At 43.7% G+C, this 64,888-nt stretch overlaps 6 protein-coding genes across 6 annotated transcripts; 1 reads left to right on the forward strand and 5 right to left on the reverse strand.

Moving 5' to 3' along the window:
* The first annotated feature begins 20,586 nt into the window (after nucleotides 1-20,586).
* On the forward strand, nucleotides 20,587-24,086 carry LOC105052929 (probable isoaspartyl peptidase/L-asparaginase 2). The gene is made up of 3 exons (XM_010933915.4): nucleotides 20,587-21,056; nucleotides 22,630-22,716; nucleotides 23,392-24,086. The coding sequence occupies exons 1-3, from the start codon at nucleotides 20,661-20,663 to the stop codon at nucleotides 23,896-23,898; spliced, it is 990 nt and encodes a 329-aa protein (XP_010932217.1). The 5' UTR covers nucleotides 20,587-20,660; the 3' UTR covers nucleotides 23,899-24,086.
* Nucleotides 24,087-25,978: 1,892 nt separating this feature from the next.
* LOC105052928 (F-box protein At5g07610-like) lies at nucleotides 25,979-28,635 on the reverse strand. Its single transcript, XM_073245142.1, has 3 exons — nucleotides 28,623-28,635; nucleotides 27,577-27,599; nucleotides 25,979-27,483 (listed from the first exon to the last, which is right to left on the reverse strand). The coding sequence occupies exons 1-3, from the start codon at nucleotides 28,633-28,635 to the stop codon at nucleotides 26,227-26,229; spliced, it is 1,293 nt and encodes a 430-aa protein (XP_073101243.1). The 3' UTR covers nucleotides 25,979-26,226.
* On the reverse strand, nucleotides 27,465-33,884 carry LOC105053296 (F-box protein At5g07610). The gene is given in 2 exon segments (XM_019853295.3): nucleotides 27,465-27,599; nucleotides 32,188-33,884. A coding segment is annotated over 1 exon segment (1,338 nt). The 5' UTR covers nucleotides 33,540-33,884; the 3' UTR covers nucleotides 27,465-27,599; nucleotides 32,188-32,201.
* A 3,173-nt stretch (nucleotides 33,885-37,057) lies between these two features.
* On the reverse strand, nucleotides 37,058-40,427 carry LOC105052927 (F-box protein At5g07610). Its single transcript, XM_073244996.1, is given in 4 exon segments — nucleotides 37,058-37,763; nucleotides 37,766-38,516; nucleotides 38,518-38,696; nucleotides 40,288-40,427. Coding segments are annotated over 3 exon segments (1,344 nt in total). The 5' UTR covers nucleotides 38,653-38,696; nucleotides 40,288-40,427; the 3' UTR covers nucleotides 37,058-37,305.
* LOC105037197 (F-box protein At5g07610) lies at nucleotides 38,704-42,008 on the reverse strand. Its single transcript, XM_073244997.1, has 2 exons — nucleotides 40,823-42,008; nucleotides 38,704-38,944 (listed from the first exon to the last, which is right to left on the reverse strand). Exons 1-2 carry the CDS (start codon nucleotides 41,694-41,696, stop codon nucleotides 38,934-38,936), a joined length of 885 nt encoding a protein of 294 aa, XP_073101098.1. The 5' UTR covers nucleotides 41,697-42,008; the 3' UTR covers nucleotides 38,704-38,933.
* A 3,063-nt stretch (nucleotides 42,009-45,071) lies between these two features.
* Nucleotides 45,072-46,782, reverse strand: LOC105052925 (F-box protein At5g07610-like). The gene has a single exon (XM_073244589.1). The coding sequence runs from the start codon at nucleotides 46,481-46,483 to the stop codon at nucleotides 45,224-45,226; it is 1,260 nt and encodes a 419-aa protein (XP_073100690.1). The 5' UTR covers nucleotides 46,484-46,782; the 3' UTR covers nucleotides 45,072-45,223.
* Between the last annotated feature and the right edge of the window lie 18,106 nt (nucleotides 46,783-64,888).

A 64,888-nucleotide genomic window follows, 5' to 3' on the forward strand; every position in this document is an offset into this window, starting at 1 on the left:
TTGTCGCTCCATGGCCCTTCGCCCAGTGGGGGGTCGATATTCTCGGTCCTTTTCCTCCAGCGTCGGGTCAGAGGAAGTTCATAGTCGTCGCCATTGACTACTTCACCAAATGGGTAGAGGCTGAGCCCCTGGCGCAGATTACTGAGCGAAAGATGGAGGACTTTATCCAGAAGTCCATCATCTTCAGGTTCGGGTTGCCGCATACGATCATCACCGACAATGAACGGCAATTCGACAACCAGGACTTCAGAGACTTCTGCGCCAGGTTCCACATCAAGCACCGACTGACTTCAGTCGGGCACCCACAGTCCAACGCGAGGTCGAGGTGACCAACCGGACCTTGCTCCACGGACTCAAGACCCGACTAAACGAAGCCAAAGGCCTCTGGGTCGACGAACTGGGCTCCGTTCTGTGGGCTTACCGAACGACCCCTCGCGTTCCGACCGGGGAGTCGCCTTTCAGCTTGGCCTATGGAACGGAGGCCATGATCCCACTCGAGATTGGACTGCCATCTTCAAGAGTCGAGCGGTATCAAGAGCCGAACAACTCCGAATGTCGGAGGGCCGACCTAGACCTCCTCCTCGAACTACGAGACGAGGCTCAAGTTCGCATGGCTTCGTACCGACAGAAGGTCGCCCGGTATTACAACGCCAAGGTCAGACCAAAGCTTCTCAGGCCTGGTGACTTAGTCCTGAGGAAAGCAGAGGTCTCGAAGCCCCTGGACCAAGGAAAGTTGGCTCCGAATTGGGAAGGGCCCTACAAGGTAGCAGACACTTATGGTCCGAGGGCCTACCGACTGGAGACCCTTGAGGGGAAACCAATTTCCCGAACTTGGAACGCCGACAACTTGAAGTTGTATTACCCGTGAACTTTGTAATTGTCCAGTCGGAATACAAATTCGGTTTGAAATCTCAGAGTTTTAACTCTTCGACTAATGATCGGCGCTCACCAAGGTCAAGCCCCGACATACCAACATGGACTTAGTATCCACCTGGAACCGACGACCTTATCGACGATACATCGGACCCTTACAAGGATCGACGCATCCAGATGAACGGGAGTTGACACTCCTTCGACGACCTTATCGACGATACATCGGATCCTTACAAGGACCGACGCATCCAGATGAACGGGAGTTGACACTCCTTCGACGGCCAACGATGAATCAGACCCTTACAAGGATCGATGCATCCAGATGGACGGGAGTTGACACCCCTTCTACGGTCAAACTTTCAGGCCAAACCATCGGCCAACAAGCCGATCGAGCCCCGACCGAAGAAAGGTGAAATGCCTACGCGACCGACGTCGCGACTTCCGACCGAGCTACGGCCGGTCGAAGGATATTTGGCTTACCACCCTCTATCGCACGACGCGACCTTTGTCGCATTGACGACTTACCGACCGGGCTACGGCCGGCCGGATGATACTCGGCTTACCACCGTATATCGAAAGGCGCAGCATGAATACCCAACACAAGGGCATCGGGATCCGACTTGTCGTCGTTTCCCCGACTGAATGCGTCGGACGACATTCGATTGAACGCGTCAGTGGAGGCCCGACTACCGAACCTTTATCACGGTCGGTCGGCTCCCGACTCAACAGACGCGCCCGACTGACGACCTTGACTATCGGAAGCCGATCCAAAGTCGGGACTTACTCTACGTTCGTGACGGCACGAGCTGCCGAACGTCCTTACCGACCTATATGTGTTAGCGACTTACGAAGATATTCTACAACGCATGAAGGAAAGCAAGCAGAGAAAAAGCTAATTCCAAAAACTTTGATTTCATTGAAGAATCGAAATAAGGTTTACAAAGGAAGGTCGGAGCCCGATTACAAGTCAGAGCAAAAACATAAAACAAAACCGACTAATCGTCGGAGTCAACATCCTCCACTGGACGACGATGGGAGTTGGTCGGCGGATCGGCTCTGACTTCTGCAGTCGGGGCCGACTGATCTTCAGCAACCGGCTCTGCATCCTCTTCGGCTTCCGCCCAGGTGGAGAGAGCTTCCGACGCTGGTTCGGCCGTCTCCTCCGCAGCTGGGGCCTCCGACTCCGACAGGACTATGCTGCTGAGATCCAGTTTCGGGTACAAGCCTCGAACGGCTTCCCGAGCATCCTCGTACCCGACCCGATACGAGAGGTAGCCGCTCTTCAGAAGTTCTTCTCGGTACTCCTCCGAGTCCCGGAAGACTTCAACGGCCCGACCCAGAGCCTCCTTCGCCGACTCAGCCTCGGCCTTCGCGATGTCTGCGTCGGCCTGGGCGACGGACAAGCCTTCTTCGGCCTTGGCGAGATTTTTGAGACTCACTCGGAGTTGCTCGCGTTCGGCCTCCAGCTCCTTGGCGATGCCGTCTCGCTCGTGTCGGAGCCGACGGATGGTCCGGGACTTCTTCTTTGCGTCGTCCTTAGCCGACCGAAGTTCTGACTCTGACGATGCCAAGGCCCCCTTGAGTCGGGAGACCTCCTCCGAAAGTCGGGAGACCTCCCCCTCAAGTCGGCCCTCCCGGTCGACTGACTGCTGCAGCTTATCGACGAGGATGACTTTGTCGGCTTCAAGGGCTCCGACTTTGTCCCTCCACGCCACACGCATCTCGCCGAACTTTCGATATCCGGCCTCCAGCTCTGAGATATTGAAGACCAGCTGCACAAGGTGAAACCGACCGATGAGAAAGCAAATTTATGAGAAACTACATTCAAAGTCGGAGGAAAGAGAAACTCACCCGGATCATCATCGGATAGAATGAAGACAGCATGTCGGACACACGCTGATTCTTCATTGCGTCAATGTCGGTGGGAAGGAGGAGCGCCTGGCACAATTTCCTGGCCAAGTCGTGGTTGGCCAGGCCCGACGCACCTTCGGGAAGTGGAAAGTCGGCCGATCCTCTGCCAGCCGACCGACCTTCGTCACCCGACGCCATGGGAGCCTTGCCTCGGCTAGACGCCCAGGCCCTGACGTCGGAGATTGACGGCAGGCTTGACCCCGACCGGGTCTCGACCGACGGTGCGGCGGTAGCGTGCGTCGGTCGCTCGGGTTCGCGGGCCTCCTCCCGAACTTCCGAAGCCTGCTGAGCGGTCGGTGCGCCATCTGCAGACTCGACAGCCCGTCTGTCGGGTGAAGCGGCGCCCTCGACCGACGGTCCCTCGGACGGGACATCGACGAGCACTGTCGGTGCTGACAGTGCAATCACCGGCTCCACCTCCGACCCAGTCGGTTCGCTCGGCGGAGGCGCACGGGGCCTCTTGGGAGGCTGCGATGGCCCGACGCCTTGCGCCGGCCTCTTCCTTACGGCGTGCTGACGTACGTCGGCTGCCGTCAGTCGTGTCCTCGACGGCATATCTGAAAAGGATGATAAATGGTCAGCACCGGAAAGAAAAGGCAAAAAGAAGAAAGAGGTGTCGGGAAAATAAAAAATCGACCTAAACGGGAGACCGGGCTAAGGCCGGCGTCGTACAGGGCCTGCTCGGTGACGAGCTCGCTCTGCTTCGGCACCGAGATGTCCTTCAGTCGGTGGAAGTCCTCCCGATCATCAGCCTCCATCCGACTGTTCTCATTCGGCTCGGTTCGGGGATTCTCCCAACGGACGGGAAACCCCCAAGAAGCAGAAGACGACGCAAAGAAAAACTGATTCTTCCATCCGTGAATGGACGATGGAAGACCAGTAATGAAAGAGACCCTTTCCGAGGGACGAATTACCACCACCCTCAGGCTTTAGGGTGGGGTCGGAGGACAAAGAAGACTCGGAAAAGGGAGATCCGAGGTTCGGTCGGCAAAAGTCGATACAAAAGTGCAAAACTGACTATCAGCCGAACCGAGTTCGGCACGAGTTGTGCCGGGCACAGCCCGTAATAGTCGAAGATATTTCGGACGAACTCCGGAACCGGGAATCGAAGGCCGGCCCGGAGGTCCTCCAAATAGAAGGCCACCTGGCCCTCAGGTGGGCTGTCAACCCGACCATCGGCACCAGGGGCGAACAGTCGAAACTGCTCCGGGATGCGATACTTCTCCCGGAGCCGATCGACGTTCGGCCCCGAAAGTGAAGAAACCTCCACCTCCGGGGTCGACCGAGTGTCTTCGGTCGGCTCTCCCGACCGACTACCTCGTGGGGACGCCCTAGCCATGGATTCAGAGTAGATGGCAAGGAAGAAGAAGAAGGTGGGGAAGATGACAAGGGCCCTTAGGAGAAGAAGAAGGAACTGCAAACGAAGAGTGGAGCGGGAGAATACCTGGAGCGAGGACTCACGCGGGCAGAGTTTCAACAGTAAAATAAGGAGGGTGAAAAAACCAAGTGGGGGCGACTCTGTATATATAGTGCCCCCCAGCGGTCGAGATGAAGGCACGGCCAATGAAGACTCCCCAGATCCTGCCGCGTGGCGTCATCCGGGCCATCCGTCGGTCCGACGGTTCGACGCACCTGCCTTCAGATCGTGCCACGTCACCCCCATCCGCTCCACCAAACCCGTCCCAATAGCCGTGCGCCACGTGGCGTGAAGGCTGCGACGTTTCGTATCCCCGAAGGGACGGCGGGAGCGGCAGAAACGACGGTTCCCCTTCCCGATGGGACGAGACATCTGACGTCGGCAATTACGTCCGGCGCCTGCGGGACGTCCGACGCGGCGGGGCGTCCGACGATGATATGACGCCTGACGCCGATGGGACTGGACGTCTGACGCCAGCAAATCACTCGGCGTTTATGAGACGCCTGACACCGTATCACCCGGCGGTACGGTCGGATCTTTACATGCGACGAATCCACTCCTAGTCGCCCGGGATTGCTGCCCAAATAAAAGCATCCGCCAGATCACCATCCGACTCAGGAGTGGAGGGGGGCAACTGTTGGAGAATACCCACCGACCGACCGACCGACCGACTTATGGCCGGAGGGACCGACCGACCGACTTATGACCGGAGGGACCGACCGACCGACTTATGGCCGGAGGGACCGACCAACCGACTTACGGGCGGAGGGACCGACCGACGGACGCCATCACCGGCCAATTATCGGCCCACGACCGACTGAGATGTGTCGGTCGGACGTACTCTACCCGACCGACTGGGTCTGGAAGCCCGACGGCCGACTCACGTAAGACTCGCCGACCAACGGAGGGGCCCGATGCCGCTCAGCTAGCCACCGACATAGGGTCGGTCGACTCCTCCGGTCACCGTACAGCCGCCAGAGCTTGTCAGTTCTGCCAACAACATGCGGCACTACCACCTAGGGGCATTATCTCGCCTAGGGCATTGTCAACCCTAGTGATTTGACAGCCCCACGGCGACGTGACACTTTCACGGCGACTCTGACAGTCTACAGTGAGTTGATAATTCCTCAATTGTCCGCGCCATTAATGACGGCGCCATACCTGCTCCACTATATATATCGGGGAAGGCAACAGTGCAAGGGACCCGCTCCCCCCCCACTTCTCAACTTCAAAAACACAGGCTCGCTCCTCTCTCCCTCTCTCCCTCGATTGAGCTCTCTGTCTTCATTTCACTGTTGCCCAGTCACCTCTCTGACTTGACCGTCGGAGGGTCCCCGCCGGAGCCGCCTCCGGTCAGTGTGGACTTCTCATTTTTGCAGGCGCACGTTCCCCGACGATCAGATGACGAGGTGATTGGCGGCAACAGTATCATTTCTTGAATTTGGAAGTTGTCTATGGTTGCAAAATGAGCTCTTAATTAATCTGATCTTTTTGTTTTAGTGGAAAGTAGGGATAATTTGAGGGAAAGAAGAATATGGCTGCTTCTCTATAAAGTGATGTGTTGGGTATAAAATACCCACAGCCGAAACCAGCAGCACAGCTCCACCCGGACTCCTACGGAAGCCGGGCTCCACCACCGACATCAGAACAGCTCCGCCGGACTCCTACGGGAGCCGGACTCCGCCGCCGACATCAGAACAGCTCCGCCCGGACTCCTACGGGAGCCGGACTCCGCCGCCGACATCAGAACAGCTCCTCCCGGACTCCTACGGGAGCCGGGCTCCGCTCTCAGTGTCAACTGCTGGTAAGCTCCGCCCGGACTCCTACGGGAGCCGGGCTCCACCGCCGACATCAGAACAGCTCCGCCCGGACTCCTACGGGAGCCGGGCTCCGCCGCCGACATCAGAACGGCTCCGCCCGGACTCCTACGGGAGTCGGGCTCCGCCGCCGACATCAGAACGGCTCCGCCCGGACTCCTACGGGAGTCGGGCTCCGCTCTCAGTATCAACTGCTGGTAAGCTCCGCCCGGACTCCTACGGGAGCCGGACTTCACCTTTAACTTTGACTGCAGCACAGCTCCGTCTGGACTCCTACGGGAGCCGGGCTCCACCGCCGACATCAGAACAGCTCCGCCCGGACTCCTACGGGAGCCGGGCTCTGCCCCGACATCAGAACGGCTCCGCCCGGACTCCTACGGGAGCCGGGCTCTGCTCTCAGTATCAACTGCTGGTAAGCTCCGCCCGGACTCCTACGGGAGCCGGACTTCACCTTTAACTTTGACTGCAGCACAGCTCCGCCCGGACTCCTACGGGAGCCGGGCTCTGCCGCCGACATCAACTGCAGCACAGCTCCGCTCGGGCTCCTACGGGAGCTGGGCTCCACCGCCGACATCAACTACAGCACAGTTCTGCCCCGGACTCCTACGGGAGCCGGGCTCCGCCGCCGACATCAACTGCAGCACAGCTCCGCCCGGACTCCTACGGGAGTCAGGCTCCGCCGCCGACATCAACTGCAGCACAGCTCCGCCCGGACTCCTACAGGAGCCAGGCTCCGCTCTCGGTATCAACTGCTGGTAAGCTCCATCCGGACCCCTACGGGAGCCGGACTTCACCTCTAACTTCGGTTGCAGAGGACTCCGCCCGGACTCCTACGAGAGCCGGGTTTCGCCCACAACTTCGGCTCCGAGAGGGTTCCGCCCGGACTCCCACGGAAGTCAGGCTCCACCCACGACCCCAGCCGCCAGGAGGACCCTCCCGGACCTCCGCAGAGGTCGGACTCCGACCGCTGCCGAGCTTCAATCAACAGATCCGCGCCCCCTGGCAGGCCACCATAACGGCCGCAGTAACCATCGCAGCTCTGCTCCACTTCCTGCGGTGGATTCCGCACAGCTCCACTACCCCCTGGCAGGCCACCATAACGGCCACGAACCTGCTCCACCTCCTGCGATGGATACCGAGCGATTCTCCCATCCGCTGGCAAGTCACGACAACGGACGCTGCTCCACCCCTCGTAACAGATTCCACGTGGCGAGCCGCGGTAATGGCCACATGTCTACTCCACTATCCTTCGCAATCAATTCCCCTGACCATGGACGGTCCACTACCAGACGGCTACAAACGTCGCCATCAATCCGTTGCCTCCTCCGCCTATAAAAGGGGGACCCAGATACGTTATTCTTTAAGCTCATTTCTTATCTCAAAACTCTGCTAAATTCTTCGTTCGAGCACTCCATTCTTGTTGAGGCAGAGAACTGACTTGAGTGTCGGAGGGTCTTGCCGGAGCAACCCCACCTCCGGTTTAGACTTTCCTTGCAGGTCCTGGCGGCGACCGCGGCTTCCCCGACTCCAGCTTCTCCGGCGCAAGCAGATTTCTGCACCAACAGGATTGACGCTAGAGGAAGGGCTGAACCTTCGCAGCACTCTTGTTCTTAAAGGAGTGTTCAACGGAGCCGCCTCCGACCGTCTCTCCGTCACCCACTCCTAATCTTCCTTCGCGAAATCGACACTCGATGCCTCCGCGCAGGGCGTCCACCCGGCGGTCTACGGCCTCCGCGGCCAGATCTCAGGCTCCGGCCTCCCCTCCAGTTTCTCAGCCTCCTCCTCCTCTCCCTCCGGCGGCGGCGGTCGGCGCGGAGCAGTTTGACTTGCTGGCACAGTAGGTCAAAGGCCTCGTCGAAGCCGTACAAGCAATGTAGCAGCAGCAACCACAGGCGTCGGTGCATCCGGAAGGGGCATCTCCGGAATGCCAGAACCCGACGGTGGGGCGGGCCACCTGGGCTAGCCGCCCCATCCTTCTCGGGAAGGCAAATCCGAGGGTAGAGAGCCCTCAATCGGATCACGACTCCACCCCTGGAAGATCCCTGCCCCCGCTCTGCCAAAGGACCCTCGAGACTCGAAGTCGAGAGGATTTCCTGGACCGAAGGCTCCAGGAGATGAACCGACGGATTGAAGAACTCCGTCACGCGCCCCTCGCTTATGGTGAGGATATTTGCACTGACCATCCCTTCTCCCAAATGATTATGCAGGAACCGATCCCGCCGAACTTCAAGCTTCCCCAGTTCGAAAGCTACGACGGGACGTCAGACCCGGTTGATCATCTGGAGGCCTTCCGGACGATGATGCTGCTTCACGGCGCTCCTGACGCCATCTTATGCCGGGCTTTTCCGTCTACTTTGAAGAGAGCAGCAAAGAACTGGTACTCGGCTCTGAAGCCGGGTACCATCTTTTCCTTCGATCAAATGAGCCACCAATTTGTGGCCCATTTTGTCAGCAGCCGGCGTCTCCGGAAGGGTTCGGAGTCCCTCATCAACATCAAGCAGAGGGAAGGGGAGTCCATACGGGCCTACGTCAACCGCTTTAACATCGTGGCGTTGGAGGTCCGGAACTTGGACCAGTCAGTTGCCATGGCCGCCCTGAAAGGTGACCTTCAGAAGAATGATCTTTTGTACTCCCTGGAGAAGAAGTATCCCAGGGATTTTGTCGATTTGCTGGCTCGGGCTGAAGGATATGCCCGAGCGAAAGAAGCCTTCAAAATGAAGGACGAAGAGACAGCGAGGGAGCGTCAAGCGGGAGATTCGAACAAGCCCGCGGTTGAGAAAAGGCCCGAGGAAGCCCGGCCGCGTTTCCGATCCCCTCCTGGACATAAGCGTGCCCATACTCCACCCCAGGCACGCAGGCAGAGAAGCCCGGTCCGCGAGGTTCGGTGGGGCTCCCCACCAGGGAGATTTCGCAACTACGCCCCCCTTAATACCTCGAAGGCCCAAGTATTAATGGAGGTCAGGGAGCAGCTCCCTAGACCGGAGAGGATGCGCACACATCCCGGGAAGCGCAACCCCAACAAGTTCTGCCTCTACCACCGCGACCACGGCCACGACACCGAAGAATGCATCCAGCTCCAGGACGAGATCGAGGAGCTCATTCGACGAGGTCGACTCGACAGATTCATCCGCCGCAGGCCAGAGGGTAGAGGAGACCGGCCAAGAGCCCTCCCACCGCCTGAACCGCAGAAAAGGGAGGAGCAGCCCGGGGACCGGCCTCCCATCGGGACCATCGACTCCATCACCGGAGGGCCTCAAGGAGGAGCGGGAAAACTGTAAATGTATCACTTACTATTTCGCCTTGAATCTACTTTTCTTTATGCCTAACGTGCCCCTCCCACCTAGCGTGGACGTATTATGACTGGATATGATCCCTCCAAAAACACAGCCATATCAGGAACAGGAGGAGAACCTCATCCTGACATAAGCAAAGTCAAAGGCCCGGTTCTTTTAGACCGGATGGGGGGAGAGGCCTTGCAACGCCCTAATGTGCCCCCACAGCCCTGTTAGGGACAGGAGGAGAACCTCGCCCTAACTTGAGCAAAGTCAAAGGCCCGGTTCTTTTAGACCGGATGGGGGGAGAGGCCTTGCAACGCCCTAGTGTGCCCCTACAGCCCTGTTAGGGACAGGAGGAGAACCTCGCCCTAACTTGAGCAAAGTCAAAGGCCCGGTTCTTTTAGACCGGATGGGGGGAGAGGCCTTACAACGCCCTAATGTGCCCCCACAGCCATGTCAGGAACAGGAGGAGAACCTCGTCCTGACATGAGCAAGGTCGAAGGTCCGGTTCTTTTAGACCGGAGGGGGGAGAGGCCTTACAACGCCCTAATGTGCCCCCACAGCCATGTCAGGAACAGGAGGAGAACCTCGTCCTGACATGAGCAAAGACGAAGGCCCGATTTTTTTAGATCGGATGGGGGAGAGGCCTTACAGCGCCCTAACGCGCCCCCACGAGCCAGGCTGGTAACGAGAGGAGAATCTCACGCCAGCTCGAGCAAAATGGAAGACTTCACCCGGACTCCTACGGGAGCCGGGTTCCACCGCCAAGGAAGATTTCACTCGGACTCCTACGGGAGCCGGGTCCCGCCGCCAAGGAAGACTTCACCCGGACTCCTACGGGAGCCGGGTTCCTACGCCAAAGAAGACTTCACCCGGACTCCTACGGGAGCCGGGTTCCTACGCCAAGGAAGACTTCACCCGGACTCCTACGGGAGCCGGGTTCCACCGCCAAGGAAGGTTTCACCCGGACTCCTACGGGAGCCGGGTTCCCACGCCAGGGAAGACTTCACCCGGGCTCCTACGGGAGCCGGGTTCCGCCACCAAAGAAAACTTCACCCGGACTCCTACGGGAGTCGGGTTTCGCCTACAAGGAAGACCTGGCCCGGACTCCCACGGAAGCCGGGCTCCATCCGCAACTTCTGCAGCGAGGGTTGATGGTGATGAAACTCGGCCGCCCAACAAGACCTGATGAAAGGAAAAGGCCCCCCCCGACGACGTCTACATCAAACAAGTCAAACGACAAGACAGATTCAGCAGACAACAATATTAGTGCGGCGCGCGGACAAGGTAACGCAAAACTCTCTCTTCATTTCATTTTCGATATACGCACTACAGGGCCAGGACGGCCAAGGAAAGAAGGACAAAATGACAAAAAGGAATAACTACATGATAAGACAGAAAGACAAAAGAGCTCTAAGGAGGTCCTGCTCCCTCCGACCTGGGGTTATCTACTCCATCCCTCAACCAGGACTGCCTCAGGTTCTCCATTGCTTCTTCTAGTTCTTCCCCCTTCCGCAACGCGTCCTGGAGCGCCCGACGAAGTCGCTGGCTCTCAGCCTCCGCTTCTCGACGCCACTTCCGCAGAACTTCGGACTCCGCCTCCGCGTCTGCGACGGCCTTCCGCTCAAGTGCCAGTTGGATCTTCACTGTTGCAGCTCGGCTGTCTTCTCCCCAAGGGAGACAGAAATCCCTTCGACAGTGCCTCTCAGGGCTTGGAGCTCTTCGGTATCTTGGGTGGAAGTAAGCTGCGCCCTATTAACCAGCTGCCTCTGGAGACGAATGACCTCGTCAGCCGCCTTCCGGAATCTCCTTTTGTACTCTTCCACTTGCCGGCGTCAGTTGGCCCGCTGCACGTCGTGGCTCATCTCGGCGTCTTGAAGCTGCCTCTGGAGGTCGGAGACCTTCTGCGACCACTTCTGTTCATCCTCAACCCGGGCCAAGAGCCGGGATGAGTTTCCTTCCAGATGGCCGATCTTCCTCTTTGCGGCTGATAGTTCCACCTTAAGGGCGCTGATCCTAGCTTCTTGAGCCCAAATTCGGTCGCTGGTGCTCTTCTTGCATTCCTCGAGCTCCTTTGTGAAGTTCGCCTTCCTCCGGCTGTAATCCATGATTGCCTTCACCTGGAGACTCCGAAAGTGGGCGGCCTCAGCGGCGGCTTCAGAATGGCCTTCTCTCGATTTGCGGAGCTCGCTTCCGACTTCTTCAACTTCTTCGTCAGGTGGAGGACCTCCTTTTTCAACCGCTGGATTGTCGATTTCAGTGGGACCCCCAGGGGCAAGGGAAGTGCTTCAGCAGGGCACTACCGTTGGAAGGTGCAAGCATTAGAGATCAACTCATTGCAAGAGGAAAAGTAGAAGGAAGGAGGAGGGGGAGGAAGAAGCCGTCCACAACAAGAAATTCGACTTTATTGATTAAATAATTCTGAAGACAAACAGAAGAAAAATATGGGACAAAATAAGGGCACAGAATTAGAGGTCTCAGACCTCAGGGGCGGGAGGTGGAGAACTCGGTGCGGGGGGTGCGACTGCGGTGACGGCGGACGAAGGGCCGGCCTCGTCTTCAGACTCCTCAAGAAAGCCGAGGTCGAGTTCGGAGAATTTGCTGGCCACCTTCTCTTGGCAGAGCTCGAACCCCTTGGTGAACGCCTCCTGGCCGAACTGGACATTCAGGACCCTCATCTCTGCAGAGGCCTTGAATTCCTCCACCGCAAGGGCCCTGGCCTCCGAGACCAGAACCGAAGTTTGCTCGACCAAATGGGCGACCTCGGCCTCCGCCTTCCTCGCCGACTCCTCCAAGATCCGTCTCTCCTCTTCCCGGGCTTGTCTCTCCTCTTCCCGGGCTTGCCTCTCTCTTTCCAGGGCCTCCTGGAGGGCGGCTACTTCGGCCGTCCTCGCTTGGAGGCGAGCCACCTCGGCCTGGCAGCGTTCCTCCGCCTGAAGGAGGTCCCTTCTCATGCGGCTCGTCGCCTCGACATAGGCGAAGAGCTGGTGCCCAATCTGCAAGGACGGATAGAGAATTACAACAAAGGCGGGGTGACCATGTAAATAAACATCCGCTTACCTCGAGGAAGGACCCCAAAGAGTCCCAAGCCCGCTGCTCAGGGTCGACGCGGTCGATCCTCTCCACGACGTCGGACAGGATGCAGCCGTCGAGCAGCCGCCTGATCAAGTCCCTATCGTTGAAAGGGTTCTCCGATCTCCCCTCGGAGCAGACGGACTCGTCTGCGGCAGCTCGGTGGCCACTCGCCCTGCGGGCCACCGATTTCCTCCTCCTCCCCGTGGCGGGCGCCTCCGCGGGGCGAACCCCCAGAGCGGGGGCCTCAGTCGGCGGGCTCCTCGAGGAAGCCCGGGGGGCCACTGGCTCGGCATCTGAAGGGATGTCGATGGCCGGGGCCGCCTGGACGGGTGCAGCCAAGCTCGTCTCCTCCGCCCTGGCCCTCTTCGCCGATCCGGAGGCCGCCGTGCCCTTTCTCTTCTGGGCTCTCATGCTCCTGGCGAGCATCCGCGTTGCTTCGGCGTCCATTGCTAAAAAAAAAAAAAAAAAAAAAAAAGAGAAGAAAAAAGAAGTAAAGAAAAGAAGAAAAGGAAGGCAAGAAAAGAGAAGATAAGACAAGTACTCGCTGGATCCTGGGGGCTCAGGCCGATGTTGAAAAGAAGCTGCTCCCTCAGAAGATTAGGAAGAGAAGGAGCGGGATAAGTTAGAAGCTTCTGGGCAGCTTGGAGGTCGTCCTCCCCCAGACTGGGAGCCCGACGGACGGAATCCCTCAGAGAGCCCCAAGGGGGCAAGCCCAGCTCCAAGGTCGGGCAGTGGACGAAGAGGAATTTCTCCTTCCAATTGTGAATCGAAGAAGGGGCGCCCTTCAGCAACCCCTTCTTACCAAACTGAGGGGAGAAGTACCATCAGTCCTTCACCGAAGGATGGCGTTTGAAGGTATAAAAATGTCTAAACAAGGAGAGGGACGGCTGAACCTCGGCTATGTGACAGAGGGAGAGAAACCCTATCAAAAACCTAAAGGAATTCGGGGCCACGGAAGCGAGAGAAATGTCCAAGAAGCGGAAGAAGGCAGCGACGAAGTCAGGAAGCGGAAGCCGGAGTCCGGCACGAAATGCTTCCTGGTACAAACAGAAGCAACCGAGAGGGGGAGTGCAGGCCCGGTCAGAAGGACCAGGTAGCTCCAGGTCGTACTCCGGAGGAACCCCATATCGAACCCTTATCAGAAGAAGTTCATCCGGAGTCGACGAACATGGAACAGCGCTCGGCGCGAAAATCGGGCGAGGCCCAGCCCGAGCGCGGGTTCGTCTGCGGAATCAGGGACCTGGGGGTTTGAAGCAGAAGAACTCTCAGAACTACCGGGAGCAGAAGAGCCAGAGGATATTTTGAGTTTCGAAGGGGGGATCTAAAGGACCCTAAAAAGACAGACCGAAAGGGGAACGAGACGTCGAAGGCTAACTCGGAGGAAGGCACAAAAGTAATAAAGAGAAGAGAAGCCCCTAGGCGGTGAGAGGAAGGTTGGCACTAACCTATATTGCTCTGAGGGACCTGGGGGACGAGAAATAGGAAGCGCCTACGGCTCGAGAAGACGCTCACTAAAGCAGGGCACTCGAAGAGAGGACAGACACCAGCAAAAACTCAGGAATGGAATAGAACGCCTGAAGGGGGAGGACGGGTTTAAATAGACCCTGAGATCCGACGCCATAATGATCGCGAATCCCCCAGGCCAGTCCGCGTCCAACACGTGTCCCACTCCCCCTGGCAGACGGCTAAAAGCGGCTGACGGTTGGCAGGATTATAATTGCGCCGTACCTAGGCCAGTGTACCTGCGGGATTTTCGAAGCGTCCCCTCGTATCGCTCCAGTTCGAAAAGACTCCGACACGCGCTCATTTAATGCCAAAATATCTGGAGGCGGCAGTGCGCAGGATTCGAAGGGACGGTTCCGGCTATGCCCATCTCTCTCTCTGTACTTCCTTCGTTTGAAATTCAAACTCGAAGTAGGGGGACTGGTGTTGGGTATAAAATACCCACAGCCGAAACAAGCAGCATAGCTCCGCCCGGACTCCTACGGGAGCCGGGCTCCGCCGCCGACATCAGAACAGCTCCGCCCGGACTCCTACGGGAGCCGGGCTCCGCCGCCGACTCAGAACAGCTCCGCCCGGACTCCTACGGGAGCCGGGCTCCGCCGCCGACATCAGAACGGCTCCGCCCGGACTCCTACGGGAGCCGGGCTCCGCTTCAGTGTCAACTGCTGGTAATCTCCGCCCGGACTCCTACGGGAGCCGGGCTCCACCGCCGACATCAGAACAGCTCCGCCCGGACTCCTACGGGAGCCGGGCTCCGCCGCCGACATCAGAACGGCTCCGCCCGGACTCCTACGGGAGCCGGGCTCCGCTCTCAGTATCAACTATTGGTAAGCTCCGCCCGGACTCCTACGGGAGCCGGACTTCATCTTTAACTTTGACTGCAGCACAGCTCCGCCCGGACTCCTACGGGAGCCGGGCTCCACCGCCGACATCAGAACAGCTCCGCCCGGACTCCTACGGGAGCCGGGCTCCGCCGCCGACATCAGAACAGCTCCGCCCGGACTCCTACGGGAGTCGGACTCCACCGCCGACATCAGAACGGCTCCGCCCGGACTCCTACGGGAGCCGGGCTCCGCTCTCAGTATCAACTGCTGGTAAGCTCCGCCCGGACTCCTACGGGAGCCGGGCTCCGCCGCCGACATCAACTACAGCACAGTTCTGCCCGGACTCCTACGGGAGCCGGGCTCCCCGCCGACATCAACTGCAGCACAGCTCCGCCCGGACTCCTACGGGAGCCGGGCTCCGCCGCCGACATCAACTGCAGCACAGCTCCGCCCGGACTCCTACGGGAGCCAGGCTCCGCTCTCGGTATCAACTGCTGGTAAGCTCCGTCCGGACCCCTACGGGAGCCGGACTTCACCTCTAACTTCGGTTGCAGAGGACTCCGCCCGGACTCCTACGAGAGCCGGGTTTCGCCCGCAACTTCGGCTCCGAGAGGGTTCCGCCCGGACTCCCACGGAAGTCAGGCTCCACCCACGACCCCAGCCGCCAGGAGGACCTCTCCCGGACCTCCGCAGAGGCCGGGCTCTGACCGCTGCCGAGCTTCAATCAACAGATCCGCGCCCCCTGGCAGGCCACCATAACGGCCGCAGTAACCATCGCAGCTCTGCTCCATTTCCTGTGGCGGATTCCGCACAGCTCCACTACCCCCTGGCAGGCCACCAGAACGGCCACGAACCTGCTCCACCTCCTGCGATAGATACCGGGCGATTCTCCCATCCGCTGGCAAGTCACGACAACGGACGCTGCTCCACCCTCGTAACAGATTCCACGTGGCGAGCCGCGGTAATGGCCACATGTCTACTCCACTATCCTTCGCAATCAATTCTCCTGACCATGGGCGGCCCACTACCAGACGGCTACAAACGTCGCCATCAATCCGTTGCCTCCTCCGCCTATAAAAGGGGGACCCAGATACGTTATTCTTTAAGCTCATTTCTTATCTCAAAACTCTGCTAAATTCTCCGTTCGAGCACTCCATTCTTGTTGAGGCAAGAACTGACTTGAGCGTCGGAGGGTCTTGCCGGAGCAACCCCACCTCCGTTTAGACTTTCCTTGCAGGTCCTGACGGCGACCGCGGCTTCTCCGACTCCAGCTTCTCCGGCGCAAGCAGATTTCTGCACCAACATGATGTATAGTCTTGGAAAATAAAGGCTTTAGATAATTAATGGAGCAATTTATTTGGAAGAATTTAACTATTTAAGAGGTAACAACTGGAGATGGCCTCCACAGCAATTTTTTCTTGTAATTAATCTTTATCTAAAAGGGTAGGGTCCAAGGATGCTTGCTCTTTCCACGAGCATTGCATAAAAATCTTGAAACAATTTTACATTAATGCATTCTTTAATATATATCCAGCTTCTTGTTTATAATGTGCTATCAAATTTCATCATGAAAAAATACTGATTAAATAGTTTGAATGAATTGCTATTGGGGTGTTTTATGTGCTTGTCATAAAAATAAATAAAGAAATAAAAAGGGTCTTCTCTATTGGTTAATTAGTTGCCCTCGTGGTGGATATGCATAACGAAAAAGCTTACCCATCTGGTATGTCATTGTTACTAAAAATCATATTATCAATGTCATCAAGCTTTCATGTGAACATGCTGAGGATTAGATTCAATCCAATTTTCTCAAGCGAGATACAAAGAAATGGTCCAAGAAGAAGCAGGTGAACTCTTAAGTACTAAAAATTAATGCTACCTTGAAAGATAAAAATGTTCAAATAAACAACTATGAAATAATTTCCTATGGTTAATTTCGTGTACTTCAACATGCTTTTTACATGCTTCATAGCTATGTTTTTTTAATATTAAATCTAAAACCTTTTAAATAGTAATTTATCAAGCTATGTTTAAGAGTGGCATGATTCAAAATCTCTGTTCTCCTAATGGTCTAGTAATTTGGCAAAATAGAGCTACAACTGCATGACATGATCATTAGATGACGTATCTCTGTGTCTTATAAAATATTTTACGCTCATGAGATAACATAATATATGTAGTAAAAGCTAAAATATTAAAGTGCATGCATTATATAGGTTCCATAATAGGATGGCATGGTAGATGCTTTAATATTATAAAATGAGTAGTGAGACACATGAGAAAAGTGATAAGTATGAAGCACTTATGGGTTCCACAATTTGATGGCACCTAGTGTAATCACAATGCCTTGATAGTTATTTAAACATGATGCACACTTCAACAATATTTTTTTCCATTCGAAAGGAACAGAAGTGCATCATGATAAATTGGTCACTAAACTCTAAACTCTAGAAAGTCACTGTCGAAGTAGAAACTTTACCAAATATAATAGTATGAAAACATGTATTTTAAGACATTTATAATAAAGAGAAACTTTCTGCAAATAGTAATCTGGAAAAGGAGTTCATATATTGGCAATCATGACTTATTAATTAGCCAGAAATGGGTGGATGGCCTAATTAGGGAAATTAAAATTCTTTATCAGACCTCACGGTAAAATTTGAAATCATGCCATTATAAATCTTAAAGAGAAACTTGTTGTTTTGTGGCAATGGATCCTTTACAATCTAAATTACAAGAAACTCCTATGTTAAATATATATATGATAGGTTTTGATAGATACCCTAGATGAAGTCAAGGTTAGATGAGATCAAATTTGGATTATTGATATCCCATATCTAATAATTTTACTAACTCAACCAATCAACATCCTCATATTTTCCTTGCCATTAACTCTAATGTTTTTTTAGCATGCTTGATGGGGACCCATTTGCAAAATAAGAAAATTTGCAATATATCTTGAATATTAAAACTTCTGGCAAACAAGAATTATACTTGTTTAAGAAGGATATGGTGACTGAATATAGACTAAATCTGCATAAAGATTTCCCTAATTTTACCAATTCTAAGCACATGAAATGTCAATCAACATAAAAACAGTCTGGCATGTGAATTGACAAAAAGTTAGGGATTAAAAAAAAAAAAACAAAGAAGTGAACGGAAAGCAACGTGCACCGAAATTTTTTGCGACCATGGAGAGGCCACGGGCTCACAATTTGACCGGACATCTCCCACGTTTGGATTTTTGTCCCCAGAATTTATATCATCCATCTGATAAGACACCGACGGTCAGGATCCGCTGTACCGACGATCGACAAGTGGTTCACTTGACGCATATAAAAAAGGTAAAAGAATGGTGGATCCTCCCCAGATTCAAGGAGATTTTTTAGCCGCCCGTGTCGGCTGGAGATTCCTGGTTGTGTCCAATGGAAGTGGGGCCCACGAGCGGAATCCTATGTGGATTCTAGTGCGCATTAGTCCTTTCGGCTCGAGGTTCGCTTAAATATCAATACATGATAATATTTTTATAATGGTCAACAGTTCAAGTGATAGTATTATTTGCTTAAATTATTATCTTTTGAGTAAAAAAATATTCTTTTTATTTGGGTTAGGTGTCAGAAATAAAAAAATAGGATAAAAAGTAAAGATGCGTTTGATTATATTTTTTAATTTTTAATTTTTAAAAAATATTTTTTATTTTTTTAATTTTTATTATTAAATAAAAATAAAAAAATAAAAAATATGTTTGGTAACTACGTTGCTATAAAGTAAAAAGTAACGTTTGGAGATGACAAGTGAAGAATTCGACGGAGGAGAAGTGTTTGACAAAGGAGAAAGAAGGGAGTGGGAAGGTGAAGAGCTCAACAAGAAAAAAGGATTCGGATCGTTTACTTTTTGATTTGACGTTTTACACGTGGGAAGCAAAAAAAGTAGAAAAGTAAGTTTTGAAAAGCAAAAAATTTTACTTTACATATAAAATAATTATTTTAATTATTTTAATTTTTACTTTTTATTTTTCATAATATTACCAAATATTACTTTTTAATTTTTATTTTTTAAAAAATTAAAAAAATAAAAAATATTTTTTTAATGACTAATCAAATGCATCTTAAGTGATTACTTATATTTTATTTTGATTCGTAAGTATCCCTATATCTCAATTACTGTAATGTTTATCTCATATATTTTTAATTTATTATAATATTATTTATCAATTTTTTAATTTAGTACAGGGCTTATTGTCGATGCCTGCATGACTAGTTACTTGGAATTAACTAATTAATGTGGATGTGTTGGATTAGTTTAAATGAGATGAAATTTGATCTAGACTCAAAATGGTCCAATGATCAAAATATTCATGTTCTAACTTTAACTTCATCTCGTTTTTCAATCTTCTTCCTTAAGATGATCTCTGCCCGTGACCTCGCGCCATCGCCGTGGCTGCCTCCCAATCCTCTTGACCACCTTTACCCTCCTCTCTTCATTTTCTTACTTCATCTTTTTTTTTTTTTTGGTTAAGTTTAGAGCTCAGGTATTTTGATTATTTAATTTTTTGAGTTCATATTAGATTTTATTTTATTTTAAAATTATTCAGCAAATCTACATCCACCAACTAATTTCAAATAACTTGCTATGTAGGCACCGATGACGACAAGCTTTATCGTAAATTGAAAGATTGATGGAAAATATTATAACAATTTGATAAATATAGAATTCACATTACAATAAATGGAAATGTAGGATAGTATTTATAAATTGAAATAAAATATAAAATATTATTTACTTTTTATCCTATAAAGTAATATATGAATCAACAAAAAAGATAATATAAAATAAGTGTTACCGTCTTCGTGTAACAGTAGACACCAAGAAAACGCTAAACATAAAAGAAATGCTCTAAAATATGATCATTTTGCAAAATTTATCTATATTTTTGATAATTATATAAACATTTTAATTAAATATTGCTATTTAATTTGGATTTCTGAATTTAAGGTTTAAATCCTATTACACACACACACACACACACACACACACTAAAGAAATTACTATTTATAATATATGACATTAAAAAATAATACTAGATAAAAAAAAGAAAATGTATATTGTTCCGCTGTTCACTTTATTGACTTCTCAATCTACAACTAACATGACATGATAGGCATGTTTTGTTTGCATCAATTTCTCCCTATCACGTTTCTCACAAACGAGTTCTATACCGTCATACTGGAACAATAGCATGGTAAATGCCCTATTGTACTATTCTATATTACAAAATAATGCAGTGCAATCGACAGCCTTCAAATCATCATCATAACTATTATGATACCAAAAAAGAAATTAACGTAATCCTATTTGGCTTCTCTCCTTGGACCTCAACTCCATGGAATCTAACAAGAAAATTAGTCTAAATTAATTGAAAATTTTAAATTTCAAAATAAGTATCTATATGAACACTCAAAATATCAAAAAAAAATGAAAAAAAAAACTAGTCATGTTAAGTAAAAACTAAAAAGAGCTAAAATATTTTTTATTTGATCAATCAAGCAACAACCATTCAATATGACACACCATTGTGTTACCTTGCTAAAGGTCCAATGTACCATAGATCAAGTTGCCATCACGTAACCTGCATCAATTCCCTTTGGACAAAGCAAATCGCATCAATTCCCTCATGTGACATTTTCTTTGTCAACAAGTAGATGCCAGCATAGCGACACGTTAATGACCATTGCTTTATTTTTCCATCCCATGCACCGCCCCGAAAACCATCTTGACGGCCGTTACCTCCTTTCCCGGACTTGAGGCCTTTTATGAAATCCAACAAAACAAAAAAATTTCAGGTCCGGACTCCAAGCGTACCAAAACTCCTCTATAAAACGTCCCTTCCGGTGCCCGGAAGTTCCCATCCCATCCCCTCACGAGCAGCACAAATATTGAGAGGAAAAGAGAAAAAAGAGGGAAGATGGGAGGCTGGGCGATCGCCGTGCATGGGGGCGCTGGTGTGGATCCCAACCTTCCGGCGGAGCGGCAGGAGGAGGCGAAGCGCGTCATCGCGCGGTGCCTGCACATAGGCATAACCGCCCTCCGCGGCGGCGCCGCCGCGGTGGACGTGGTGGAGATGGTGGTCCGGGAACTGGAGACGGATCCGGTGTTCAACTCCGGGCGAGGGTCGGCGCTGACGCGCCGGGGGACGGTGGAGATGGAGGCCAGCATCATGGACGGCCACGGCCGCCGGTGCGGCGCCGTCTCCGGCCTCTCCACCGTCAAGAACCCCGTCTCCCTGGCTCGCCTCGTCATGGACAAGTCCCCCCACTCTTACCTCGCCTTCGACGGCGCCGAGGAGTTCGCCCGCGAACAGGTAACTAACGAAGCCGTCTGTTTCATCTTTCTCAGTATATACTCTGTCTTGTTCTTTCTCTCTCTCACCGCCGGTGACCGTGTCTCCGTCCGGCGAGGTGCTATTCAGACAGGATTCTATTTCACGTGGGGCATCACCTTAAGAATATCTACGTAGTAGATGAGTACGGAAAAAAAGTTTCCATAAAAGATTGTGAGCAATAACCAAAAAAAAAAAAAATCTAATATGTTTGGGGCCATAGAGTGGGATCATCGGCAGATAGCTTTTTTATAGAAGAAATGCTAAAATTCACATATTTACGAATGGACTGGTGATTGTTTGAAGCATGCTTGTCCGGTTTACCGCACCAATTTCGTCCATCATATGAACAGTGAATTGAATTCAGGCTTTTGCCCCGGCAGCCAAGATTCTGGTTTTATTGTACTTAAAAAAAGAAAGATTCTGGTTTTAGATGTTAGATGATGCACCTATAAATACTGGACATGGGTAATTATATTGCAAGTGTCTCGAACCCTCCTTTTCTCTTAAAAAAATAATATTTTATGTTAATTGATTGAACAATTTGAGTGTGATTAGCTTTTTTATGGTTCTTACACATGATGCGATACATGGAGAGTTTTTATTTGTCCATCTCATATCGTTCGAGAGTCTTACTCTTATCTAAGGATAATCAAATGGGTGTATAACATTATTTTCAATAACTAATAAAAAATTGCTGTATGGTCTAATGATAGAAATTTCTTAAATTTATGGCTGGATGAGTTAATTGTACGATAGTCTCCATCTTTTGGGAGCCATGTAAGTGATTATAGAGACCAGTCACAATCATGGGGAGACTATTAACTTGGGACCCATATAAGTGAATATTCAGTGCACCTTAGAACATGAGTTGGTTTTCTGTCAATATAAGTGAATATTGAGTGCACCTTAGAATATACCTTGGTTCTGTCATTAGAGCTACCACAAAAAAAAGCTGCTCAAATCCGAATATTGACAACATAGTGGTCAACAATCCCTCATATATTGCACCATTGTTTTATGTAACACGTGGCGGGTTAATAAAACAAGTGATGTACACTGAATCTAATTCCATTCGTTTCCATTACTGTGGATGAAGGGACTGGGTTCTGAAAGCCAACACCCAACTTTGAGACATATTCTAATCCTTTAATCGTTCTAGTCATCTACAATCTTGACCGACAAGATACGGCATTAAATTATTTAAGGTTGAATCTTTGTAAACATTTATTTTTGGTGGGATTTTGTTCACCGACAGCACTTGCGTGGATCTTAAAATGGCCGGAAACATTGACTCAAAGTGGGGCACTTAATACTACTAACCCCAAAACCAGACACCTGATCGTTTGTTATGCACAAATGATGATGCACTGGATCATGTGATGTGCAAATTTCTATACGGTGGTCGAGGGCATATGGGCGGCTGTGCGGTGCGCCGCCAGGACTTGAGTAGAGTCAGAGTGACTCAGAACTTTGGTTGCATCCTCTCTTGTTTGTGGTTTAGTTTTTTTTCTTTCTGTTTTAGACTGAGACTTTAGTCCATGGTTTGTTGCAGGGTGTAGAAGTGATGGACAATAGCTATTTCGTCACGGAGGAGAATGTGGGCATGCTGAATCTGGCCAAGGAGGCCAATAGTATCTTGGTTCGTCACACCTTGCATCACCCTCAACTCTTTTTATCTTTTTTCCATCTATACTGCAAAGGCAAAAGAACAAACTAAAAGCACTTCTAGAAAAGAGAAGAAAAATCTAATGGTGGATCTTTTGGAGTTCTCCTCTAAATAGAAGCCCACCGTATCCATCTCACCTCAAGGGGTGGCAATGGATTCTTTTGGTTTCTCTTACGGATAAAAATGTATACATACATACATAAACATGTATGCATATGTATATGTACACCATAAACATCAAAATCATTGATAGGCAGGCATACCATGTACCACGTCGGTAAGAGAATTTGGTGTCAAAACGCTTAATTAAGAAATTGACATATATGTATGTATTGGGCCTTGCACCTGCCTACCAAACAAGCAAGGCAGTCTGGGTCTTTCCTGGATTCAGATAAGGCCCCATTTGTTCTACATAAAAGATATGGGCTCCCACTAGACCGGGCTTCCAAGCTTTTGGGCTGGAACGTTGAGAGAGCCAGGTTTCATGAGAAAAGCTTAACCATCCAATTTCACTCAAGTAAGATTTAACAAATGGATAACAAACTCAATACAAAAATACGTGATGCTATACAACCCAGATCATAGACTTTTCCTTGGTTTAACTCCTACTCCTTCACCATGTGACATCTCATACTTGGAATCAAACAGTTTGATTACAGGGTTCCAGTTCCAGGCGTTGAGACATGCAGCGCCAGCGCTGGCTCCATGGTCGACAACCCTCTGCAAATGAATGGCCTCCCGATCAGCGTGTACGCTCCGGAGACCGTCGGGTGCGTGGTGGTCGACGGCAATGGCTGCTGCGCCGCTGCCACCTCCACCGGCGGTCTCATGAACAAGCTGACCGGCCGCATCGGTGACTCGCCGCTGATAGGCTGTGGAACATATGCGTGTGAGCTCTGCGCCATTTCATGCACCGGTGAAGGCGAAGCCATCATACGGAGCACGCTGGCGAGGGACGTGGCGGCGGTCATGGAGTACAAAGGTCTCGGCATCCAGGAGGCGGTGGATTTCGCCATCAAGAGTAGGCTGGACAAAGGCCAGGCCGGGCTCATCGCCGTGTCCAGACATGGCGAGGTGGCCTGTGGATTTAATACCACAGGGATGTTTAGGGGTTCGGCTACTGAGGATGGGTTCATGAAGGTTGGCATATGGTAGTAGGTCTGTTCTTCTTGTCTGTCTCTTGATGACAACTATAGGTGTATGTCTGGCTTCATAGCCAGACTGGTTCTCTCTCTTCCTCAGGTTTGTGAGTGGTGGGTTAGTAATCAATAATCTTACATGTTGGGAGGAGAATAACACTGTAACAAGAATATTTTCACCATTGGCAGACCCTTTTCTCTATCCATTGGGTGGCAATGCTCGACCATCTAATCAGTTTAATTTGTTTCAACCCGTTATAAATCATGACCTGTTTCATAAAATAATCGAGTTCGGATCAGGACTTTTGATCTGTTTGATAAACAGGTGAGGTTTGGGTTGACAGATCTTTAAACAATCATGCATCCGACCTGACTGGTATCGGGTCTCCTGATCCGATCGCCACCGCGACCATTATTCTGTTTCTCACCCTTGTAAGAAAGGACCATAAGCGACCATAAGTGGCAGACAAAATGAATATGTACGTAAATATCGAATGATAAGTTATTAGAGGCGATATTTTAGCTATACCAGTGGGTGACGGAGAGATCACTAACCCAAACTCTGGATGTAGCAGATAGATAAACTCTTGATTTATATTGGTCTTGGACTGCAAGTATGTCTGCCTGACCCAAACCCAAACTAGATGTGATCCAACCCAAACTGATATGAAGTTATAGGTTTAATTGGGTCTAAAATAGAAGCCACTTGATATTTGGAATCGGCTCAAACCTTATATCTGTTTGAGAGAAGAAAGGGTCTCCCATGTTCATTTCATTGAGCAACTGAAATGAGATACAAAGTTATAAAAGAAATGCTCGAATCTTTCTTCTATCAACATCAGATAAAAAATGGATTAAACAGCACGTTCTCCAGATGTAACTTAACCTGAAAATTGGGAACCAAGGGTCCAAGACTCCGCAAAGCAAGTTTTCGAGCCCAAGCGACCAAGAGAGGAAGAGCCACGTCTAATCCTGCATAGAAGTTTCTAAGCAAATATGTAACTCTGGATTTATGGAATTTCTGATAAGGTTGTAACTCCGTTTTTGACACCAGGAGAGGCATCATGACCGGCTTCAACTCTGTTAACCAGTGTCACTCAATTAGCAGTCATTTTTTCACCATACAAATCTATATCTATCTTATTTATCCATTTATTACCAGCAAATTTTGCTTGGTAATTGAGGCGCCGCCCAGGAATTTGTTTGTCTCCATACAATTTGGATTAAAGGCTACTGAGTTTTTGTAGGATGTGGTGCGAAGGTTAAAACACATATCTTGAACACAACTCAGCATGTTGGTTTCTGATATCAGCAAAAGAAAAATCCATTTAATTGCCTAACATTGTTTCTAAATCTGTCTTGAACTAAGATATCAACCAATCTTATGCCTTCAGACAGTTGACAAATATCATTCTAATCAGATCACCAAACAACATGAATGAATGATCGTCTGAGCAATAGAACTGCTAGAAGTTCAGAACCCATTGCACCATAGTGATATTGAACTTCCATGATTTGTAAGATTGCCAACAGCGTCCCATGTATTTAGTTTAGGCATCAGACTAGCTAAATCATTACTTGAATAACTTTGTTTCATCTGAATCATGTCTAGAACTATTTTCCTTTTAAATCATATCAACCAACCTGGCATCTTCTAAAAATTTGAGACAATTGTTCCCATCAAATTGCTGATGCAGCATTGGGACTGGACTATCTCCAAGCAATATAACTGCTAGCAGTTGAGAAATCACAATACATCTTCAAAGTTCAGTTCCATGGAGTCTCATAGCAGCCAAGACACTCCCTTAGTTCACATACTAAAGAAATCACAATACAGTCGCATTATCTGTAAAGTCGAGATCTACTGGCTTTTGCTACACTTCATTGTTTCTTGTGATGTTTCCATGATTCATTCTATCAAGGTCACTAACGCACCATAAAATCTCGGTAAACTTGAATTATGAATCATGATATGGACCAGTAAACAAGAAAACCAAATCATGCAAGCGACAGTAATCAGAGCCATTTCATTGTGCAAAAGCTAAGTGCACATGAACTTTTGAGACAGAAAGAACAAACTTTTATCAAGATAGCAGACACCAGAAATTCAATGTTACTAGATCAGAATGCAAAACATGTAACTAGTTCTCCGTGAGATAGTAGTTGAAACTTATAGCAAAGAAAATAGAAGGCGAAAAAAGGAGATAGGTCTATCAAATCCACATGTAAACCAGAGCGTAGGTAGTATCCTCAACACAAGTATCCAAAATGTATTAAAGTGGACAATCCAGGATACCACCAAACGTATCTATATCTGGGCATCAACTGACCAAACTGATGAAGATCATGGAGAGAAGAGACTGTGAGCGAATGGGAAGCACTGGATTGTCTTGAAGGACCAGAACGGACGTAGGGTGATGCGTGAATTCATAGCAAAAATTCTGCGGCAGGTCCTATCTGCAAGGTTACAACATACAATTTTCTCGGGACTGATCAAATACACCATGTCATCTTCCCCTCTTCCTCCTCGAGCAAAAAAGACAGGAGCTGCACGGAAGCTCCAGTCAGATGAAATCCCAAGAGCATTCTCAAAACAGGGCGTGGGGTACATGTAACCATACACATCCCACACTTGGCAGAGATCAACAATGTGTAATAAAGACCAGCTCGCATTGTCTTTTCCCATCTCAAAAACTTGGAAATGCATCCAGTCCACATAACTGCTATCCTTGCCGTCCCCAGTCTCGATCAAGTGCAGGTGGCCGCGAGATTCTCCAAAGTAAAGCAGCGTCCCCCCGCGATCCCCTGACGGCAACCAGGTGGTCTTCACCACCTGCTGCTCAACATCAAAGGAGACAACGAAAGCATTTTCAGTGATCCAGTGCAGTGCACCATTCCAGTAAACACCTTTCTGTGAAATGCTACCGCCCGGCACAGTCTCCCTTGAGAGCTCCCATGCGCTGGTATCCGACGAGTATATCTCGACGTGAGTTGTGGGATCGAACGAAGGGAGCGTGATGTTGGAGCTGAGGCAGGCAATTCGATACTGGAGGGATGTGGAAGGATCGAAAGCAAGCATGAACTGGTATTTATTTGAATAGAGATCAGTAGGGGGGTTGGGGATTTGCCTGTACTGCATGGTGGTGGGATTGAGGAGGATGTGGCTCTTCGACAGCATCTGCCCGGGTTTTGTGCAGAGGAGCAGGCCATTGCAGGACTGCAGGACGTGCAAGGGGCCGCCGTCACCGAATCGGTGGTCGAGGGAGGAGAGTGAGGGGTCGGGAAGAACTGGCGAAGCACCGCCGTCGACGGAGAAGGAGAAGAGGTTGCCCCGAAAGCTGTCTTGGATGAGGAGGCCGGAGACGGTGAGGGGGCTGCAGCGGGTGTGGGCGGCGAGGAAGACGGGATCGGAGGCCAGGGCGAGCCATTGCTTGCAGACGCTCTTGAATCGGACAACGGACTTCGCCGGCAGCCTGGAGAGGATTTGAAAGCGATCAGGTCGCTTTTGGGGGCCATGGTTGATGGAGAGGAACGGAGCGATGTCTTCTCCCTCTCTCAGCTCTGAATGCTTCTTGTTTGCCCGCTCTTTCTCCACCGCCTTCTATTTATAGTGCTGAAACGAAGAATAAAAAGTAATTCTACTATTTCCCCAAAAACGGCGGTTGCAGGTCCACAAAAGAGAGAACTCGCAAACCATCTGTCTACCGTCCAAATCAGCTACCACAATAAGAAATACAACAATTTAGCATACAAGCATTTGGCAGCGAAACAAAATTGTACAATTTCAATGCAATATTTTACTGGCACAAAGGATAATAACTCATAAATCTCGACGTGACCAACCATAGTGACACTTTTTTTTTTTCCCATATAACCCACAAACATTTAAAAATATTTGATTTAATTGAATCAAAATTAAAATAAAAATTAAAATAATTTAAAATGAAATGAAATAATCTAACCTTTGAATTTTTGGTTCACAACAAAATCAAATCGAAATAGATATTTTTCATCGTTGCTGTTTGATTTATATAAAAATAGATATTAGAATCAACTAAATTTTTATTTTTAATTAAAATTTTTAAAAATTAATTATTTTAAAAATTAATATTAAATATAAATTAAATATAATAATAAAAATAAATATTTTATAAAATAAAATATAAAATATAAATAATTTTATGAAAAATAAAAAAGAGTGAAAAAAATAGAAAAATAAAAAAAATGAAAGGAAAAAAAAAGAGAGATGAAGGAAGGAAGGCTTGCTCCCCCCTCCGCACTTCTTCTTCTCCACGCAGACCCCCCTCTCGGCTCCTCCCGCGACTGCGCCGCACCGGCTCCGGCAACCACCAAACCCCCTCCCCTCTCTCCTTTGGCTCTGACATCACCAACCCCTCTCGCCTTCCCTCCCTCCGGCTCCAGGCGCCTCCCCCACCCCCTCCACCACCGCCCCCTCTTCTCCGATGAGCCCCGCAAGGATGTGGACATCCTTGTTGAAGCCTCGAGCGCAAGGTGTCACCGACGTCTTCGCCTACCCCGAGGTGCCACTATGGAGATCCACTAGACCCTCACCCACTCGCCCTCCATCATCAACCACCTCCTCCGCCATGAGTAGGGTGAGGTCTTCGCCACCTCCAGCTATGCTTGCTCACCAACCACCCCAGCATCTATATCACCACCTCTGACCTCGACGTCACTAACCTGATCTTCGGCCTCACCGACACCCTCCTCGACTCATACCTATGGTCGCCATTATCGGTCAGATCCCCCGCCGTATGATCAGCACCAACGCCTTCTAGGAAACTCCCATCGTCGATAGGTGTTTTTTTTTATTTTATCTCATTTCGATGGAATGAGATTTTGACTCCCCAAGAGATGGTCCGATCTAGTTATGGGAGAATTGGGCCATTCTCATTCCTCTCTAAAATAAAATTGGAATGAGACTCTCCTAATCAAGCAGCTAAAATGAGAGTCATCCATTTCGATTCTCATTGCAGACCTCAATTGTCCCAACCAAATACCTCTTTAATGTCAAACATATTCTCTCTTCAAATCTCCCCTAGCAGCTCTTCTAATGTTAACATCCAACAGAAATGATATGCATATCATAAAGGCAATCAGTCAGCCATTTGAAGGTGATCATCGCTAAATTAGATGAGAGAAGCTAGTGTGCGCTTGATTCGCAGTTGATTTAGAATCGAAATTAGAATGAATTAGTAATTTCAAAATTAAAATCAAAATAAATTTGAATCATAAAAAATAGTATAGATTAAATTTTGTAAAATTAAGATATTTTTTTCTATTCAGAATCAGAATGAAAATGAAATTTTTTCAACCAAATAATTTAAATAAAAGCCATTCATTCTCTCTCATTCCACGGTCCACCTCTCTCTAACCAAACATGTTATGTATTATAAAAAATAACATACTCTCAAGGTCCATTTCCTAAGGCTCTAGATCAAATCTCAAAGCCAATGGTAGCAAAATACCAAAAGCCCCTAGGAAGCTAAGCTTTCTGTGTTCCAAAAAAAAAAAAAAAAAAAGACACACACACACACACACACACACGAATATGTAAATATGTAAATATTAGGAAAGATTTACAATCGAAGAGCTTACAAGTACATTGGGTTTGCAATTGAAATGAAAATTGAAATCGGAATGAATTAAAATAGAAATCAAAATGGCTATATCACCCAACATTTGGTTTGTAAATGAAATTGGAATCGGAATAAGCTTTATATAATAAAGGAGTATAGAAATGAATTTTGGGAGATTAGGACAATTTCTACTTCTTTTGAATTGCAATAGAAATGGAATTTTTTCAACTAAATAATTCGAATGAAAGTTATTTATTCCCATTCCCAATTCTCAATCTGGAGGCTAACTCTCCCTGATCAAACAATCCCTACATGCATCTGTAATAATTATTGAGATGCAAAGATCGATAAGAATGCCCAATGATCCATGGCTATTGTCATGGTGGTAACAAATATGGAGATACCGTGTAGGCCACCTGATGAAGATACATGAAAACATATTTCACAACAATGATTATGTCTAAAGCCTACTGATATAAGATTTTATATTAAGGAGGAAGCTAAACATCCCGAGAGAAGGAACTATACTTTTGCTAGAGAGGAGCAAAGGGATTAGGAAGCATACTTTTGCATGGACAAATTTATACATGCATGATCATGCAATTATCATGAACATATAAAGTGCACCTGTTGATGAAGTAATGCAAAGATGGTACTTGGTTATATAATATTTTAATTCACATATTAAGAGTGGTGCTCAGCACTCCCATAAGCTGCAATCATTTGCAATTGCAATAAGCATCTAAATAGATGTTTACCATGTTGGATTACAAAATAGCCATAACTGACAGGATATCAAAAAAAATCACATTAGTTGGAAATCTGCTTAATTGCACTATCCTGATGGACTTTAGTCCATGCTAAACTAGTTAACACAAGTTACTCAAAAATAACTCTCTGCATGTTTAGCTACCAGTCTCATCAACTGTTCTCACACTTATATTGAGGTGAAAAAATAAAGAATTAGAACGTTAATACCTAGCCTATTAGAAAAGCCAAACCAGCTCTAACGTTCCGGGCCCCTCATAAACAATACATGGAAAGTTTCGACTAGATCTTCTGAAGAACAGCATTTGACAACAAAAGGGTGGCTCGGGAGCTCCCCCACCATCCCTCTCTTCCTCCAGTCCTGAAAACACCTTTACAAGAAGCTCCGGAACCCCCGTGATGTAGCAACTGGGACAGCTCGTGCGCAATCGACGCAAATGGTGCACATCATAGTGGCCCAATCCCTAGGACGTCGACAATGTTGACCTCCCCATACATCCCAACACTCCATGCACAAGCATAAGTTTCCAAAAGAGACAAACCTAAATCAAACCAGAAGCAGACTAGCAACCCAAATAAGGTCACCGAAAGAAGAATCCATTTAATTGCCTTGCATTGTTTCTAGGTCTGTCTTGAACTAAGATATCAATCAATCTTATGCCTTCAGACAGTTGACAAGTATCATTCTAATCAGATCACCAAACAACATGAATGAATGATCGCCTAAGCAATAGAACTGCTAGCAAGTTCAGAACCCATTGTACCATAGTCAAATTGAATTTCTATGATTTGTGATAATTGCCAACACAGTCCCATGCATTTTTTGAATAACTTTGATTTCATGATTCTGAGACAACAGCCATCTTATGTCAATAGACTTGAGCATCATCATGATGTCAGTGCCTATAAATAATGAACCTATGAAGAGATTAGTTGGCTAAATGTAAAATTGCAGAGAACACTATAAAACAGGAGGTTCAATAATTCACTCCAATTGTAAATCTATCTGAGAGTTACCAATCCCTGGAAGTCTAACATGGGCAGATATTCTAAAAAGTGATGGTCCCAAAGCATTCCTTACCTTATATCAACATATAGTCAAGCTTCTGCTCTGTACTGAAAGATACAAGCTCAGTGTAGAGAGCAAGGAAACTCAAAGGAGATATAGATATGTGATCAGGGTAATGAACTGAATAAAGCAATCAATGAAAGACTGATCTTAAGCAGAGCATTTCATAAACTGCCAACTCAAAAGCATAATTGGCATGAGCAACAAATGGTATTCCATAACAAAATCAGGCACATATTGAATCTTTAATTTCAGAATGCAGTCCCCTATGGATAATATGAAACCTACGTTTGCAAATAACACCCATCAAAACATGTATCTGATTCGAGCAAACTCCACCCTATGAAAGATGAAGTACGATAAATGATCAATGCAACATCATTTGCAAAGTTGAGTTCTAGTAGCTTTTTCCACAACATTTTTCCTTGTGATGTTTCCATAATTAGTTCTATCAAGACCACTAACATACAATAATATCTCAGTGAACATGAATTATGAACCATGATATGGACCAGTAAACAGAAAACCGAATCATGCAAGCAACAATAATCAGAGCCATTTCATTGCGCAAAAAATAAGTGCATATGAACTTTTGAGACAGAAAGAAAAAACTTTGAGCAAGATGGCAGACACCAGAAATTCCATGTGAGTATGTGACTAGCTCAGAATGCCAAACATGTGACAACTTCTCCATGAGATAGTAGCTGAAATATACAGCAAGGAAAACAGAAAGCAAAAAAAGGAGATGGGTCTATGAAGTCAACATATAAACCAAAGTGTAAGTAGTTTGCTCAACACAAGTATGCAAAATGTATTAAAGTGGGCAATCCAGGATACCACCAATATCTATATCTGAGCATCAACTGACCTAACCGACGAAGCTCATGGAGAGAAGAGACTGAGAGCGAATGGGAAGCCCTCGACCATTGTGTGTGACCAGGACAGATTTACTGCGATGCATGAATTCAGAGCAAAAATTTTGCGGCAGGTCCTATCTGCAAGGTTATAACATAAAATGCTCTCGGGATTGATCAAATACACCTTGTCATCTTCTCCTTTCGCTCCTCGAGCAAAAAAGACAGGAGCTGCAAGGACGCCCCACCAAGATAAAACCCCAAGATTCTCATCATGGGGCGGGGCGTTAGTCTCAGGATACACATCCCACACTCCCCTGAGGTCAACAGTGTACAATAAAGACCAGCTTGGATTATCTTTGCCCATCTCAAAAACATAGAAATGCAGCCGGTCCAAATCACCGCTACCAGCGTCGGCTACAGTCTCAATCAAGTGCAGGTGGTCGCAAGACTCTCCAAAGTGAAGCATCACCCCACGGTATTCCCGTCACGGCAACCAGGTGGTCTCCACCACCTGTTGCTCAACATCAAAGGAGACAAGGAAAGCATTTTCAGTGATCCAGTTCAGTGCGCCATTCCAGTAAACACCTTTCTTTATAATTCTACCGCCCGGCACAGTCCTCCTCGAGAGCTCCCATGCACCGGTATCCGACGAGTACATCTCGACGTGAAACAGAGGAGCTGTGGGATGGAATGGAGTGGACGTGGAGTTGGAGCACAGGCAGGCAATTCTATTCTGGAAGGATGTCAAAGGATCGAAAGCAAGCAAGAACCCATGTTTGAATGGATAGTGGTCGGTAGGAGGGTTGGGGATTTGCCTGTACTGCATTGTGGTGGGATTGAGGAGGAATTGGCTCGACGACGGCAGCTGCCAGCGGCTTCGGCAGAGGAGCAGGCCGTTGCAGGACTGCAGGACGAGGAAGCCACGGGCGGCAGCGAATCGGTGGTCGGGGGAGGAGAGTGAGGGGTCGGGAAGGACTGGCGAGGCGCCACCGTCGACGGAGAAGGAGGAGAGGTGGCCCTCCACGGTGTCTTGGATGAGGAGGCCGGAGACAGTGAGGGTGTTGCAGCGGGTGCGGACGGCGAGGAAGAAGGGATCGGAGGCCAGGGCGAGCCACTGCTTGCAGACGCTCTTGAATGGAATGACGGACTTCGCCGGCAGCCTGGGGAGGATCTCGAACGCGATCAGGTCGCTTTTGGGCGCCATGGCTGCTGGGTGAGGAAGAGGACGACGTCTCTCTCCCTCTCTGAGATCTGAATGCTTCTTTGCCCTCTGTTTCTCTTTGGCCTCGCTATTTGTAGCGATGAAACGAAGAATCAGAAGTAATTCTGCTGCTACTCCAAGAAATGGCGCTTGCAGGCTCATAAAAGAGAGTTACTTGCAAATCACACATCAACCATCCAAATCAGCTAACACAACAGGAGATGCAAGCATTTAGCGCACAAGCATTTCCCAATGAAACAAAATTGTACAATTTCAATGCAGTATTTCACAGGTACATAAGGATAATAATTCATACAGCTACCTTGCCTTAACTACAACCATAATGACACATTTTTCATATAACCATACAAACCAACATCATGGTACACCCAGTGTCATGCATACTCTACCTTCAAATCCTCCCAAGCACACTCTTCCAATCCTTAGCATCCAAGTGAGATGACATGCACACTGGAAGAGGCAACTGGTCATCCTTCCGAAGGTGATCATCGCTAAATAAGATGAAAGAAATAACGGCGCACTTGCTTTGCGACCAGAAATAGAATTAGAATGATCGTATCCTACGACATATTTGATTTATGATTGAAATTAAAATAAAATTTGAATAAAATTTAAATCATAAAAAATATCAATTAAATTTTAAAAAATTAAAATATTTTTATTTTTACTTATAATAAAAATAAGAATGAAATTTCTCTCAATCAAATAACTGGAATAAGAGATTTCTATTTCTATTCAGAAACTCAACTCATCCAAACAAGCATACCATGTATTATAAAAAATAACATGCTCCCAAAGTCCTTTTTCTAAGACTTTAGATCAAATCTCAAAACTGATGGTACGAAAATACCAAAGGCCCTTAAGAAGTTGAGCCCCATGCCCAAACATCCAAATTAAGAAAAAGATACACACACATTCATTGCTTCAGATCTCTCTCTCTCTATTACAAAGGAAGAGATCATAGGTGCATTTGGTTTATAACTGGTGTTGGAATCAGAATGGATTAAAAAGGAAATCCAAATAGTTAATCACATTTAGTTTGTGATCAGGATCGGAGTTGGAAGGAGCTATGCATACTAAGAAAGTGTAGGAATTGAATTTTGGAAGAGTAGGACATATTTTCATTTCTCCTTGGAATCATAATTAGAATAAAACTCTCCCTAACTAACTAGTTGGAATGCGAGTTACTCATTCTTATTCCTATTATAGAGTCCTACTTTGAAATGTAAAGATCAACAAAGATACTCAATGATCCATGGCTATTATCATTGGGATAACAAATAGGGGGATATCCTTGTAGGCCATTTGAATAAAGACACATGAAAATATATTCCATAACAATGAACATATATGAAGCCTATTGATGTAAGATTTTACATTAAAAAGAAATCTAAACATCATAAGAGAAGGAAGCATACTTTTGCTGAAGAGGAGCAAAGGGATTAAGAAGCATACTTTTGCACAGACAAATTTATACATGCATGATCATGCAATTATCATGAAACATATAAAGTGCACATGTTGATGAAGTCATACAGAGATGGTAGTTAGATATAATAATATTTTATTATACATATTAAGATTGGTGATAAGTACTCCCATAAGCTGCAATTATTTGCAATTGCAATAGGCATCTAAACAGATGTTTTCCATGTTCGACTACAAAATAGACGTGAATGACGACCTCGAAAAGAACACATTAGTTAGAAAACTGTTTAAATTCACTTTCCTGATAAACTTTAGTCCATGCTAAATTAGTAAAAACCAGTTACCCAAAAACAACCCTCGGCAAGTTTATCTATCAGCCTTATCAACTGTCCTCACACTTTATATTGACGGGAAAAAAATAAAGAACTAGAACGTTAATTTCCAGCCTAGTAGAAAAGCCAAACGAGCTCTAACGTCCTTGGCACTCTATGGAGAGGGCCATTTATTTCCAACAAAATGATCCAGATTCGAGTTACGATAGAGACCAGGCTTCAAGGGTACGAATGATCGAGAGAAAGCATATCCTGACGGCCTGGACATGGATCTCGAAGTGGCAGCTGGTCTTCTGATCCTTGTTGGTGCTGGGATGATGTACTCACCCATTCGGCTAGCCCATATGGTGGGGAGGAGGCCGTCCATTCATCCAAACTCGATCCTGAATCGATTATTCTCCAGTGGGGATTGAGGCCCTATAGTCATACTTAGGAGAGGTAGTTGCGCCAGATCACCCCCCTCCAACTCCTTTTTTCTGTACCAAAAAAAAAAAAAAACCATATATAGAAAGTTTCGACTAGATCTTCTGCAGGACGGCACTCAGCAACAAAAGGGTGGTTCAGGAGCTCCCCCACTGTCCCTCTCTTCCGTCAGTCCTCTAAACACCTTTCCAAGAAGCTCCAGAACTCCGGCAATGCAGTAACCGGACCGCTGGTGGGCCGCCGATGTAAATGGTGCACATCATAGGGGCCCAATCCGCTTTCGTATCCTTCCCACTACTCCATACGCCGGCGTAACTTTTCCCAAATAGACAAACCTAAAGTCAAACCAGAACCAGACTAGCAACCCAAATAAGGTCAACGAAAGAACAACACATTTAATTGCTGTGCATTGTTTCTAACTCTGTCTTGAACTAAGATATCAACCAATCTTATAACTTCAGACAGTTGACAGGTATCATTCTAATCAGATCACCAAACAACATGAATCGTCCAAGCAATAGAACTGCTAGAAGTTCAGAACTCATCGTACCATAGTCAAATTGAATTTTCATGATTTGTGATAATTGCCAACACAGTCCCATGTGTGTTTTGAATAACTTTGTTCCATGATTTGTAGACGATAGATACCTTAGTCCAATAGACTTGAGCATCATTATGATGACATAGCCGATCAATAATGAACCTATGAAGAGATTAGTCAGCTGAAAATAAAATTGCAGAGATCACTATAAAACAGGAGCTTCAATAATTCACTCCAATTATAAATCTAGCTGTGAGATACCAAACCCTGGAAGTCTAACACAGGCAGATACTCTAAAGGGCGATGGTCCGAAAGCATGCCTTACTTTAGATCAAAATACAGTCAAGCTTCTGTTCCGCACAGAAAGGTACAAGCTCGGAGTAGAGAGCAAAGAAAGTCAAAGGAGAGACAGATGTAATCAGGGTAATGATCTGAATGAAGCAATCAATAAAGACACATCTTAAGTAGGGTATTTCATTACCGGCCCACACAAAAAGTATAATTAGCAATGCTATTCCAAAACAAAATCAGGCACGTTTCAAATGTTTGACTTCAGAATGCAATCCCCCCATGGATAATATGAAACCTACGTTTGCAAATATCACTCATCAAAACATATTTATCCGATTCGAGCAAACTCCACCCTATGAAAGATGAAGTACAATAAACGATGAACAGTCGCATTATCTGTAAATTCGAGATCTTCTAGCTTTTTCCACACTTCATTGTTTTCTTGTGATGTTTCCATGATTCATTCTATCAAGATCACTAACACACCATAAAATTCGGCAAACTTGAATTATGCATCATGATATGGACCAGTAAACAAGAAAACCAAATCATGCAAGCGACAGTAATCAGAGCCATTTCATTGTGCAAAAGCTAAGTGCACATGAACTTCTGAGACAGAAAGAACAAACTTTGAGCAAGATAGCAGACACCAGAAATTCAATGTTACTAGCTCAGAATGCCAAACATGTAACTAGTTCTCCGTGAGATGTAGTTGAAACTTATAGCAAAGAAAACGGAAGCCGAAAAAAGGAGACAGGTCTATCAAATCCACATGTAAACCAGAGTGTAAGTAGTATCCTCAACACAAGTATCCAAATGCATTAAAGTGGACAATCCAGGATGGCACCAAACGGATCCATATCTGGGCATCAACTAACCGAACTGGTGAAGATCATGGAGAGACGAGACAGTGAGCGAATGAGAAGCACTCGATTGTCTTGAAGGACCAGGACCAGGTCGGATGTAGTCTGATGCGTGAATTCATAGCAAACATTGTGCGGCTGGTCCTATCTGCAAGGTTATAACATAAAATTTTCTCGGGATTGACCAAATACACCTTGTCATCTTCCCCTCTTCCTCCTCGAGCAAAAAAGACAGGAACTGCAAGGAAGCTCCAGTCAGGTAAAATCCCAAGACGATTCTCAAAACGGGGCACGGGGTAAATATGAGCATATACATCCCCCACTGCATTGAGATCAACATCGTATAATAAAGACCAGCTCGGATTGTCTTTTCCCATCTCAAAAACTTGGAAATGCAGCCAGTCCACATCACCGCTATCATCGTCATCTACAGTCTCAATCAAGTGCAGGTGGCCGCGAGACTCTCCGAAATAAGCCGCGTCCCGCGGCGACCCAGTGACGGCAACCAGGTGGTCTGCACCACCTGCTGCTCCACATCAAAGGAGACAAGCAAAGCATCTTCAGTGATCCAGTGCAGTGCGCCATTCCAGTAAACACCTTTCCGTGAAATGCTACCGCCCGGCACAGTCTCCCTTGAGAGCTCCCATGCGCTGGTAACCGACGAGTATATCTCGATGTGAGCTGTGGGACCGGACGAAGAGAGCACGGCGTTGGAGCTGAGGCAGGCAATTCGATACTGCAGGGATGTGGAAGGATCGAAAGCAAGCATGAACTGGTATTTACATGGATAGGAGCCAATAGGGGGGTCGGGGATTTGCCTGTACTGCATGGTGGTTGGATTGAGGAGGATGTAGGTCTTGCACAGCAACTGCCAGGGTTTTGTGCAGAGGAGCAGGCCGTTGCAGGACTGCACGACGTGGAAGCGACCGCCCTGACCGAATCGGTGGTCGAGGGAGGAGAGTGAGGGGTCGGGAAGGACTGCGGAGGCACCGCCGTCGACTGAGAAGGAGAAGAGGGGGCCCTGAAAGTCCTCTTGGACGAGGAGGCCGGAGACGGTGAGGGGGTTGCAGCGGGTGTGGACGGCGACGAAGACGGGATCGGAGGCCAGGGCGAGCCATTGCTTGCAGACGCTCTTGAATCGGACGACGGACTTCGCCGGCAGCCTGGGGAGGATCTCGAAAGCGATCAGATCGCTTTTGAGGGCCATGGCTGATGGAGAGGAACAGGGCGATATCTCTCTCCCTCTCTCTCTCTCTGAGCTCTGAATGCTTCTTGTTTGCCCTCTCTTTCTCCTCTGCCTCGCTATTTATAGTGGTGAAACGAAAAATAAGAGGGAATTCTACTACTTCCCCAAGAAATGGCGGTTGCAGGCTCATCAAAGAGAGTTACTTCCAAATTACATGTCTACCGTCCAAATCAGCTACCACAACAAGAAATACAAGCATTTAGCGTACAAGCATTTCACAGTGAAACAAAATTGTACAATTTCAATGCAGTATTTCACTTGTACATAGGATAATAACTCATACAGCTTGACTTGACTTAACCACAACCATAATGGGACATTTTGCATATAACTATACAAATCAACATCATAGTACATTAAATGTCATGTACACTCTCTCTTCACAATCCTCCCTGACAGGCTCTTCTAACGTTAGCATCCAACTGAAATGACATGCACATTAGAAGAGGCAACCAGTCAACCATTTGAAGGTGATCATCACTAAACAGGACGAAAGAAGCTAGGGTGTGTTTGATTGGCATTGATTCAGAATCAAATAGAATAAATTTTTTTAAGGTGTTTGATTTCAAAGTCGAAATCAAAATGATATTTGAATTATAAAGGAGAGTATAAATTAGATTTTAAAAAATTGAAATATTTTCATCCTTATTTAAAATCAAAATGAAAATAAAATTTTTTGCGATCAACCAATTGGAACAAAAATCATTCATTCTCATTTTTATTCCAGAGTCCATCTCTTCCTAATCAAATATTATCATGTATTATAAAAAATAACATGCAGCTCTTTCCAACCAAACATGTCATGTGTTATAAAAAATAACATTCTCTCAAGGTCTATTTTCTAAGGCTTTAGATCAAATCTCGAAGCCACTAGTAAGAAACACCAAAAGCCCTTAGGAAGTTGAGCTCTCTAGTATTCCAAAAGATCTAAATAAAAAATAAAAAAGATAGACATATACATTCACTGCCTGAATGCAATATTTACACACACACACATATATATATATATATAAACATATACACGTACATATACATGTAAACATTTTGGAAGGATTTATAATGGAAGAGATTATAGGTGCATTTAGCTTGCAATTAGAGCTGGAATTTGAATTAAAATGGATTGAAATAAAAATCAGAATGGCTATATCATCAAATGCATTTGATTTGTGACTCAGAATGAGCTTTGTACACTAAGAGATTGTAGGAATTAAATTTTGGAAGATTAGGACAATTTCTATTTTCCCTCGGAATTGCAATAGGAATGAGGCTTCCTCCAAATAAATAGCTGGTATGAAAGTTACTCATTCCATTCCCAAAACAAAATCAGGCACATATTTGATCTTTAACTTCAGAATGCAATCCCCCACGGATAATATGAAACTACAGCTGCTAATAACACTCATCAAAACATGTATCGGATTCAACCAAACTCCACCCCATGAAAGATGAAGTACCATAAATGATGAACCGTCACATCATCTGCAAAGTCAAGTTCTAGTAGATTTTTTCCACACTTCATTTTCCCCTTGTGATTTTTCCATGATCAGTTCTATCAAGATCACTAACATACAATAAAATCTCAGTAAAGATGAATTATGAATCATGATATGAGCCCGTAAAATCGCGCAAGAGCTAAGTGCACATGAACATTTGAGACAGAAACAACAAACTTTCAGCAAGATAGCAGACATCAGAAATTCCATGTAAGCTGCTCAGAATGCCAATCATGTAACTAGTTCTCCATGAGATAGTAGCTGAAACTTACAAAAAAGAAAACAGAAGGCGAAAAAAGGACACCAGTCTATGTAAACCAAAGTGTAAGTAGTTTCCTCAACACAAGTATCCAAAATGTATGAAGTTGACAATCCAGGATACCGCCGAACGTATCTATATCTGAGAATCAACTAACCAAACTGACGGAGATCGTGGAGAGAAGAGACTGTGAGCAAATGGGAAGAAGTGGATGGTCATGGGTAAATTGAGCAGACTCGTCGGGGCGCACGGCTTCATGGCACAAATTTTGTAGAAGGTCCTATCACCAAAGTTACAACAGAAAATATTCGGGGGATAGGTAAAATACAGCTCGTTATCTTCCCCTTCTCCTCCTCGAGCAAAAAACACAGGAACTGCGTAGGTACCCAAGTCCGATAATATCCCAAGAGAAATCCTATCAGGAGGCGGCGCCTTAGTCTGAGGGTACTCAGCCCTCACATCATTGAGATCAACATTGTATAATGTTGACCAGCTCGCATTGTCTTTTCGCATCTCAAAAACATAAAAATGCAGCCAGTTAAAATTACCTCTACCAACGTTGGCCGCAGTCTCAATCAAGTGCAGGTGGCCGCGAGACTCTCCGAGGTAAAGCATCACGCCGCAGGGATCCCGTAGCGGCAGGCGGATGGTCCTCACCAGTTGCCGGTCAACATCAAAGGAGACAAGGAGACCATTTTCGGTGACCCAGTTCAGTGCGGCATTCCAGTAAACACCATTCTGAGTAATTCTACCGCCCGGCACAAGCACCCTCGAGAGCTCCCATGCACCGGTTTCCGACGAGTATATCTCGACGTGAAACGGAGGAGCTCCGAGATCGAACGCAGGGGGCGTGTTGTTGGAGCAGAGGCAGGCAATTCGATACCGGAGGGATGTGGAAGGATCGAAAGCAAGCATGAACTGGTATTTGAATGGATATACGTCAGTCGGAGGGTTGGGGATTTGCCTGTACTGCATGGTGGTGGGATTGACGAGGAATTGGCTCGACGACAGAAGCGGCGAGCGGCTTCTGCAGAGAAGCAGGCCGTTGCACGACTGGCAGACCGCGAAGCCACAGCTTTCAGCGAATAGGTGGTCGAGGTAGGAGAGTGAGGGGTCGGGGAGGACTGCCGAGGCGCCGCCGTCGACGGAGTAGGAGGAGAGGCGGCCCGACCCGATTTCATGGATGAGGAAGCCGGACACGGTGAGGGGGTTGCGGCGGGTGTGGGCGTCGAGGAAGAGAGGATCGGAGGCCAGGGCGAGCCACTGCCTGCAGACACACTTGAATCGGAGGACGGACTTCTCCGGCAGCCTGGAGAGGATCTCGAAAGCGGTCCGGTTGCTGATGGTGGCCTTGGCTGCCGATGACGAAGAGGACGACATCTCTCTCTCTCTCTGAGCTCCGAATTCTTCTTCGCCCTCCATTTCTTCCTCGCGTCCCAATATACAGTGGTGAGATCAAGGATGAGAAGTTATTCTGTTTACTAACAAATTGCAGTTAAAGGTGAATAACAGAGAATTATTTGCAAATAACACCTCAGCGTCTGCCAAAATACTCAAACATGTCTACTATTAAAATCCATCATATCTACCATTCAAATCAGGTACCATGCAACCATCTCACCATAAAACAAGATTGTGCAATTTGAATACAGTATTTTACTCGTACATAGGATAATAATTCAAACAGCTCGGCATTGCTTAATTGCAATTATAATGATACAATTGTCATAAAAATATATAAATCAACATGATAGTACATCAAGGGCACATACAATAGCTTCTAATCTTAGCATCCAAATGAAACGGCTTGCACATTAGAAGAGGCAAGTAGTCAGCCATTCGAAGGTGATCATCACCGAATAAGATGAAAGGAGATAAGGCGCATTTAATTTGCAATCATAATTAAAATTGAAATAAATTGAAATAAAAATCAAATTAAATAATTTATCTCTGAACGTATTTGGTTTTGTAACCAAAATCGAAAATAGAATAAAATTTAAATCATAAAAAAGAGTACGGATTAGATTTTAGAAGATTGAAAAATTTTCATTCTCTCTTAGAATTAGAATGCGAATAGAACTTTCTCCGATCAAATAGTTAGAATGAGAATTATTAATTTTCATTCTCATTTTAGAGCTCAACTCCTACCAATTAAACACACATCTAATATGTTATAAAAAACCACATGTTCTCAAGATCCATTTTATAAGGCTTTAGATCAAATCTCAACATGAATATCAACGAAACACCAAAGGAAGACACACATATACATTCATTGCCCGAATACACTATATTTGTATGTGCGCGTGCACGCATGCATATATATATATATATATATATATATATATATATATATATATATATATATATATATATATATAAAGGATTTATAAAGAAAGGGATTACAAATGCGTTTGGTTAGCATAAGGATTTATAAAGGAAGGGATTGCAAACTCGTTTGGTTTGCAACTAGAGTTAGAATTTGAATTGGAATATATTGCAATGAAAATCAAATACATAGAAATGCATTTGCTTCGTGACCAGGATAGAATTTAGCTTTGAATATTGAGGGAGAGTAAATATTAGATTTTACGATTAGAAAATTCTTATTCTTCCGTGGAACCACAATGGAAATGGAACCTCTCCTAACCAGACATACTCTACATGCACTTGTAGTCACTATTGAGAAGTAAAGATCGATGAGGATGCTCAATGGTTGGTGCCTATGGTCATAGGGGTCACAAATAGAGAGATAACATTATAGTCCACTTGAATGAAGAGACATGAAAATATATTTCATAATAATGAATATGAAGCTTATTGATGTAAAATTTTATATTAAAGAGAGAGTGAAGGAAGCATACCTTTGCATAAACAAATTTATACATATAGGAACATGCAATTATCATGAACATAAAAACACATGTTAATGAAATAATGCACAGATGGTACTTAGTTATAATGATATTTTATTATACATATTAAGAGTGGTGATAAACATTTGGATAAGCTGCAATTATTTGCAATTGCAATAAGCATCTAAACAGACGTTTACCATGTTGGATTACAAAATAGCAGTAACCGACAGGATCTCTAAAAAAACCAAATACATTTGTTGGACATCTGTTTGAATTCACTTTCCTGATTGACTTTAGTCCATGCAAAATTAGTTAAAACAAGTTACCAAAAAATAACTTTCTGCATGTTTAGCCTTCTCAACTGTCCTCACACTTATATTGAGGGGGAAAAATAAAGAATTAGAACGTTGATATCCAGCCTAGTACAAAAGCCGAAAACGTTCCTAGCACCTAACTAACTTTATATGGAAAGTTTCGACTAGATCTTCTGCGGAACAGCACTTGGCAACAAAAGGGTGGCTAAGAAGGCCACCCACCATCCCTCTCTTCCTATACTCCAAACTCTTTTTCAAGAAGCTCTGGAGCTGCGCTGATGCCCAATGGCGCACATTAGAGCGGCCCAAACCCTAGGAAGTCGGCAATGTTGACCTCCCCATACCTCCCACCGCCCCATACACCAGCAAAAGTTTCCAAAAGAGACAAACCTAAATCAAACCAGAAGCAGACTTGCAACACAAATAAGGTCATCGAAAGAAAAATCCATTTAATACCCTGCATTGTGTCTTGAACTAACGTATCAACCAATCTTATGCCTTCAGACAGTTAACAAGTATCATTCTAATCAGATCACCAAACAACATGAATGAATGATTGTCTAAGCAATAGAACTGCTAGCAGTTCAGAACCCATTGTACCATAGTCAAATTGAATTCTCATGATTTCTCATACTTGCCAGCACACTCCCATGTATCTTTTGAATAACTTTGTTTGATGATTTGGAGACGATAGCCATCTTATGCGAATACACTTGAGCATCATTATGATGACAGGGCCTATAAATAATGAACCTATGAAGAGATAGCTGAAAATAAAATTGCAGAGAACACTATAAAACAGGAGGTTCAATAAATCGCTCCAATTATAAATCTATCTGAGTTACAAATCCCTGGAAGTCTAACATGGGTAAATATTCTAAAGAGTGATTGTCCCAAAGCATGACTTACTTTAGATCAAAATACAGTCAAGCTTCTGTTCCACACAGAAAGATACAACATCGATCGGTGTCGAGAGCAAGGAAATTTGAAGGAGATATAGATGTAATCAGGGTCATTATATGAATGAAGCAATCAAGGAAACACTAATCTTAAGCAGAGTATTCAATACCTGCCAACTCAAAGGTATAATTGGCATGAGCAACAAATGGCACTCCATAACAAAATCAGGCACATATTCAATCTTTAGTTTCAGAATGCAATCCCCCATGGATCATATGAAACCTACGTGTGCAGATAACACTCATCAAAACATGTATTTGATTCAAGCAAACTCCACCCCATGAAAGATGAAGTACAATAAACGCTGAATGTCACATCATCTGCAAAGTCAAGTTCTAGCAGCTTTTTCCACAAACAGTTTTTCCTTGTGATGTTTCTCCATGATTCGTTCTATCGAGACAACTAACATACAATAAAATCTCGGTAAAGATGAATTATGAATTATGATATGGAGCAGTAAACAAGAAAACCAAATCATGCAAGCAACACTAATCAGAGCCATTTCATCGGACAAAATCTAAGTGCACATGAACTTTGGAGGCAGAAAAAGCGAACTTTGAGCAAGATAGCAGACACCAGAAATTCCTTGTAACTAGCTCAGAATGCCAATCACGTCACAAATTCCCCATGAGATAGTAGCTGAAACTTACAGCAAAGAAAACATAAGACGAAAAAATGAGATAGATCTATCAGGTCAACATGTAAACCCAAGTGTAAGTAGTTTCCACAACACAAGCATCCAAAATGTTGAAGCTGACAATCCAGGATACCACCAAACATATCTGCATCCGAGCACAACTGACCGAACTGATGGAGATCATGGAGAGAAGAGACTGTGAGCAAATGGCAGGAGGGCGGTTATCATGTTAGAACTGTCCAGATGCATTGCGTGTGGACTAAGGACAAAAATTTTGCGGCAGGTCCCATCTGCAAGGTTATAGCAAAAAATATTCTCGAGATAGGTAAAATACAACTTGTCATCTTCCCCTTCTCCTTCTCGAGCAAAGAAGAAAGGAACCGCACGGATGCCCCAATTAGATAATGCCCTAAGAGCAAGCTCATGAGGAATCGGCGACTTAGTCCCAGCATACTCATCCCTCACTCCATTGAGATCAACATTGTATAATAAAGACCAGCTCGGATTGTTTTTTCCCATCTCAAAAACATGGAAACGCAGCCAGTCGATAACACCGCCACCAGGACTGGCTACAGTCTCGATCAAGTGCAGGCGGCCGCGAGACTCTCCAAAGTAAAGCGTCACCCCGCGGTGATCCCGTGGCGGCATCCGGGTGGTCTTCACCACCTGCTGGTCAACATCAAAGGAGACAAGGAGATCATTTTCGTTGACCCAGTTCAGTGCGCCGTTCCAGTAAACACCTTTCTGCATAATTCTACCGCGCGGCAGAGTCTCCCTCGAGAGCTCCCATGCACCGGTATCCGACGAGTATATCTTGATGTGATACTCAGGAACTGTGGGATCTAACGCAAGGGTCCTGATGTTGGAGTTGATGCAGGCAATTCGATACTGAAAGGATGTGGAAGGATCGAAGGCAAGCATGAAGTGGTATTTGATTGGATAGATGTCGGTAGGGGGGCTGGGGATTTGCCTGTACAGCATGGTTGTGGGATTGACGAGGTATAGGACCACGGACGGCAGACCCCAGCTGCTCCTGCAGAGGAGGAGGCCATTGCAGGACTGGCAGACTACGAAGCCATACGTTTCGGCGAATAGGCGGTTGAGGGAGGAGAGTGAGGGGTCGGGGATGGCCGGCGAGGCGCCGCCGTCGATGGAGAAGGAGGATAGGTGGCCTGACGAGATTTCTTGGATGAGGAATCCGGAGACGGTGAAGGGGTTGTAGCGGGTGTGGGCGGTGAGGAAGAAGGAATCGGAGGCCAGGGCGAGCCACTGCTTGCAGACGCATTTGAATCGGAGGACGGCCTTCGCCGGCAGCCTGGGGAGGATCTCGAAAGCGATCAGGTCGCTGGGGACCTCGACTGTTAATGAGGAAGAGGGCGACATCTCTCTCTCTGAGCTCCGAGTGCTTCTTTGCCCTCTCTTTCTCCTTCGCCTCCCCATTTATAGTGGTGAAATGAAGGATATGAAGTTATTCTGTTACATCACCAAGAAATTGCAGTTGCAGGTTCAGTTATCTTGCAAATAGAAAATAGTATACTCTTACGGTCCATTTCCTAAGTCCCTAGATGAAATCTCGATGCCAATATTAACAAAACGCCGAAGGTCCTCAGGAAGTTGAGCTCCCTGCATCCCAAAAGACCATAAAACATGCAGATATACATTCACTGTTTGAAAGCAATATTTACATACATAAATATTTAGCAAGGATTTAGGAAGAGATTACATGCATTTGCAGTCACTATTGAGATGTAAAGATCCATAAAGACACTCAGCGGTCTATGGCTCTTGTCATAGGGGTTGCAATAAGGGAGACACCATTGTGTTCCACTTGAATAAAGGTGTATGAAAATATTTTTCATAACACATGAATACACACACGCACACATACATACATAGATACATAAATATATGAAGCCTCTTGGTGTAAGATTTTATATTAAGGAGAAAGCTAGATACAACGAATGAACAAAGCATACTTCTGCATAGAAAAATTTATATATGCATGATCATGCAATTATCATGAATATATAAAATGCGTATGTCAATGAAGTAACGAAAAGATGGTACTTTGTTATAATACATGGTAGCAGTAGAAATAAACACTCCCATAAGCTGCAATAATTTGTAATTGCAATAAACATGTAAATAGATGCATAATGATGCAGCTAGATGCAATGGTAAAAATGTAAAATTGCTATTAACATCTAAAAAGCTATATTAAACAGCTAGTAAACAAATATTGAAGGCCACAATGCGATGTTGTAAATACCAATAATGAATAGTAATGGATCCTCGCATCAAATACTTCACAATCATGGCACTACACAAAACCAATGCAAAACTTAACATAGACAAGTCCCATTTGCAACAGAAAAGATCCCATCCTAAAACATTATAACCATTATTATAATAAAGCACAGAAAAGAAAAAAAGGCACTATTGCACCAATAAAATCAATAAACACCAAGATCTTGTGAGAAGCTAGCACCGCAGGCATCAATACACGCCACATAGCCCTCGGGATCAAGCATGCAGGCAACATTGGAACCTTAAGAGCCTAAGCTAGGACATATCAAGCACCTAGGCACCACAAGCACGACTACATGCCTGATCCAAGATAGATCAGGTAGCCACCAATGGTTGCATAAAAATACAAATACAAGCACAAGCATAAACCAAAGGCAAATAGGACACAGACTAGTAGAAATCGAGGTAGGGCTTAGGTAGAAATCTGGGATTAGCTTTATGGCTAGATCTCATGTGGAATAGGCAATGCATGGGGTCGATAGCCATAGAAGTGCTACACATCGCACATTTTGAAGAAGTGCAGGCTGAACGCTAGGGTTAAGGAAAGTATTGGAGCTAGGGATTAGGATTTGAGGTTTTAGTGTAGAAAACGAGGTCAATGAATGCAACATAGGATGGGAAGGATGCTGAGGTCGGAGATTGACCAAAGAAGAAGTGGGTGTGAAAATTTAGAGAACATATACGAAGCAAGCAATGGAGGAGAGGAGAGATAAGCAAGGGGATGAGAGAGGAGGGAACCAAACCTCCAGCAGTAGGGTGGATAATGAGGCTCCAACGGCACTTATTTATAGCCAGCATTGCAAGATAGCTGCGTATATCCCAAAGATTATCCTACAAGCTAGGGCTCAAGCCAATTTGAAAAAGATCAAACACATGCAATACGTGAAGGGAAAGAAAAACGAATATAGAAGAAAAAAAAAGATAAAGGGACCGTACTGCTAAGCTGTGTTTGGTATATTATAGGCCGTGGTAATCTAAATTACCTGATAATCTGTATTACCTGCAATCTAGATAGATTGTCAGTAATGTTGATTATTCTATTGCATACATACAAGTAATATTACAATAAAATTACTGAAAATCTTGATTGACATATTTGGTACGACAATCAAATTACTAGCAATGTAACATCAAATTTTCAGAATATCCTCAAATCAAATTTATTAAAAATCACATCCCATGCACAAAATTTTTAATTTTTTAGAATAAAAAAATAAAAATATATTATATAGTATAATATATAATATATTATATATTATATATAATATATATTATATTATATTATTATTTTAATTTTTAATTTTTTTCTTTCTCCTTCCTTCGCATTCCACAACCCCCCAACCCTCGACTGCTCCGCCCTCGGCCCTCGGGTCGTTCGCCCTTGGCCCTCAGGCAGTCACATCTCCGGCACCGCTCCCAGCCCCTCAGCCATCCGCGCCACCCCCTGCACCGTCCTCTGGCCCCTCGGTGAACCTGCACCCCACGTCCTCTACAGCCGCCTCCATCGCTGCCTTCACCCACCTGCGTTGCCGCCCTCACCCGCACCGCCAGTCCCCCGCACCTCACCCCCCGTGGCTGTCCGACATGACGCCAGCGGCAGCGACTGGCATCGCTTGATCCCCGCCGAACCCAATCTTTCCCTTCCTCACGTCAGACAAAAAAAAAGAGGGGAGAAAGGGACTGCCGACTCGACGCTGTGTCCTCCTTCTCCGTGCAGTGATTGCAAGTCGTCGTTCGGGGAGATGGCAGCGACTCTAACGGTAACATTTGGGCAGCCGGTGGTGTCGCACGCGGCTCGCCGGTGGCTCGGTTAACCAAACAAACAAAAAAAAGGGGGGGAGGAGTGGTCGTCGGATCCCGTTTTGATCAACATTTTTTCCTTACTTCCTGATGACTATCGACGGCCGGGGGTTGAGAGACGGTGGTGGCTCACCGATTCATCGATTTTGAGACCGCTGTCGGTCGGATTTTGTGGAGGAGGACACCAGTTTTGACCTCCTCTCTTTTCGCTGCTCATCGTGAGGAAGAAATCATCCAGATTTTTTAAGACATTTTTATCCAAAAAAGTTATTACAAGATTATCGAATACCTAGTAATCTGGATAGCCATCTCTCTTTGGATTATCTGGTAATCTGAATTATCAATCTAAAAAATATATCAAATGTGGTAATCTAATGAGGCTCCTTTAAATTATCAGCAATCTGGATAAATTATCAGCTACCAAATACAATCCTAGAGTTACATGTATTTTTATTACACGAGGTTCAAACCATAACTATCATGGCTTCACGAACTTTCTCCGGTAGAATATGGAAGGTACAACAAAATCCCTTGCATCTGGAAAATGTTTATTGAAATATATTTAATCCTAGGACAATCCTATGGAGGTTTGGAGCGAAAGAGCCCCGAGTACTATTTACAAAGCCATCAGATATAAATATTTGATACTCATATCTAGATTCATATACATGTGCAGTGAATATGAAAATAAAGAAATTGATAAATTGATTACATCATACCTGTATACTTCCAAATGGAGGAGTAACATTACTACTAAAATTACTCCATAATAAACTGATGACCATCACCACATGCACTGGATTACAGTATAGGACACTCAACAAACCGAAATAAGGGAAGATCTAGTTAGCTTGATTGAAGATAATTTTTGCCACTAATGGATAATAAAGTGGGGAAGAAATACATCACAACATGGACAGGCTCACATAGACACCTTCAATGGACATAACAATGCAAAGGAGCTTGAAACTAAGAAATTGCGATAAGAAGAAACTATGTTATGATCAGTGTGCCAATACAGATTTCTTGCAATAAAGAAGCTATGAATTACTTCAATATTTGTTCAGATCAGTGGCGTCAGCATCTTCATGTCCAATTAATTACATGAATTGATTTCCCCATATAAAGAAACTGCACTTGGTTATCAAAAAAAAAAAAGGGACTTGCCCTTTATTGGGTAAATAAAGTGGAAACCAACACACTTCATCCTTTAAACTATTTGACTTTGTCTGCGTAGCATTTGTCAATAGAACGGCTACCACTGCAAATAAATACTTTTAGCTAACAAAAAATGCCAAGAATCTTGTAACCAAAAACCTTACAAGTAAACATATCACAACAGGAGCCAACTATCAGATTACTATAAAGATCAATATTTCAATGCAGAATTATTGCAATAAAAGAGCTAAAATCACATCTACAATTGTTAAGATCAGTATCTTCAGCATCCTCATGAACAATTCGCTGTATAACAAAATTGCATTCATTAAAATAAATATAGTAAACAGCAACATGTTCCATCTTCTAAATTGTTAGTAAACCTGGTGAATATGACCACTACCATTCCAAATAAAAATCTCCAACAGACAATACAGACCAGCTTGACAATAAAAAAGAATTTCAAGAAAATAAGAGATCCACGAAGCAACTAACAAGAGTTGTGGAAAGCAAAATGGCGAGGTGGCCTGTGGATTTAATACTACAGGGATGTTTAGGAGGTCTGCTCTTGAGGATATGGGTTCATGAAGGTTGGCATATTGTAGTAGGTCTGTTCTTCTTGTCTGCGTCTTGATGACAACTATAGCTATACGTGTGACTTCGTAGCCAGACTGGTTCTCTCTCTTCCTCAGGTTTATGAGGGGTGGGTTAGTAATCAATAATCTTACGTGTTGGGAGGAGAACAACACTGTAACAAGAATATTTTTACCATTGGCAGATCCTTTTCTCTATCAGTTGGGTGGCAATGCTTGACCATCTAACCAATTTAATTTGTTTCAACCTGTTATAAATCCTTACCTGTTTGACAAAATAATCAAGTTTGGATCAGAACTTTTGATCTGTTTGATAAACAGAGGAGGTTCGGGTTGACAGATTTTTGAACAGATACTGCATCCAACCTGACTGATATCGGGTCCGTCCTGATCCGATTGCCACCACAACCATTATTCTGTTTCTCACCCTTGATATGTAAGAAAGGACCATAAGGAGACAAAATGTATATGTATGTAAAATTGTTGAATGATTAGGTTTATTAAGAGGCAGATATCTTAGCTATACCAGTGGGTGACAGAGAGATCACTAACCCAATCTCTTGATTAGCTGATAGATAAGCTCTTGATTTATCTAGGTCTTGGACTGCGAATATGTCGACCTGTTATAGCCCAAAACCCAGCCCAGCAGACCCAAGCCCAAAAAAAAAAAAAAAAAAAAAAAAAAAAAAAAAAAAAAAAAACAGGGGAATCAAACCGGGAAGAAGACTCCCGATAGGAGTCTTCTTCTCCGGCGAGACCCGGGCAAGATCGGACTCCTAGGACCCCTCGGAGTCCTAGGGTTCCTATAAGAAGACACCCTCTCCCTTGAGACCGAACATCGGCCTCCTCCCTCTCTCTTTCTCTCCGTTTTTCTCGATTGAAGCCACGGACACTGTTGGGTTTCTCGCCGTGATTTCTCGCCAGTGAGGTCACTGGAGGCCGGGGTGAGCCTTCCTCTCCTTCCTCTCTTCCTTCCTTTTCTTTCCGTATTTTTGCTGGAGGTGCCGGCGACGAGTGTCGCCGATCTTTCGTCGGGAAAGAGACTCTGTTTTGGACCTTTTTCCTTGGATTTTCCGGCACCGGCGATCGGAATCGATCGCCGGCCACGCTCCTCCGTGACCGGGGGAGTGGCCCCCCTCTGCCGTCGGCCTCCCCACGACGGTCGTGGTCCGAATGGTCGGTCAAGGTCGGAGGACTGCCGTCCTCTGTTCGGCCTGGAAGAACCAAGAAAAAAAAAAAGAAAAGAAGAAAAAGAAGAAAAGAAGAAAAGAAAAGAAAAGAAAAGAAAAAAAAAGAAAAAGAAGAAAAAGAAGAAAAGAAAAGAAAAAAAAAGAAGAAAAAGAGAAAAGAAAAGAAAAAAATAAATAAATAAAATAAATATATATATATATATTTATATATATATAATAAATAAATAAATAAAAAATAAATAAAAAATAAAAAAAAGAAAATGATGAGAGAGAGAGTTTCTCTCTTCTTTCAGTCTGAACCCTGACTTTCTCTCTCTGGAATTGGACTTTCTCTCTACTTTCTCTCTCTAAAATTTTCTCTCTCTAGGTTGTTTCTCTCTCTTGATGGATTTCTCTCTCTAAAGTTATTCCTCTAGGATTAGCGTAGTGGAAGGCTTCATCTGATGATTTTGATCGAGTTTAGAGAAGAGTCTGATTTTAAGTGAAGTTTTGATTTGGGATCTGTTCAGATTGAATTTTGAATTAAAATTAATGTAAAAATATAATTTTGGATAATAGGCACGGAAGAATCTCCTAGAAGTTAGTCGATCTATTCATTCAGTGCACCGTGAAAGATAAGTAATGAATCATCTTCTCGAGATATTCCATATTTATTCTGAAAATAAATAATTATTCTCTGAAATTATGCATGATTTATGAAATTATGTTTTGTAAGAAAAGTGCTTTTGAAATGTTATGGTATATCGATTTATGCACATGTTTAGTGAAAGATTATGATATATATTGTGGTACAAAGTGTTTTGATACAGATCGAATTTGTGCTCTCAGCCTAACTATGTTTCAGTGGGCCCCGCCAATGGGAATTATACGTTGGTACTCAGTGGATCCTGCCAGTGGGGTTGTGCGCTGGTGTTTGTGGACCCTGCCAGTGGGGGTTGTGCACTGGTATTTGTGGACCCTGCCAGTGGGGGTTGTGCGTGGTATTCTGTGGACCTGCCAGTGGGGTTGTGCGCTGGTATTCTGTGGACCCCGTCAATGGGGGTTAAATGTTGGTCATAGTCAAGGCTGTTGAGTTACGAGTGTTTTGAATCGAATCGGATTTATGATTATATTATATGTGAATATTTGAAAATATTTGATTTGTATTAAATCAGCATGAAATATACTCTTATGTTTATTTGCAGCATTATTTTTGAAAATTATATAATATCTGAATTATCTAGTTGAGATATTTGTTACTTATTGGGCTGTCTAGCTCATTACCTTTCTTTCTATTTTTAGATTCAGATAATTAATTTCGAGCGTAGGAAGAAATATTGGGACAGAGCTTTTAGAGGCGAGATTTAGCGTTGTCAACTTCAATAAACTTAGATCTAATTTTTATTTTTAGCAAAAATTTTATTGGATGTAAGATATTTGATTTAATTACTTGAATTATAGTTGAATAATAATTATTTGAATTTATTCCGCTGTGATGCATTGATATCGTGATGAGATGCCTTGCATGCTTATGGAGAGAGTTCTTCATGAGTATGCGGTGGTTGCCGCGACCCTCGATTCACAATCTCGGGTCGGGGGCGTGACAATTAATATGGTATCAGAGCATAAGTGGATAAATTATGACACATAGAATTTGACATAGTATGAGTGTAGGTGGGTAAACATTAGGAATATTGGGACGTTAAAGTATGAGCATCATATTAAATCTATCCTAACAAATAGATAAATGAATCTAATAAGGTTTTACTACTACAACGTTACCATGCCTCCCCGTAGAATGACAAGAACTACTCAAAAAATTTCAAGAGAGACATCACAACCACGGGATGGTAGCACTCCCCATCTGACCAGTGGCACCCCTCAGGAGGAGGGAGTCGTAGATCCTAATGGGAGTACTTCGAGAGCACGTCAAGAACCAGATATGGCTCAGTTAATGCAGACCCTAATCAGGATGGTACAAGGCAACAACAAATACAGCAGAAATGTTTGAACAACAGCAGATACAACGAGATACACAACAACATCAGCATCCACCACCACAACATGGAGAGTAACCAGTACAACGAATAATATTTCAGAATTTAAAAAGCTTACTCCTCCAGCTTTCAAGGGGACTACTGAACCTTTGGAGACGACAACTGGATAATAGAGATGGAGAAGGCCTTCGCTGTCCAAGAGTGTCTTGATGAAGAAAAGATTCGATATGCAGCTTATTTACTACAAGGAGAAGCATACAACTGATGTCAGCGACTACAGCGCAAGCATGAACAAGACGGCGAAATACTTACCTGGGAAAGATTTCGGATTGCATTCTATGATCAGTATTTTCCTCGGAGTATAAGGATCCAGAAAGAGCAAGAGTTTATTTATTTGAAGCAAAAGGGTATGAGTGTGACTGAATATGAAGCAAAATTTATAGAGTTAGCAAAATTTGCTCTGAGATTAGTGGATGGTGAGCAAGAACGTATTCACAAGTTCGAGATGGACTGAGAACTGAGATTCGAAAACAAGTGGTTCCATATGAATTGACAACTTATGCAGATGTGGTAAACAAAGCACTGATAATTGAAAGGAAAGTCAATGAAGAACGCATGAAAGGGAAAGAAGGCAAAGAAAGAGAGCAAAATCAAATGATACACAAGGGCAGAATAATAAAAATATCAAAAGATCAGCTAAGGGAGCAGTAGATAATAAGACTCAACAGATTGATGGTGAGCCGTGCTCCAGATGTGGCAAAAATCATGCAGACAAGGATTGCTATTGGAATACAGGTGCTTGTTTCAAATGTGGTCAGATGGATCATAAAATTGCTAGCTGCCCGCTAAATACTGAAAATCAAGTTGGCTAAAGAACTCATGAAGGACAACATAAAGGTGGTGGACAGATTTCTAAAAATCAGGAAAGAATTTATGCGCTTTCTCAACGGAATCCACAGGCTTCCAATACAATGGTGACAGGTATGAAAAATTTCGAGGACGAAATTTCTTTTTAGGGGTGAAAAATGTTATAGCCCAAAACCCAGCCCAACTAAGCCCAGCCCAGCAGACCCAAGCCCAAAAAAAAAAAAAACAGGGGAATCAAACCGGGAAGAAGACTCCCGATAGGAGTCTTCTTCTCCGGCGAGACCCGGGCAAGATCGGACTCCTAGGACCCCTCGGAGTCCTAGGGTTCCCTATAAGAAGACCCCCTCTCCCTTGAGACCGAACATCGGCCTCCTCCCTCTCTCTTTCTCTCCGTTTTTCTCAATCGAAGCCGCGGACACTGTTGGGTTTCTCGCCGTGATTTCTCGCCGGTGAGGTCACTGGAGGCCGGGGTGAGCCTTTCTCTCCTTCCTCTTTTTTTCCCTTTTCTTTTCGTATTTTTGCTGGAGGCTGCCAGCGACGAGTGTCGCCGATCTTTCGGTCGGGAAAGAGACTCTGTTTTGGGCCTTTTTCCTTGGATTTTTCGATGCCGGCGATCGGAATCGATCGCCGGCCACGCTCCTCCGTGACCGGGGGAGTGGCCCCCCTCTGCCGTCGGCCTCCGCCGCGGCGGTCGTGGCCCGAACGGCCGGTCAAGGCCGGAGGACTGCCGTCCTCTGTTCGGCCTGGAAGGAACCAAGAAAAAGAAGAAAAGAAAAGAAGAAAAAGAAGAAAAGAAAAGAAAAAAGAGAAAAAGAAAAGAAAAAGAAAAGAAAAAAGAAGAAAAAGAAGAAAAAGAAAAGAAAAGAAAAAGAAGAAAAAGAGAAAAGAAAAGAAAAGAAAAAAATAAATAAATAAAATATATATATATATATTTATATATATATATAATAAATAAATAAATAAATAAATAAATAAATAAATAAAATGATGAGAGAGAGAGTTTCTCTCTTCTTTCAGTCTGAACCCTGACTTTCTCTCTCTGAAATTGGACTTTCTCTCTACTTTCTCTCTCTAGAATTTTCTCTCTCTAGATTGTTTCTCTCTCTTGATGGATTTCTCTCTCTAACGTTATTCCTCTAGGATTAGCGTAGTGGAAGGCTTCATCTGATGATTTTGATCGAGTTTAGAGAAGAGTCTGATTTTAAGTGAAGTTTTGATTTGGGATCTGTTTAGATTGAATTTTGAATTAAAATTAATGTAAAAATATAATTTTGGATAATAGACACGGAAGAATCTCCTAGAAGTTAGTCGATCTATTCATTCAGTGCTCCGTGAAAGGTAAGTAATGAATCATCTTCTCGAGATATTCCATATTTATTCTGAAAATAAATAATTATTCTCTGAAATTATGCATGATTTATGAAATTATGTTTTGTAAGAAAAGTGCTTTTGAAATGTTATGGTATATCGATTTATGCACATGTTTAATGAAAGATTATGATATATATTGTGGTACAAAATGTTTTGATACAGATCGAATTTGTGCTCTCAGCCTAACTATGTTTCAGTGGGTCCCGTCAATGGGGATTATACGTTGGTACTCAGTGGACCCTGTCAGTGGGGTTGTGCGCTGGTGTTTGTAGACCCTGCCAGTGGGGTTGTGCACTGGTATTTGTGGACCCTGTCAGTGGGGGTTGTGCGCTGGTATTCTGTGGACCCGTCAGTGGGGTTGTGCGCTGTGGACCCCGCCAATGGGGGTTAAACGTTGGTCATAGTCAAGGCTGTTGAGTTACGAGTGTTTTGAATCGAATCGAATTTATGATTATATTATATGTGAATATTTGAAAATATTTGATTTGTATTAAATTAGCATGAAATATACTCTTATGTTTATTTGCAGCATTATTCTTGAAAATTATATAATATCTGAATTATCTAGTTGAGATATTTGTTACTTACTGGGCTGTCTAGCTCATTACCTTTCTTTTTATTTTTCAGATTCAAATAATTAATTTCGAGCGTAGGAAGAAATATTGGGACAGAGTTTTAGAGGTGAGATTTAGCGTTGTCAACTTCAATAAACTTAGATCTAATGTTTTATTTTTAGCAAAAATTTTATTGGATGTAAGACATTTGATTTAATTACTTGAATTACAGTTGAATAATAATTATTTGAATTTATTCCGCTGTGATGCATTGATATCGTGATGAGATGCCTTGCATGCTTATGGAGAGAGTTCTTCATGAGTATGCGGCGGTTGCTGCGACCTTCGATTCACAATCTCGGGTCGGGGGCGTGACACGACCCAAACCCAAACTAACAAGATTTGATCCAACCCGAACTGATATGAAGTTATAGGTTTAATTGGGTGTATATTAGAAGCCACTTGATATTTGGAATCGGCTCAAACCTTTTACCTGCTTGAGAGAGGGTCTCTCCATGTTCATTTCATTGAGCAACCGAAATGAGATACAAAGTTATAAGAGAAAGTCTCGAATCTTTCTTCTATCAACATCAGCTAAAATATGGATTAAAAAGCATGTTCTCCAGATGTAACCTAACCTGAAAAATGGGAATCAAAGCTCCATAAAGCAAGTCCTCGAGCCCAAGTGACCAAGAGAGGAAAAGCCACGTTAATCCTGCACAGAAGTTTCTAAGCAAATATGTAACTCTGGATTTATGGAATTTCTGACATGACGTTGTAACTCATTTTTTACTATAAATATCACGCCCCCGACTCGAGATTTTGAATCGAAGGTTATGGCAACCGCCGCATACTCATAGAAACTCTTCCCATAAACATGCAAGGCATCTTATCATACTATCCTAAAACAACAGCGGAATAATTAGTCAATAATTTAAATCCAAAATATAACGATCTAAATTTTTTCTTTAATATCTTAATAAATTCAATAATGATTCATAGGTCTTACACCAAATTCAATAAGACTTTCAACCTAAAATAAAAGTATAAGGATTCTGTTTCTGATCACTCTTCCATTCATATCTTGTATCATTTTAATTCCTCAACATCTGTAAAAACAGTAAAATAGAAGATAATGAGCTAGACAGCCCAGTAAGCAATGATCACTTTCAAAAGATTCCATCAGACATTTAAATAAATAATCATTTATAGAAAATAAGCATATAGAGTTTATCAATTCGAAATCAATTTTCAATTATGCAATATAATTCACGTCAAATTTATTTCTTTTTCAAAAATTCAAATTTCTTTCCAGATTTCAATTTCTTTTGTTCTTCAATTCTTTTCGTCAACCATGAGCTATGACCATATTTTTTCTGTGGCAGGGTTATAATACCGCGTATCTGCTTACGGTAGGCTGCGAATCATCTGGCAGTCATGTCCTTTGGAACTGCTGGTCTCACTGGCGGTTTGTCGCTGGTCTCTCTTGCGATATGTCGCTGGTCTCGCTGGCGACATAAACCCTCAGGACAATCAATTGCCAACGTATTGCCCCCATTGGCAGGGTCCTTTACATAGTCAGGTTGTCAATTCATAATGTTTCTTATATCATAATTCTTCATAAATCATATTTCATATTCTAATTTCGATAATAAAATATATAATCATGTAGTATCGAAATCAATCAATGTAATGCATCATGAAATCAATATGTTCAATCATGCTTCATCATAACATTTTAAATAAGATATTTTCATAACAAAATATCATTCATCCAATTCATACATCATTTACAAATCATGTCAGAAAAATATATTATAATTTATCGATAAATCTAGAAAAAATGAAACATCACTTACCTCGAACGCATTCCAATAAATCCACATAATTCTATAAATTTTCTTCCAAAAATTCTGTTCGTAGATCATATCGCGATATCCCATGATCAAACATTCACAATCCTATACAGAATCAATTTCAATAATTAGAAAGAATACGAATACCATATTTCAATGGTTTAGATTGGGTCGATCATCTAATTTCATCTAATCAAAATCTAATTAGGACCTAAACGATCCAAAGTTTGACTATCAGATCAAATCGGATAAGAAGTGATAGGATCAAGGTTTCTTCATCGATTTCATAAAATCAAGTGGAGAGAGAAAATCAGAGGAGAGAAATTCATGAGGTACAATTCGAATTGATCAGGTGACACGATCCAACATTACGATTGGTTCAATATCTCGATTGGTGAAATCAACATGATCAAATCAAGTCATGGCTAGATCAAAATCATGGATGATCAAATCTAAAGATTCATAGTCTGATTAAGGTGGGTGCCAATACGCTGTCTGACAATCATGGATCAGGGTTCTTCATTAGAATCAGATCAGGACTATTAAAAGAAATTCTTCATTCACTAACCTTTTTAGAGAGAGAATCAATCAAGAGAGAGAATATTTTAGAAAGAAAAATTTAGAGAGAGAAAATTCTAGAGAGAGAAAACTCATCTTGAATTCTTCAGACAATATGATTCAACAAATTCGATCAATCGGATCAAATCATGCTGAAATTATCATGTGGACAATTCAATAAAATCATGAGAAATAAAATCTAAAAATACCTGATCTGATCAAAGTGGATGCCGATGTACCGTCCGACGATCACAGATCAAAAATCCATCACGATGATCATTTAAATTTATCATCATTCTTCTCAAAATTCTAAAAATCTTAGGAGAGAGAAATAATCTAGAGGAAGGATTCTAGAGAGAGAAAGTAGAGAGAGAAAATCCAATTTTAGAGAGAGAAAATACTAGTTCAGGCTGAAGAAAGAGAGGGAAGAGAGAGAAACTCTCTTTCTCATATTTTATTATTTATTAATTAATTTATTTTATTTTTTTTTCTTCTTTTCTTTCTTTCTTTTTTTTTCTTTTTCCTTCACGGAAGAGAGAGAGAGAAAATTCTATTTATTATTATTATTATTATATATTATTTTTCTTCTTCTTTTTCTTTTTTTTTCTTTTTTTTTCTTTTTCTTTTTCTTTTCTTTTCCTTCTTTTTCTTTTCTTTTTCTTTTTCTTTTCCTTCTTCTTCTTCTTTTCTTCTTCCCGGGTTTCCTTTGGGCCAAAACAGGGGACCGTGAGGTCCTCTCATTGGCTGGCCGGCCGATGGCGCAGCCGGCGTGGGGCGGCCGTTGGCAAGAGGGGAGGCGATCCGGCGGCAAGAGGAGGCCAAACTGGTGATCGGCGGTGACCATCGGCGATGAAAAAAATGGCAAAAAGGAAGGTTCTTCCGCAACAAAATCCGACGACTCCGGTCGTCGGCGAGCGTGCACATCGGCACGGGAAGGAAGAGGGAGAAGAGAGGAAGGGGAGGAGGCTTACCTCCGACGCCGGCGAGGCTTTTCCGACGAGAAATTGGACGGCACAGGGATGGTCTTCCGCGGTGGATTTTCCGACGATTGCCGCCGTTTTGTTCCGAAATTTCTCGATGAGAGGAGAGAGGAGGGTTCTCCTCCTTAAATAGGGCCGGAGGAAACTCGTCTCCGACTCCGATTGGGATAGGGAGTCTCTCCCCTGTTTTCTGTTTTATTTTTTTTTTTGGCTTTGTTACATGGTTGGAATTTGTTATCGGGCCGGGCCATCACAGTAAACCTGGCATCTGTGCTGCGCATATTTGACACCAGGAGGGATGCATCATGACCAGCTTCAACTCTGTTACCAGTGTCACTCAATTAGTAGTCATTTTTTCACTATACAAATCTATATCTATCTTATTTATCCATTTACTGCAATCAAATTCTGCTCGGTAATTGAGGCTCCACCCAGGAATTTGTTTGTCTCCATACAATTTGGATTAAAGACTACTGAGTTTTTGTAGGATGTGGTGCGAGGGTTAAAACACATATCTCGAACCCAACTCAGCATGTAGACCACTGTAACATGTAAACCAGCGTAGGTAGTATCCTCAACACGAGTATCCAAAATGTATTACAGTGGACAATCCAGGATACCACCAAACGTATCTATATCTGGGCATCAACTGACCAAACTGATGAAGATCATGGAGAGGAGACTGTGAGCGAATGGGAAGCACTCGAGTGTCTTGAAGGACCAGGATGGATGTAGTGTGACGCGTGAATTCATAGCAAAAATTCTGCGGTGGGTCCTATCTGCAAGGTTATGACATAAAATTTTCTCGGGATTGATCAAATACACCTTGTCATCTTCCACTTTTCCTCCTCGAGCAAAAAAGACAGGAGCGACATGGAAGCTCCAGTCAGATAAAATCCCAAGAACATTCTCAAAATGGGGCAGGTAAATGTCAGCATAGACATCCCACACACGGCTGAGATCAACATTGTATCATAAAGACCAGCTCGGACTGTCTTTTCCCATCTCAAAAACATGGAAATGCAGCCGGTCCAAATCACAGCTGTCAGCGCCGTCTCCAGTCTCAATCAAGTGCAGGTGGCCGCAAGGCTCTCCAAAGTAAAGCCGCGTCCCGCCGCAATCCCGTGGCGGAAGCAGGTGGTCTTCAGCACCTGCTGCTCAACATCAAAGGAGACAAGAAGCACTTTAGTGATCAGTGCAGTGCGCCGTTCCAATAAACATCCGAAACACTATCATCTGACATAGTCTCTTTCAAAAAAAAATTATTATAAATTAAAATTATAATATTTTAATATAAAAAAAATTTTGAACACAAAATTATGACATCGTAAATTAAAATTATAATATTATAGATTAAAATTATAATATCTTAATAAAAAAAATATCGCTAATACAGAATTATGACATCTTGAATCAAAATTATAATACTATAAATTAAAATTATGATATCCGACATAAGAAACATCTTCGAACGCAAAATTATGACATTATGAATCAAAATTATGATATTATAAATTAAATTATGATTTTTTGATACAGAAAATATCTTCAAATACAGAATTATGACATCTTGAATCAAAATTATGATATCATGATATAAAAAAATATCGTTAAATATATAATTATGATATTTTGGATCAAAACTATGATATTGTAGGTTAAAATTATGATATCCTGATAATAAACATATCTGAATGCAGAATTATGACATCCTGTATCAAAATTATAATAATAAAGTTAAAATTATGACATTCTGGTACAAAAAATATTTTCGAACACAGAATTATGATATCCTACATCAAAATTATGACATTATAGGTTAAAATTATGATATCCTAGTACAAAAAATATCCTTAAATGTAGTATTTACAAAAATATGTCATTCTGTATCAAAATTATGAAATCATGCGCAAAAAACTTTTTCGAAGTACAAAGTATTACATAATTACGATTAGTCCATGCAATATATTTAAAATTTAAGATTATATTTTATTAAAGTAACATGATTTTCAAACCATCTGTTATACTATATTTCATATTTTGATGAAATTAAAACATCCGAATTACAAATTATGACATCTAGCCAAAAATTTATAATATATTAGCTTCATCCTTAGCCTTCTTCTCCTTTATTTTTTCTGCGCTCTTCTTCTTACCATAAACCATTGCTCCTCCAAGTTAGGAACAAGATCCTTTGGTTCGCTGTTGGTGTGATGAAAAATGACATCCCGACCATCTCTCTTTCTTGCACTCCAACTCATTATCTACATTCGGTGCACTAGAAGAAGATGGATTCTCAAAATAACCATTACATAAAGCCTCGTCCAACTATAGAAATCTCTATAGAAAGTATATAGAATATTTTTTTGAAGTTAAAAAATACATATGAAAGATATAAATACAAAGTTCTTTAAAGATATATACCATAAAATATCATAATTTTAATCTAAAATATTATAATTTGAACCTAAAATATCATAATTATGATATCTTCTTACTTTGAAAGCTATTTTTAGTGTAGGATATCATAATTTCAAACTAGAATATCATAATTTTAACGCACAATATTATAATTTTGATTCAAGATGTCATAACCTGTATTCAAGGATGCTTTTACCTATAAGATGTCATAATTTAATCTAAAATATCCTAATTTTGATCTAGTATGTCATAAAATTATCAAAAAATATATTCAAAAAATATCTTATCTATAAGATGTCATAATATTAATCTAAAATATCATAATTTTAATTTAAAATATCATAATATATCAAAATTATTTTCGAAAGATATTTTACCTACAGAATATCATAATTTTAACATAAAATATCATAATTTTGATTAATGATATCATAAAAAATATGAAAAAATATACTTAAGAGATATTTTACCTATAGAATATTATAATAATAACTTATAGTATCATAATTATGATCTAAGATTTAATAATATTGTCACAACTATCTTTAGAATATGTTTTACATACAGAATATCATAATTTTGATATAGAATATCATAATTTTGATCTAAAATATCATAAAAATATCAAAAAATATATTTGAAAGATATTTTACCTATGAATATTATAATATTAATATTAATATCATAATTTTGATATAGGATATCATAATATTGTCAAAACTATTTTTGAAAGATATTTTACGTATAGGATGTCATAATTTTAACCTATAATATCACAATATGAATCTATAATACCATAATTTTGATCTTGGATGTAAATATATTGTCAAAAACTATCTTGATTTTTTGAAAAAATTTATATGACATGATGTATTTAAAACTAAAAAAAATCTATTTAAATCTACTAAATGTATTAATTTCGTTTAACTACGAAAGGAGCTGCTATAATAAAAGAGCTATAAAAAGATTGTAATAAAGGATCTATAGATGATATTTTACTTCCTGATGGATGGGACATATTGTTTAGATGGATAATATTATCTAGATGCTAGCCAACAATCTCGAACGCACAATTCTTGCTACAAATAAACTTTGGACATCTAGATAATCAGGCAAAAGCTCAACAAAATGAAAAGAAGAGAGAGAAAAAAGCAGCATTCATAATGTCCAATCAGACTTCAAACTAGTAAAAATACTTCGTTTTAGAGAAAAATATTATTTTCATCATGTTTAATTTGAAAAGTAGATTGTGACATGCATTAAATGTAATCGACGATGGAATAATGCGCTGTCTATATTTTTTTTGCGCATTCAGCCTCAAATTTAGTGCGAAATGATATCCATCACATCATGCCATGAGAGTGCTATGTGGATCAATTGGATAACGCGGTGCACTCTATACCGGGTTTTTTATACTGCGGCTAGTGCATAAAGAATTTCACAAATACTCAAACATGTCTCCACTAAAATCCATCATATTTTTTTTTTTTGTAGAAAAAATCCATCATATCTACCATTCAAATCAGGTACCATACATCCATCTCATGATGAAGCAAGATTGTGCAATTGAATACTGTATTTTACTTATACATAGGATAATAATTCAAACAGCTCAACATTGCTTAATTACAACCATAATGATACAATTGTCCAAAAATTATACAAATCAACATCATAGTACATCAAGAGGCACATACAATCTCTCTTAATCCTCAGCATCCAAATGAAAGGATCTGCACATTAGAAGAGGCAATTGGTCAACCATTCCAAGGTGATCATCACTAAACAAGATGAAAGGAGGTAAGGCGCATTTGATTTACAATCGTAATTGGAATCGAAATAGATTAGAATGGAAATCGAAATAGTCATATACCCTAATGTGTTTGATTTTGCAACCAAAATCAAAATCAAAAACAAAATAAAATTTAAATCATAGAAAAGAGTATGGATTGGATTTTAGAGGATTCAAAAATTCTCATTTTCTCTTGAAATTTGAATGCAAATAAAACTTCCTTCGAACAAATGGCTAGAATGAGAAACACTAATTTCCATTCCCATTCTAGTGTCTAATGCCCGCCAACTAAACACACACCTAATATATTATAAAAATAATATGCTCTCAACGTCCATTTCTTAAGGCTATAGATCAAATCTCAAAGTTGATATTAACAAAACACCAAAGACCCTTGGGAGTTGAATGCAATATATTTGTGT

Source organism: Elaeis guineensis, chromosome 10, assembly GCF_000442705.2.
Source record: "Elaeis guineensis isolate ETL-2024a chromosome 10, EG11, whole genome shotgun sequence".
In the NCBI taxonomy this organism is placed as follows: domain Eukaryota; kingdom Viridiplantae; phylum Streptophyta; class Magnoliopsida; order Arecales; family Arecaceae; genus Elaeis; species Elaeis guineensis.

Excerpts from the sequence above, each read along its gene's own strand:
- LOC105052929 (XM_010933915.4), top strand. The coding sequence starts at position 20,661 with ATGGGAGGCTGGGCGATCGCCGTGCATGGGGGCGCTGGTGTGGATCCC. Across the intron at positions 21,057-22,629 it reads AGGAGTTCGCCCGCGAACAG|GGTGTAGAAGTGATGGACAA; the intron begins GTAACTAACGAA and ends GGTTTGTTGCAG. Across the intron at positions 22,717-23,391 it reads AGGAGGCCAATAGTATCTTG|TTTGATTACAGGGTTCCAGT; the intron begins GTTCGTCACACC and ends GGAATCAAACAG.
- LOC105052928 (XM_073245142.1), bottom strand. Across the intron at positions 27,484-27,576 it reads ATTTGGACGGTAGACAGATG|AAGGCGGTGGAGAAAGAGCG; the intron begins GTTTGCGAGTTC and ends CACTATAAATAG.
- LOC105037197 (XM_073244997.1), bottom strand. The coding sequence starts at position 41,696 with ATGGAGGGCGAAGAAGAATTCGGAGCTCAGAGAGAGAGAGAGATGTCG.
- LOC105052925 (XM_073244589.1), bottom strand. The coding sequence starts at position 46,483 with ATGGGGAGGCGAAGGAGAAAGAGAGGGCAAAGAAGCACTCGGAGCTCA.